The sequence below is a fragment of the Miscanthus floridulus genome, chromosome 16 (assembly GCF_019320115.1).
Source record: "Miscanthus floridulus cultivar M001 chromosome 16, ASM1932011v1, whole genome shotgun sequence".
NCBI classification, from domain to species: domain Eukaryota; kingdom Viridiplantae; phylum Streptophyta; class Magnoliopsida; order Poales; family Poaceae; genus Miscanthus; species Miscanthus floridulus.
Window position 1 is genome coordinate 1,089,368 of NC_089595.1, and position 70,880 is coordinate 1,160,247.

Consider the following 70,880-nt stretch of genomic DNA (forward strand, 5'->3'; position numbering starts at 1 on the left):
ACCACCTTGCCAAGGCGGACACGGTAGTGCAAGCAGTAGGGTCGGAGGAGCTCGAGAGCGAGGTGGCCAGCGGCCATGGTGGCATGGTGGTGCGGCTCACCGATGGCCGGCCATCTCCGGCCGAGAAGGGGCGTGAGATGTGGCGTGGGAGCTTCACCGAGCTCGTGCGGTACTCGTGCGCGTGAAGGGAGAGCGAGAAGGAGGACGGAGGGGCGAGGTCCACAGAGCAGAGCACTTTGGCGAGCTTGGCCACGACTCCGGCGAGGGATTCCCGGGGAAGGGGAGCTTCTCATGGCTTACCGAGGCGAGCACGAGGTGCGCAAGGAGGAGGCAATGCTCAGGGCAAGATGGAGATGGCTTAGGCAAACTAGAGCAGCTGAAATGGCCAACTCCGGCGAGCTGCTGGTGCGGGCGGTAGCGGAGGCGAGCGCTGCGGCTGCTGCTTGTGTTGGCGGATGAGAGAGCGAAGTGGAGGAGTGAGGAGGAGCACAGCGCGGTCGGGTAGGTGAAGGCGCGATAGGAGGGGCGCGGGGCAGGCCGGCAGTGCCGCGCGGCGAACTCGCCGGCGCATGGTGGCCACGCGGTGTGCGTGCCCTGGCGCGGTTGGGCGAGTGCGCTGTGAACGGGCGCGGCACGTGGGAGCAAGAGCGCGGCATGGAGCAGGCCAGGCCAGTCTACGTGGCTGGGCCGGAAGTGAGGCGCGAGGCCCAACTTAGGTAATTGATCTTTTTCAAATTATTTTCAAATCCTTTTTCATTCAAACAAAATTTTGAACTATTTCAAAGCAGTTTCAAAAGTTAGTGTAAAAATGAAAGTTGCTTAAAAATTTATTCTCTACAACTTTGCTTTTAAGACCAAAGTCAAATTCCAAATAGATTTTGAATTACAAAATAAACATCAATATTAATTCAAAACCCTAATTTTGAAGAATTATTTTAAAAGCAAAATTTGGCAAAAATTTAAATATAAACTTTGCTCCAATTTGTATCCTAAATATTTATAAGCTATCCTAGTGATCAAAACAAGAAATCATAGCATCCAAACATGAGCATGGCATTTCACATTGTTTTAAACATAATGAATTTCAATCAACTTAAGCACCACATGAAATGATACTTCATTTCTTTCGAAATGAAATGCATGAATGATGCTTATGCATGAGGTGATGATGATTATGCTCATGGGATGAAATGGTAATGCATGCTTAACACCGAGGTGTTATAGCCCTCCCCCTTATAAAAATCTTGTCCTAAGATTTGGGTTACGAACCATTTGTTATAAAAATCTTCATAAGCTTTTTGTAGATATTCTCCCATTTCCCAAGTTGCATCTCCCTCATCATGATGATTCCACTGTATCTTGTATGTTTTCACCACACTATTCCGATTAGCATGTTCTTTAGTGTCTAACATATGGACCGGTTGCTCATGATACACCAAATCTGATTTGAGTTTGATGCCCTGAGGTTCTATTCTTTCCTCCGGAACACGCAAACACTTCTTGAGTTGTGATACATGGAAAACTAGAAATACGGTACACATTGTCTCAGGTAACTCTATCTTATAAGCTATTGGACCCTTCTTTCCAAGATCTTGTATGGTCCTATGAATCTAGCGGCAAGCTTTCTTCGGACTCCAAACCGTTTCTTCTTCATTGGCGTGACCTTTAGATAAACATAGTCACTAGCTTCAAACACATTCAAGTTGTAATCTTTGATCAATTAATGGCTGCACATTCAAGCAATGTGACTTTCTACTCAAAGCATCTGCCACTACATTGGCCTTTCCAGGATGATACTGCACATTCAAGTTGTAATCTTTGATCAATTCTAACCATCTTCGTTGTCTCATGTTTAGCTCTGGTTGGGTAAAGATGTACTTGAGGCTCTTGTGATCTGTGAAAATATTGCACACATTACCAAGTAGATAAAGTCTCCAAATTTTTAGGGCATGCATAACTGCAGCAAGTTCAAGATCACATGTCGGATAGTTGACCTCGTGCTTTCTCAATTGACGTGAGGCATAAGCAATGACTCTTCCTTCTTGCATAAGAACACAGCCCAATCTAGTTTTCGATGCGTCGCAAAACACATCAAATGGTTTCTCGATGTCCGGTTGTGCTAGAACAGGAGCAGTAGTCAATAGTTTCCGCAAGGTGTGGAAAGCTGCTTCACACTCCTCTATCCACACAAACTTGTGATCTTTCTGTAGCAGACTTGTCATTGGCTTGGCAATCTTTGAGAAGTCTAGTATAAAACGACGATAGTAACCGGCTAATCCTAAGAAACTTCTAACCTCAGGAACTGTGGTCGGTGCCTTCCAATCCATAACCTCTTGCACCTTACTTGGATCGACTGAAACTCCATTTTTTGATAGAATGTGACCAAGGAAAGGAACTTTCTTCAACCAAAATTCGCACTTGCTAAACTTAGCATACAGCTTATGATCTCTAAGTCTAGTCAAGACAATTCTCAGATGCTCTTCATGATTCTTCTCGTTCTCAGAGTACACCAGAATGTCATCAATGAACACAACCACAAACTTATCCAATTCTGGCATAAAAACTGTATTCATCAGAAACATAAAGTATGCAGGAGCATTTGTCAACCCAAAGGACATGACAAGATACTCATACAACCCATATCTGGTGGAAAATGCGGTTTTCGGTATATCTTGTGGCCTAATCTTGATCTGATGATAACTGGATCTCAAATCTATCTTGGAGAACACCTTAGCCTTGGCTAACTGGTCAAACAGAACATCAATATAAGGCAAGGGATACTTATTCTTGATGGTTACAGCGTTAAGTGGCCTGTAATCCATGCACATTCTCAACGTGCCCTCTTTCTTCTTCTTCACAAACAAGGCAGGACATCCCCATTCAGACTTGCTTGGCCGGATAAACCCCATTTTCGATAACTCTTCTAGTTGCTTCTTCAGCTCAACTAATTCATCCGGAGGCATCCGATAGGGTCTCCTTGAAATCGGAGCTGTTCCGGGGATTAACTCAATTCCAAACTCAATATCCCTATCTAGCGGAAGACCAGGTAACTCATCTGGGAATACATCCGGAAACTCACACACTACCAGAATCTGATGAATAGGAATAACTTTAGTAGCACATGTCACACTTATAAGGTCTGTTCTCCGAGGCAATGGTACTTGGAAAGTACCCTCACCCAGGGGATCCTTAAGGGTAAGTACCCGACTTCCTGTATCTATAACTGCTCCCCAATCCTTCATCCAATTCATCCCTATAATGACATCCAGAACTAGTCTAGGCATAACTATCAAGTTCACTCGAAACTTTCTGCTACCTAATTCAAGGGTTGCCCCTCGAACCATTCGATTGGTCAAAACATCAGCCCCCGCTGAACTTATACGGTAACCATAACCCAATTATGTGCATAGTTGTTCATGTTTCCATGCAAATGCTTGACTCATAAAAGAATGTGATGATCCAGAATCAAATAGAACAACTGCAGGGTGTTGGTTGACAGGAAACTTACCAGCGGTTACGGGCTCTCCCTCAGGAATCTCATCCACAGTCATACTATGCACCCGAGCAGTATAGGTCTGCTGCTTCTTCTTGGGCGGATAAGGACAGAACCTTGAGAAGTGACCGGGTTGATCACAATTGTAGCAGGGTCCCCTTACTGTACCAGTAGATCCCACAGCTCCCTTGGAACTACCCTATACCGCAGTTGCAGCTGCCTTGTTGGACTGCACTGCCATCTTGTAAGGCTTCTGTGGTCCCCTGAAATTCTGACCTCTCTACTATGGTGGCCTGAACCTAGCGCCAGGTGCAGATGGATGATAGGGAGGACGACCTCCCACAGGTGCTCTTGCTTGGGATGGACCACCTTCTCATGCTCTCTTGCGAGTCTTGGCTGCGGTACTAGCGTTGTTGTTCTTTTCTTGCTTCAGATAATCACTAATAAATTCATTGAATCTAGCGCGGGTGTTGGTACCCACATGCTTCATCATCTTTGGATTGAGTCCTCTCTTGAAACTGGCAATTCTCTTAGCATCGGTGTCAACCATGTCGGGAGCATAACGGCACAAGTTGTTGAAAGCATGCAAATATTGCGTCACGGTTTTGGTGCCCTGATTCAACGCCAAGAACTCTCCCAACTTCATCTCGGTCAGCCCAGGTGGAATATAAACTCCATAGAAGGCCTCAGCGAACTCTCTCCATGTAATCTGAGCATTTGGAGGGAAGGTGGTGCGATGGTGCTTCCACCACATTCCTGCTGGCCCTTGCAACTGATGTGCTACATACTCAGTTTTCAATACCTCAGTCATCCTCAACACACGGAATTTATCTTCCATAGTGTTGATCCATTCTTCAGCATCGAGTGGTTCTGTTGCTTCCTTGAATATTGGCAGCTTGGTGTCCATAAAATCTTTGAAGTTGCTGTACTAATTCACCCCATTGCCACCACCCTGATTGTTACCGTGTTGAACATTGTTGGCGATGGTACGTAGAAAATCCTCCATGTTCTTCTGGGATTGTTCCGTGTTGCGCTGACTCTCGAGCAACTATGCGAAGAACACCTCTGGGTGAGCGGGGGAGGAGGTGGCAAATGCGGTTCATGGGGGGCTCATTATTGTTGACATGGTTTCCACCACCACCACCGGTCCCAGCACCATTAGCACTGGTCTCGGCAGCCTCATAAGTGGTACGACAAGTATTTGTCATCTGCATATTTCAGCAACAAGTAATGATTGAGTGAAGCTGTAATAATTGTGAGTGAAGGAAAAATTATGCCATACTGAATTTACTGGAGAGAATAAATTCATACAATAAAATAGAGGCACAATAATCGCATCCCAATTAAAACAACATCACTAATTAAATTACTTCAAAAGCAAACATCGCGTCCATACAATCGAATTGCCAGCATACCTACACTGGACTTTTATGCGTTCAGATATCGCATTACTAGCCAAGTTCCAATCACATGCCAAGTCTCATAAGTTCGAAGCAAGATACATTAGGTTACATGCCAACAAAAGAAAGGTCGTCGCGACAGGACCTAAACACTAGCGCAAGGTAACTAGCCTACTCCTTGGGGCCATCATCGGGGTCAGAGACGTCACCATCGCCCCCAGGTGAAACTATAGGCTCGTCCTCGTCGTCGTCGATGTCCATGCCAGCGGCGTCTAGAGGAGCATATGGGCCAACCCCATTGTAGAGCGTGTGAAACTCCTCGTGCAGGTTGGTGTTGTACTCCTCTAGCTCATCGACCCTCTGCAGCAGAAGGTCCCTCTTGTTCCAGGCTTCATTCCTTTCCTGAACCAACTGTCCAATCATACGGTCTGTATTGTTGTTGGCCTGAGTCAACGTATGCACCTGCTACATAGCTCTATCACCTCTCTCTACCGCCTGGTCCTGCTGTAAGCTCATATTAGCCAACTGCTCCTGCAAACTAGCTATAGCACGTGCCTGCTTCTTCTTCTGCTTTCTTACCTTGAGCTTATCATGACCACGTAAGCCAGTCAAAGTCTAGTAGGTACACTCAAGACCCTGATACGCTCTGATAGCGGCAAACATAGCACTCATAGCATGCCTGTCCCTTAGCTGGACCTCTGACCAAAGCACTTCCCTAAGGCTGAACCCAAATAGCATTACGAGGATCATCCCTAGGAAAGGTGCCAGCTAGAGCTGCTGCAAGCTCACTAGGAAATCTGCTCATGATGTCCCTGATGACACGGAAAGCTGCTCCCTCTCCACCCTCAACAGGAGTGCGACCCTCAAACTTCAAGTGCCAACCATCCCATTCTGGAGCATCACCAAGAGTAGGAACTGTGATCTCTACCACTGCAAGGCCATCCTCTGCTAACTGGCTCTCATTCCAAGAGTACACTAGCTCTTGACCCTCTGGGTACCCCACATCATGGAGCACTCTCCAAAGCAAGGTCGACATGCCAAACTCGCTCAAGAAGGTGTCTGTGGCGTGGTGCTCCCTTAGGGCCAACTGATGTCGAGGTGCTCTTCCTCCGGTGGACTTACGGGCGATCTGCTTCGTGCAGGCCATCTGTAGCAAAATTTCTTTTATTACCCCGTGGGAACATATTTTAGGTGATACAACTTTTATCAAAATGAGATAATCAATTTATAAGGGGAGGAATGCATGACATGAATGAAATGCACAAGTAATATGATGTATGTACGTGTTGTACGTTCTCACAAACTTATGAAATAAATAATTTCTAGCGATGAATTCGGTGGCATACAAACGATCTCTCAAATACGTATCTAATACGTTCTACACGATAACGTTGTTATGTACCTGCAGAAGATTCATTTTAGCCCAATTTCCAATGAATGCATAAAAGCAATAAATTTTATCTACACGCTCTACACGAATCCCCAGATACGTGTACAATGGTAGTAACTACCCGAACCATCATCCTATTGACGGCATCACCTCAACGGACGGAATAACCACACATGAGATACCTTTGTAAAACATGCGTAGAACATGTAATAACTCTAGCATCATATAAGCATTCACCCTAGATCGGCGGTGTATCCGATCAAGCTCTCACAACTCACACTTACCGAGGTGTAGAGGCAAATGATCCATACACTACCACTCAAACAAGTGGCACTCATACAATAGCACGCCATATGAGCAACGAAAGAGAAATATGATGCAAGAACCCCAAGTCAGTACTTAATTAAGCCACCTAGAGTTCTTAACTGGGCATAAAGGATATGACCACTGGCACACTTTTTAGTTTGGAACTTACATTTTTCAAATGCCTTTTTGTTTTAAATACACTTGTGAACAGTGACACGCTAAACCATGCTCTGATCCAGCTGTAACAGAACTGACCAATTATACGAAATTAAGTAAGAAAATCACCCGCCAGAGCAGACGATTTAGCAAACTTAAGCCCGTATAACCCGGTAGTCTGTGAAATCATGAAGGATTTCAAACCAACTCACATACTAGCCAAGATCGTAATAAGTTTAGCGGTCACCATCACATATTACATAAAAGTTCGCATCACAGGTACATCAAAGTTTAAACATAGTTATTACAAACGAGTTCAAATAAAAGTAGCGGAAGCCATTTGTTCAAAACCACACACACTCACACGGAGTTCAAATACAGTGCCAGCTAATGATCATCTCCAACAAAAGCATTAGACGAGACGTAAGGAATGACCATGCCCATGGTCCTAAGCATCACCCATTGTAGGATAAAGGCAGTTGATACAGTAGCCGTAATACATCTGCCCATCTGCAACAAGTGGGAACAAAACCCTAAGTACGAGAAGGTACTCAGCTAGACTTACCCGACATAACCAAAAATAAAGTGACACCAAGGATTATGAAGGGCTTTATAGTAGGGTAGCTGACTCATTTGCAAAAAGAGGCATTTTTAGTATTTCAAGAACCTTTCCAAAAGCAGTATTGTCAAGATAATTATTATTAGCCTGTCGACTACATTTGCACCTATACTAGAGCAAGCATGTGATTAAGCAAATAATGATAACCAATGATCATTAACAACTTCCATAATGTCATATTCATTTTAACTGTCCAAGTGTTCCATCAACATTACTACGATGAAGTAACTCAAGTCAAGTGTTCACTATCCAGTGAACGATGGTGATTCGAATCGATTATTAACCAGCTGGTAATTTATTTCTTACACAAACCTCACTCACCCGCTAAAGTGAGGTATCGGTCACCGAGTCAACTATCTAGGAAAAATCTCGAGTTTGCCAGGAACCACATGTACCCGGGGGCTGACCGACTGCCTTTCGGTCTTATCATCGCGCCCCCGTGTCCTACCACACCTGCTCTGGTACAGTGCGTTGCGGGCAATCTACTCGGCCCGAATAATCTCCTAGCTTCGCGGTCGAAAGGTACTTTATTCGGCCAGCTAAATGTAAGGCATGCGTTCAACATGACCTGAGGCCCAACAACGGTCGGTCCTTAATCGACACAGACGGAAAGCACTACAGTCCAAAACTCTGTAAGTCTCTGTCCGGTCTCAACTTCAAATTAACACTTAGTTATACCATGACTACATAGTTATCCAAGCAGATCTAGGTAACCACCTATAGCTCGTAGGTGATAGGAAATCACCCGACTTCTATCGGTCTAAGCCAGCTAAGCATTGACTCGACTACGGATACCAGGGTAACAAGGATATAGTATAACAAAGGTAGACAAGGTATAATGCAGCAACGGTTGCAAACAACTCCTGAACATAATGCATCAATTAAAGTAAAGCATTAATTAATAATCGCAAACCGGGGAGAAAAATGCTCTGGGGCTTGCCTCTCTCGAAGGAGCTCGGGCGGTGATTGGGGCACTCCAGAAGTTCCTCAACGTCCTCCTCGTCTGCTTCAATCACTTCTTGTGGCTACACCTCGAGCTGCTCCTCGAGCTCCTCGGGTATGATGACCGGGCTCTCGGTTTGCGATCCTGTATGATGCAGGTGCGTAAGTGCTTATGCAAAAGGTGCATTGGATGAAATGAACACAATGAATATGCTTGCATGCAAGGTAGTCAACATCATCCAAGAACATGTACTACAAGCACATGTTATCTATTGCATTCTCTTCTATTACTAATATGCTACGTCAACACATCTCATTAAATGCTTCAAAGATACACCAAAGCTTCACTAATTTCTTAATCATGCATAAAGCAACATTTGATTAAACCCTAATTAATAATAGGTTTGAATAGCAACATCTATTTTTATAGCATAGAAAAATCTTAGAAAATTACCATAGCACAGTACTACCCTAAGTAGTCTACCATCAAATTTTTATGGCATTTGAATAATTGGATTAGCCTACACAAAAATGACAAGCTATGGCATAATTATGATCATGAAAATACTTTGTACTGTGAAAAGTGTCAAACAATAGATGTAATATTTTTCCTATGTTCTACATAGTAAATAATCACTGCACAAAAATTATCACATGCATGTTTTATACAAATTTTGCTCTCTAGTAAAAATAACAAAAATCAACCATTAAAGGCACTTGAACTACACCTCATAATTTTTCTACAGGACATACATGGCATATATTTTTCCTAGGAAGTACATTACACAAGAAGAGTAACAAACTTGGAATCATATTTTTCTGATACATATAGGTTTTACTAAACATTTTACAAGATATCAGCAATATCAAGAATTAAATAAAGCTCTACATTAAAGTATCTCAAAAATGACATGCAATATTTTTATCATGTAGATCTGGTGACAAGGAACACAACAAAATTTGTTTCAACAAATTTGGAGCCATTTTGAGCAAGTTATAAATTCCCAAAGCATTTAAATAGAAATCTGAAAATCATTTCTTAAATTCTTTCCGAAAATCCCCGTTCCAAAACTGCTAGATCCACCCAGCTTTCTACCCAGGCGTGCACCCCTACGACTGACAGTGGCCCCGCGGGTCAGCTGGCCCCACCTGCCAGCCCCTGAGGCAGAGGAGGCTACGCTGATCGGCGTGAGCTCGTCGTCGGCGAGGTGGCCGGCGACGAGGTCACCACCAACGTGACCACCTTGCCAAGGCGGACACGGTAGTGCAAGCAGCAGGGACAGAGGAGCTCGAGAGCAAGCTGGCCAGCGGCCATGGTGGTGTGGTGGTGCGGCTCACCGATGGGTAGCCATCTCCGGCCGAGAAGGGGCGTGAGATGTGGCATGGGAGCTTCACCGAGCTCGTGCGGTGCTCATGCACGTGAAGGGAGAGCGAGAAGGAGGATGGAGGGGCAAGGTCCACGGAGCGGAGCACTCTGGCGAGCTCGGCCACGACTCTAGCGAGGGATTCCCGGGGAAGGGGAGCTTCTCATGGCTTACCGAGGCGAGCACGAGGTGCGCGAGGAGGAGGCGATGCTCAGGGCAAGATGGAGATGGCTCAGGCGAACTAGAGCAGCCAGAACGGCCAACTCCAGCGAGCTACTGGTGCGGGCGGTGGCGGAGGCGAGCGCTGTGGCTGCTGCTTGCACTGGCAGATGAGAGAGCAAAGTGAAGGAGTGAGGAGGAGCGTAGCGTGGTCAGGCAGGTGAAGGCGCGATAGGAGGGGCGCGAGGCAGGCCGGTGGTGCCGCGCGGCGAACTCGTCGACGCATGGCGTGCACGCCCTGGCGTGGTTGGGCGAGTGCACGGCGAACGAGCGTGGCACGCGGGAGTAGGAGCGCGGCACGGAGCAGGCCGGGCTGGTCTGCGCGGCTGGGCTGGAAGTGAGGCGCGAGGCCCAACTTAGGTAATTGATCTTTTTCAAATTATTTTCAAATCCTTTTTCATTCAAACAAAATTTTGAACTATTTCAAAGTAGTTTCAAAAGTTGGTGTAAAAATGAAAGTTGCTTAAAAATTTATTCTCTACAACTTTGCTTTTAAGACCAAAGTCAAATTCCAAATAGATTTTGAATTACAAAATAAACATCAATATTAATTCAAAACCCTAATTTTGAAGAATTATTTTAAAAGCAAAATTTGGCAAAAATTTAAATATAAACTTTGCTCCAATTTGTATCCTAAATATTTATAAGCTATCCTAGTGATCAAAACAAGAAATTATGGCATCCAAACATGAGCATGGCATTTCACATTGTTTTAACACATAATGAATTTCAATCAACTTAAGCACCACATGAAATGATACTTCATTTCTTTCGAAATGAAATGCATGAATGATGCTTATGCATGAGGTGATGATGATTATGCTCATGGGATGAAATGGTAATGCATGCTTAACACCGAGGTGTTACAGCCCTCCCCCGTTATAAAAATCTCGTCCCGAGATTTGGGTTACGAACCATTTGTTATAAAAATCTTCATAAGCTTTTTGTAGATATTCTCCCGTTTCCCAAGTTGCATCTCCCTCATCATGATGATTCCACTGTATCTTGTATGTTTTCACCACACTATTCCAAGTAGCACGTTCTTTAGTGCCTAACACACGGATCGGTTGCTCATAATACACCAAATCTGATTTGAGTTTGATGCCCTGAGGTTCTATTCTTTCCTCCAGAACACGCAAACACTTCTTGAGTTGTGATACATGGAAAACTGGAAATACGGTACTCATTGTCTCAGGTAACTCTATCTTATAAGCTACTAGACCTCTTCTTTCTAAGATCTTGTATGGTCCTACGAATCTAGCGGCAAGCTTTCTTCGGACTCCAAACCGTTTCTTCTTCATTGGCGTGACCTTCAGATAAACATAGTCACTAGCTTCAAACACAAGGGGTCTCCTTCTTCTATCTGCATAACTTTTCTGACGTGATTGGGCCGCCTTCATATTTTGTTGAATAATATGAACTTTCTTCTCGGCCTCTTCTACAAAGTCAATACCATAATACCTTCTTTCTCCTGGCTCGACCCAATTCAGTGGTGTTCTACATTTTCTGCCAAACAAAGCTTCAAATGGAGCCATCTTGATGCTTTCTTGATAACTGTTATTGTAAGCAAACTCAGCTAAAGGTAACCATGACTCCCATGAACCCCTAGAAGACAACACACAAGCTCTTAACACATCCTCTAGAACAGCATTCACTCGTTCAGTCTAACCATCTATCTGAAGATGATAAGCGGTACTACGAATCAAACTAGTTCCCAAGCCTTTGTGCAAATGTTCCCAAAAGTGAGCCATGAACTGTGGCCCTCTATCAGATACTATAGTCTTTGGTATGCCATGCAACCTTACAATTTCTACAATATACTTCTTGGCATATTGAGGTGGTCGATAATCTGTCTTGATAGGCAAGAAATGAGTGGTCTTGGTAAGACGATCCACAATCACCCAAATCGAATAATGTCCCTTTTGAGTAGTGGGCAAACCCAAGATAAAATCCATACTTATATCATCCCACTTCCAACTAGGTATGGACAAAGGTTGCAACAAACCGGCAGGTTTCATATGAATAGCTTTCACTCTACAACACGTGTCACATCTGGCAACATAGGCTATAACTTCTTTCTTCATCTTGGTCCACCAATAATGAGGTCTCAGTTCTTGATACATCTTACTACTTCCCAGATGGATAGATAGCTTAGAAAGGTGAGCTTCATCCATGAGTTTATTCCTAAGCTCTCGATCCTTGGGAACCACAAGACGGTCATCAAACCACAACACGCCCTGTTCATCCACTCTAAAGTGCTTAGACGGCTCTTCTTTTATTTTATCTTTGATGTGAAATATTTCCTTGTCTGTTTTCTGGCCTTCTATTATCTTACTCTCCAACAAGCAACTAATCTGAATACTATGTAACATAGCAGGATGCATCAGATCGAACCCATCTTCAAGTAATGGCTGCACATTCAAGCAATGTGACTTTCTACTCAAAGCATCTACCACTACATTGGCCTTTCTAGGATGATACTGCACATTCAAGTTGTAATCTTTGATCAATTCTAACCATCTTCGCTGTCTCATGTTCAGCTCTGGTTGGGTAAAGATGTACTTGAGACTCTTGTGATCTATGAAAATATTGCACACATTACCAAGTAGATAATGTCTCCAAATTTTTAGGGCATGCACAACTGCAGCAAGTTCAAGATCATGTGTCGGATAGTTGACCTCGTGCTTTCTCAATTGACATGAGGCATAAGCAATGACTCTTCCTTCTTGCATAAGAACACAGCCCAATCCAGTTTTTGATGCATCGCAAAACACATCAAATGGTTTCTCGATGTTCGGTTGTGCTAGAACAGGAGTAGTGGTCAATAGTTTCCGCAAGGTGTGGAAAGCTGCTTCACACTCCTCTGTCCACACGAACTTGTGATCTTTCTGTAGCAGACTTGTCATTGGCTTGGCAATCTTCGAGAAGTCTGGTATAAAACGACGATAGTAACCGGCTAATCCTAAGAAACTTCTAACCTCAGGAACTGTGGTCGGTGCCTTCCAATCCATAACCTCTTGCACCTTACTTGGATCGACTGAAACTCCATTTTCTGATAGAATGTGACCAAGGAAAGGAACTTTCTTCAACCAAAATTTACACTTGCTAAACTTAGCATACAGCTTATGATCTCTAAGTCTGGTCAAGACAATTCTCAGATACTCTTCATGATCCTTCTCGTTCTCAGAGTACACCAGAATGTCATCAATGAACACAACCACAAACTTATCCAATTCTAGCATGAAAACTGTATTCATCAGAAACATAAAGTATGTAGGAGCATTTGTCAAGCCAAAGGACATGACAAGATACTCATACAACCCGTATTTGGTGGAAAATGCGGTTTTCGGTATATCTTGTGGCCTAATCTTGATCTGATGATAACCGGATCTCAAATCTATCTTGGAGAACACCTTAGCCTTGGCTAACTGGTCAAACAGAACATCAATATAAGGCAAGGGATACTTATTCTTGATGGTTACATCGTTAAGTGGCCTGTAATCCACGCACATTCTCAACGTGCCCTCTTTCTTCTTCTTCTTCTTCTTCTTCTTCTTCTTCTTCTTCTTCTTGATGGTCAAAGCAGTTTCAAAAGTTGGTGTAAAAATGAAAGTTGCTTAAAAATTTATTCTCTACAACTTTGCTTTTAGGACCAAAGTCAAATTCCAAATAGATTTTGAATTACAAAATAAACATCAATATTAATTCAAAACCCTAATTTTGAAGAATTATTTTAAAAGCAAAATTTGGCAAAAATTTAAATATAAACTTTGCTCCAATTTGTATCCTAAATATTTATAAGCTATCCTAGTGATCAAAACAAGAAATCATGGCATCCAAACATGAGCATGGTATTTCACTTTATTTTAAACATAATGAATTTCAATCAACTTAAGCACCACATGAAATGATACTTCATTTCTTTCAAAATGAAATGCATGAATGATGCTTATGCATGAGGTGATGATGATTATGCTCATGGGATGAAATGGTAATGCATGCTTAACACCGAGGTGTTACACAAACCTTCTTGGTGCTCTTCATGTTTGAAATGATTTCCTTTGGCACCCAAAAGTGTTTGACCCCATTGTTGGCTTGCTTGTTCACCTTGATGGCCACCACCTTGTCATTTTTCTTCTTTGTCAAGAGATAAGGTGTGAAGGCCTTCTTGTCCACCTTGTTGGTGTAGGTGTTGGAGAGCTTGCTTGTTTGCTTTTTCTCCTTCTTCTTTGCTCCTCCCCCATTCTTCACCTTGCACTCATAGGACTTGTGACCTTCCTTGTGGCACACGTAACAAACCACAGTTTGTCCTTCATCAAGCTTCTTCACTCCCTTGACGGTGTTATCTTGATGAAGTTGGGTTTGCTTCGCCTTGCCTTTTACTTGAGTCAAGTCCTTGGTGAGGCAAGCTACTTCTTGCTTGAGTTGCTCATTCTCCTTTGCAACCTCTTGTGTGCATGTATCTACAACAACTTTCTCAACACAAACTTGGTTGCACAAAGGTGAGTCTAAACATAAATCATTACAAGAAGTAGAGGCATCCTTTTTAGACATGTTAAAGATAGAACTTTTCTTTTTAGATGCCTTGGTGGGGGTTGTGCTAACGGCTTCAAGATTAGCAACTTTATTAGTTAGCTCATCACAATGTTTGCACATGGTTTCCATTTTAGCAAGCAAACTATTATATGCTTCTTGTGAGCTAGCTAACTTTTCTTTTAATTTTTCATTTTTCTTTAAGAGTTGCTCATCATTGATTGTGCATGCATTTGTTGTTGCACTAGTCTCGAGTTTCTCAATTTTAGTAGATAGTTCAACATTGAGATTAGCAAAGTTCTCATATTGTTCAAGCAAGGTTTTGTATGCTTTTTGTGAACTATCTAGCTTTTCTTTTAAACTTTTGAGCTTCTTATGTTGACTAGTGCAAGCTTTAGCATAATTAAGATTTTCTTGCACAAGTTCATGATAAGAAGGCATATCATCATCACTATCACTCTCACTAGAGGAAGAGCTTTTGTTACCTCGTGCCATAAGGCACACACGAGAAGAGCTTGATGATGAGTGCTTGCGGCCTCGCCTCTTGTGATGGGGTTCTTCTTCACTTGAAGAATCATCCCATGATCTTATTGATGTGAGGGCTTGGTTCTTGCATGCCTTTTTCTTTGTCTTGGGTGTGGGCTTGTTTGGACAAACTTCCACAAAGTGCCCCAACTCACCGCATCCATAGCATCCTCTCTTTCTTTGCTCCTTTCTTTGATTTGTGAAAATGAAATCTTGAATTTGGATGGGCACACCCTTGACATTGAGCCTTTGGATCATCTTCTCCACCTTGTTGATCACTTTGATTGATTCTTCATCAAGATCAGAGGTGGAGGAGGAAGATTGATCATCACTTGAATCTTCATCATCATCATCATCGTCCTCATCTTCTTCTTCATCTTCACTTGAGGAACTTGAGCTTGAGCTTGTCTCAACTTGCTTGCCCTTCATCTTCTTTTTCTCGCTACAAGCGAGAGCTTTGCCTTTGCTTGATGAAGAAGCTTCTTCTTGACCCATCTTCTGTGACATTTCAAATGCCACTAACTTGCCAATGGCTATGCCCGGGGTCATATTGCTCAAGTCCTCCATGTTGTGAAGGATGGTGATAATGCTTGCATATTTCTTTTGTGGTAGCACGGAGATGATCTTCCTCACGATGTCCGCATCATCTAGCTTTAATAATCCTATAGAATGGAGCTCATTGATAATTAGATTCAAACGAGAATACATATCACGAACAAGCTCATCATCATTCATAGTAAAGGAATCATAGTTTTGCTTTGCTAGACAATGTTTTTGCTCACGGACATTGCTTGTGCCGTCATGGAGCTCTTGGAGTTTTAACCAAATTTCATGTGTCGTATTTAAAGTGAATACTTGGTTAAAAACATACATACTAAGTGATTCAAAGAAGCAATTTTTAGCTCTAGCATTGAAGTGCATTTCTTTTTCATCACTCTTTGTGGGTTTTTTGGGATTCTTGATGGGTTTCATCCCGTCACGAGTGACTCTCCATACACCCAAATCAACCGCCTCAAGGTGGCAAGCCATTCTAGCTTTATAGTATGGGAAGTTAGTGCCGTCAAAGTGCGGAGGCCTAGCGGTATCCATCTCAACCACTCTAAATAGCGTCGGCTCAACGGTGGTTAAGTCAAAGGTCCAAATTGAGCCAACCGGCTCTGATACCAATTGAAGGGACCGTGACGCCTAAGAGGGGGGTGAAATAGGCAACTTAAAAATTCTAACTCTAAACTATGGCCTCTTTTTCTAACTCTAGCAAAACCTATGCAATAGATGAATTATCTAAATGTGCAACTATGGTTTTGCTAGTGAGTTGCTATCTCTACCATAAAACAAGTAATGTAAACAATGTAAGTGCGGAAGCTAAAGAGCAAGGTAGAGATATGCAAACTCCCGTCGACGACTCCGGTATTTTTACCGAGGTATCGAGAAGCGCGCAAGCTTCCCCCTAGTCCTCGTTGGAGCCCCTCGCAAGGAATCCCTCACAAGGGCCAAGCTCCTGGTCGGGTAACTCCGTGGATAGCCTCGGGCCTTCCCCACGCGCAAGTGGGTCTCCGACGTTCCTTCTGGCAAGCCTCTCCTGGATGCTCCCCGCCGTCTTCACTATCAAGTTTCTGGTCGAAACGCCACGGGCCTTGTTCCCTCTGGTACACGGTGGCGGCCACACCACAAACTCGGTTGGTGTGATCTCGCAAGACTTCAAGCCCCTCCGATGTACAACACTTGTGCTCACAAGCATGGGGTAGCAGGAGGTATGCAAACCTCACTAAACACTAAGCCTAAACCTAGAGCAAGCGCATAAGCGGTGGTCTAATTAACCTAAGCACTTCACAAAGTCTCTACACTAATCACCTGATGAATCACTAAGCACTATGCAAGTGGAGATCACTAGAATGGTGTATCAACACTCTTGGTATGTTTCCTCAGCTCCACACCTATCAAATGGCCAGTTGGGGGTTGTATTTATAAGCCCCACTGAGAAAGTAGCCGTTGGGGTCGAACTCCCGCAATTCTACTACTGACCGGACGATGAATCGTCCTGACTGGGCGCGTCCGGTCGTCCCGATCATTGAGCCGACAATATACCGATCATTGAGCCGACAATATACTGAATCGTCCTGAGTGGACGCTGAATCGTCCTGACTGGATGCATACGGTCACTGATTTGCCGCTCTGGAACCTCTCTGTACTCGATCGGATGCTGCTTCCCTGCGTCCGGTCGGTTTCACCGCCCGTGTCCAATCGTCTCGACTGCAGAGTCGGTCCAGTGTTCGGTCGCCCCGACTGTAGAGTCGGTCCAGCGTCCGGTCGCCTCGGCTGTAGAGCCACCAGCGTCCGGTCGCCTCTACGAGCTCGTTTCTTCGCGATCTTGCGTATGGCTTGGTTTCAATCTTCATGCTTGGACTTTGCTTGATCTCTTGGGTCTTCTCTTGTGCTCTTAAGGTCTTGCTTGAGGTGTTGATCATCGGATCATCACGTCGCCTTCGTCCAAGTTATGTCTTGCACCCTATTGAACTACAAAATGAACACTTGCAAATTCATTAGTCCAATTTGGTTGTGTTAGTCATCAAACACCAAAATCCAAAGTAAATGGGCCAAGGGTCCATTTTCCTTATAGTAGGCATTCCCGAATTGAAACTGGTAACAAGGTTGATATGAAAAAGCAAGGTTGGTAATACACCAATTAGGTTTCCACTCAACTCCTAATCACTTAATGCAGTATTTAAAAGCAAAAGCGATATAAATTTGTAAAACACAAGGTAGGTTTAAATGCATCCGGGGCTTGCCTTGATTGATGGAAAAGTCCGGTTCTGGAGATGTTCCACAGATATCAAACCCAACCTCAACAGGTGGATTAACTCCCTCAACAACTTGGTTGACTACCACGTTCTCACTTTCGTTCACTACACGTAGTAATAATGCCATATTTAAAATGATGCGAGATATAAAACATGATGCTTGACGATGGATGCAAAAGTTAATAACTTGAATACAACTTTCCTTCGCGGTATAGTTACAAGCCAAAAACTAACTAAACCTTTTTATAAACTCAAACACTTACTTTAAGTGCCAAGGATCATTTTATGCTTATGACCCAAGGTCATCACTCAATCCCCAATTCAAACAAAACCTAAGTCATTAAGAGTTAATATATGTGTTTATTAATTAAACAATTAATTCAAAATTATGAAATAAATCAACTTTCTCCAAATGAGCTCAAAATTTTTTGTGAAGGCTCACCACATGATAACTAAGTGGCAAAACAGTTTTCATAATTTTTGGATAAATATTTAAGCCTAGAAAAATCATGAAATCCCATTTCTTAATTAATTTGAGAAATTTTTATCACATTCAAAATGTACTGAAAAGTAACATTTAAAATTTTTCCTAAATAGTTCCCATCTCAGAGAGGTTACACAAAAAAAATTTATAATTTTTGGAGCTCTATTTATTTCTACACAAAATAAACAAATCACAGCACTATTTAACCATTCCTGAAAAATAGAAAATTCATTTTCAAACAAACAGTCACTAACAGAGTGACCCCACTTGTCAGTGAGAGCAGCGCGACGACGAGCCTCTGACCGGCGCGTTCTCGCCGGCAGCGAGGTCTCCGGTCACGACCGAGGTATCAGCTTGATCTCCATGGCAAGGCACACCCATGGGTGGCATTAATTGAATCAGTAAAGGCTCAAACCAAGCTCGACGCCGGCCATGGCGGCCACGACGGCGCGGCTGCGTTATGCCGGCGAAGTAAGACCGTCAGCGATTAAACTAAAGGCTCGGGAGGACTCAGTAGCTCACCCCAAACTCGCTCGAGCTGAAGGATGAACCGGAGGAGCAACAGAGAAGCTTGACGACAATCAAGTGAGACACGGCGGCGTTCCAGCGTCGACGGGGGCGTCCCGGCGTCTGCAATGGAGGAACGGATCAACTAAAAGGCCGCAGAGCACCATGGCAACATGGAGAAGGAGCTATGCTTAGCCAGAGCAGAGACGCACCATAGAGTGCTAGCCTCAGAGAGACAAGGTCGGCGGTGTTGCGGCCGGCCATGAAGAAGAAAGACGGTGCGTAGCATATCTCGGCAAAATCAGGCGCCTAGGACTGGTCGGCTGGGTTCACAATGTTCAGGCGGAGCGGTGACCTGCTCAATTGAGGCAAGGAGAGGGCTACGGCTCCAGTGCGAGCTCAATGGAGCAGGGCTGCGATGGCGGGAAAAAACAGAGGAAGAGGAAAAAGCGACGGGAGAGCACTTCTAGTCTTATCGGTGAGCGAAGAGCGGTGGTGAAAGGTGCGCTAGACACGCCACGATGGCGCGGACACGTTGAAGCCAGAGGTGGCGTTCGCGGGCGTGAGTAGAAGCCGGTGGAAGCTTGCCGTCGGTGAGAGCTCGCCTGCTGGCACTGTTCAAGCTATTTACTGAATTGCCACTCACTCAATTTCTTAAATTACTCTCAAATTTGTATGGAAACTCAAAAATCTCCAAAAATAAAAGTTGTTCCAAATTCAAAGTTCTACAACTTTGCATTAATAACCATACCCAAATTCTGTCTAGATTTGAAAATGCATGTTTGAAACCAAAAGGGGACACTTTAAGAATTTATCCCCTTTCAAATTACTTCAAATTTTATATAACAACTTTGAAAACTCTAAAAACCAACTTTGTACACCTTGACAAGCTCTACACTTTTCCTTTTAGGCTCAACCCCAAAATGTGCTTATATTTTGAATTAGGTTTTCTAGGGCAGAATTTAAAGGCTGGAAATTAGGGTTTTGGAATTCAAATTTAATACTAGAGTTATGAACTTGATTCATCCATACAAGTCAACACATATAATCATAAAAACAAACTTGTTTTAGTGAATGCATATCAAAGTTTTCACTAACTCAAAATGATGTGCAATGCATATGATGACATGGCATCTTTTAGGGTTTAAAACACCAGAGGTGTTACAGTGAGTCCAAGCCCATTGACTTCCTCTACAAGAACATTCAAACGTGAGTACATCTCATTAGCACATCCTTTAGAAAGCATCTCAAAAGAGTTAAGCTTTTTTTATGACAAGATCATAGTGTTCCTCACACTCACTCTTTGTTCCCTCATAGAGCGCACAAACGTCCAACCATAGTGCATGGGCATCCTTGTGGTTCCTCACCCGGTTAAACACATCTTTGCAAAGGCCTCTAAAGATGGTGTTTCGAGCCTTTGCATTCCATTTCTCGTAATTCACCTCATCGCCTTATAGGTGTATAGCATCCCGAGGTTTTGGGAAGCCTTGTGAGGCGGCTCTAAGTATTCCAACATCTAGAGCTTCTAAATACACCTCCATGCGGATTTTCCAATATGGAAAATCATCCCCCTCAAAGATAGGAGGAGGTCCATCCCCATGAGACATCTTTCTCTAGACGGTTAAGTCTAATTCATGAGCACGAGGCTCTGATACCAATTGAAAGGATCAAGATCCCCAAGAGGGGGGTGAATTGGGCTAATTCTAAATTTCTTTACAATAATTAAGTCCTACGGTTAGCTCAATTAACCCATTGTGCCTAGAAAGTGTTTCTATTGATCTACCGCACAAAAGTTTAGCAACCTATGTTCCAATCCTTCTCTAGCATGGCAATTCTATGAAAATAAATGACAAGAATTGAATTGCTCAAAGTAAAGAGAGAAGGAGAAACGTGGCAATGTTTTGCTAAGGTATCGGAGAGTCGCCACTCCCCACTAGTCCTCGTTGGAGCACCCATGCAAGGGTGTAGCTCCCCCTTGATCCACGCAAGGATCAAGTGCTCTCTACGGGTTGATTCTTTGACACTCCGTCGCGGTGAATCACCCACAACCGCTCACAACTTGAGTTGGGTCATCACAAGCTCCGCCGGATGATCACCAAGCTCCCAATCACCACCAAGCCGTCTAGGTGATGGCGATCACCAAGAGTAACAAGCACAAACTCTCACTTGACCACGACAAGCTTAATGAGAAGGGTGGATGCACACTTTGCTACTCTTGCTTTCACTAATGAGGGTTCTTTTTGGGATTCTCAAATCTCAATCACCTCACTAGGACCTTGCTCTTCTTGGCACTCTCAAAGGTGTTTCTCAGCTGTTGGAATGAGCAAAAATACCACCTCACACGAATGGAGGAAGTATTTATAACCTTGGTTGAAAAATGAACCGTTATGTGCCTCTGTGGGGTGACCGGACGCTCCGGTCATGTTGATCGGACGCTCCGGTCAGTTCTCCCCGATCTCCAGTGTTTAAGTTGTGACTGGACACTGGACAGCGTCCGGTCAGCACTGACCAGACACGTCCGGTCATGTCTAGTCATGATTTTCCCTCTCTAGAACCTTACTGGAGTCGACCGAACGCTAGCACCCAGCGTCCGGTTACTCACCTCTCAGCGTCCGGTCGTGTCCAGACGATATCACCTTGATCAAATGAACTGACCGGACTCTGCACCAGTGTCTGGTCACTCCAAAACCAGTGTTCGGTCAGCATTTGACCCTCCATTCACTTCCAACTCTCAATCATATGTGAATGAAGTTTACTCCAATGGATCTAAGGGCTTTTTAGGAGCTACCTAGTGCTAGATTTAGCAAGTGTGCACCACACCTAACTTACTAGACTCACCTAGGTCAAGCTACCCATCCATACCCCCCTTAATAGTATGGCCAAAGGAAAAACAAAGTCCTAAATTACTCTAAGTGTCTCCTTAATACCAAACGACACTTAGAACTAGTCCATCCTTAACCTTGCCGTCCATTCTTTAAAAACGGAAACGATTTCCATCGGAGGGGCATGACCACCATGATAGCCCAATCAATCTCTATTACCGTGACCTAGCTTAATTGCCTCTATAAAACACACGTTAGTCACAGTAATCACGTATTGTCATTTATCACCAAAACCCAACTAGGGGCCTAGATGCTTTCAGAGAGGATGGCTAGGCTGGGCAGCGCGGCGGCGACAACGAGAGGAGGAGAAAAATCTAATTTACTATATGAGGGATTTCCCAAACTAGGGGCTCACCTTACGATAGTTTTGGTGTGTTTTGCCCAAGGGGGTGGTACATATTTATTAGGAGAAAAACTCCCCACATCTACATCAACTAGCAATATGGTACTAATTGATGTTGCACCCTCCATATTTACTAATGGGCCTAAATAATCATTAAAGCCTATTAGTAAATAAATGCATGGGTCTTTAGGATTTATTAGGATTATTGCACATGGGCTTTGAGAGTTGGGAAAAATGAGTGATTTATTATTTTTAGAATTAATGAATTTTGTGGATAAAATAATTCCAGAAAAGTCTAGAATTATTATTTAAGCCACGACAAATACTCTGAAAGCTCTGAAAATTTGGGGAAATTTTCCACAGACATTATGGAACATGAGGAACCCAAATAAAGTATTTGGAGCCCATGATAAGATAATTTGGAGCATCTAAAAATTAAATTATGCTCATAGACAAGTAGGAACAAGTTCTAGAAAAAGCTGGAAAATTCCCGAGATGTTTGTAGAGATTGATTGACGGACGAGGAACTGAAACGAGTGATTTGCGTTACAAAGAAAAGATTTTAGGAAGCTCCAAATGAAAACTTGAGCCGAGAAACAAAGAATTTAATGGTAGAAAAAGATAAAGGCGTGCCGAAGAAGGAAAATTGACCTACTAACGCATTTTAAAGACTTTGCTCACTCTCAACACACAAAGAAGCAACAAGCAAACATCACATCATCAAAATGCCCGTCAAAATTAGAAAACTTTGAAAATTCATATTTTTCCTATAACTAAATTTGCGCTAGCTCAAACTAAACTTGGTAAATTTTATCCAAATATTAAAATAATTCATTTTATTTAGTGTTTTCTTTGCACAACCCAAAATCGGAAATTTTGGGGTGTGACACAAACCAAACCAAACCAAACGAAATTATAGTTCTCATCCTATTTTCCACCAAACTAGATTGATCCAAGATGAGAGCCGAACCATATAAATTGGGTTTGGTCCAAACCGTTACTAGCTTTACCTAGGGCCTCGCCCTGCACCATTGCCGATCCACCAAATCCCCTTCCCACACTCACCCTCGCCATCTGGTGACAAGAAAACATGGAGAAGATTATGGTGTGCTCATTGTAGATACATGTCGCTGGTATGAGATAAAAGCAAAGATTATGGCATAAGTGTGGAAAAAGGGTAAGTTTCACCAAAATGAGAAAGATGATTAGATTATGATAAGAAGCAAGGCAGTTAGGTAAGACCATTTCCTATAGGCTTGCACATCCTATGGTCAACATGGGTCTGATACCACTTCTGTCACACCCATTTTTGTATAGCTGAAACCGGGTGCATATCACATGTGTGTCAGCATCAATTTCCACACGTATGACTTGACTTCATCAATGGTAATCAAATACAGTGTACGAAAAGAGTATAATATTATTACAAATTTATCAAAGTTGCCAGTACAACCACAGTGGTTATGAATAAAAAGCAGAAGCAACAACGCACTCCACAGGAAGGTCGCCGATAGAATACGCATGCCTAACACCCTTGTATGTCCTCCAGGTACCATCCCAATCTTCATCTTCTGAGCAGCCTTTAATTTTATTTGGAGATCGCAAAAGTGAGTACTTGTCGTACTCAGCAAGTATAGGTATTAAATAAATGGCAAGCAAGGCTTGTAACAAGGAAAAAGCTGACTCAGGCTTACTGCATGTTAGCATTTTAGTTGGCCAAATTTTATTAAGAACAACTTGATTTACTAAGTGAGTAAAAGAGATCCCATCCCATTAAACACAAAACCAAATCAAGCCTCATTTTTTCCATTCTGGTAAATCACTTTTACTCACTTAGTAAATCAAGTCATTCTTAATAAAATTTGGCCAACTAAAATGCTAACCTGCAATAAACCAGGTCAGATTTTGCTTGTTACAAGCCTTGCATGTCATTTATTTACTGTCTATACTTGCTGAGCACGACAAGTACTCACTCTTGCTATCTCCAAATAAAATTAAAGGCTGCTCAGAAGATGAAGATTGGGATGGGTACCCGGAGGACATACAAGGGTGTTTGGCACGCGTATTTTGTCATCGACCTTCCTACGGAGGGTGTTGTTGCTTCTTCTTTTTATTCATAAACACTACACTTGTAATCACAACTTTGGTAATTTTGTAATAATATTATACTCTTTTCATACACTATATTTGACTACCATTGATGAAGTCAAGTCATATGTGTGGAAACTGATCATGTGCACACATGTGATATGCACCCGTTTTTTGCTATAACGGGTGTGACATTGACTTGATTCAAGTCGAGGACTTGTGCTCGGACACAGTTTGTGTGTTTGTTGAAATGTAGGTGCTGCTTGAGGTGGAACATGGTTGATGACGGACTGGAACTAGGTTTAGGGAGGAACTGAGGTTTTGGGACTAAGTTCAGGGAGGAACTGAGGTCCTATATATAGGTCAAGGATGTCATACAGGACGTTCGGGCTAGAGAACAATGTACATGAAGATGATCACTTCATAAGACATACATGGGAGATGTGCAGGCTACGGTGTAGTGTTTGTCTTCGTCGGCGCAGCTAGGACGAGTTTGGTCAGATTACGACTGTCGGTATTCTGATGGAAGGGCGAGTGGTGTGGTGGGAAATACCCATCTGGCTTAGGGCGTGGCTATGTGGCATTGACCAGGCAAGCCATACTAGGTTGCTGGTGCACGCAAGCGTTTCCACGATGGAGTCTAGTTTGCATGGCGCTCGTCGACCAGATAACGTCATACGCCGCCAACTAGACGTTTTGTCTAAAGATAAGTACCCTTTCATATATGATTATTTAATAAAGCTTTCTCCTCGGCTTTTCTCCAATCATTTTTCTCCATTTATTCTCCATGTTTAATATTTTAAGATATTCCATTCGTTCTCCATGCATAATATCTTTAAGACACTCCATTTTTTCTCCGCCAACTCACCGACCAACCACGTTCTCATTCGTGTTATCCAAAAACGGCCCTGTTCTGGATCTCGCACCCACACGTGCACGGGCTCCAGCACTCTGCGTTATGGGCGGTCGGCAGTGGCTCTTCGGCGACGCCTGTATTCTTACACGTAAATGGGTGTCTGTCACTCTACGCCATGGAGTACGGGCTAGTCAGGGCTAGTGATGCGATAAAGGACCAACTATAAGGAAATTACTCATATTCAAAATATGAACAAAACTTCAAAATAAACATAATATTTATCTACAACTGCTCGGCAAGATACATCATCTACTATCCATTCTACATATTTGTTTTCTAGGGGACTGGTTCAGTCAACACGCTTATTTTTTATGCTCGGGGACTGGATCGGTTGGGACGGACAAGAGGATCATCGTCCGGGTGGTCGCACCACCTGGTAGTCGGACTTCACTGCTGACCAGTTAGATGGCCTATTCGGCGCTCACATCACTATCGACTAGTTGGTTGGACTCCTCGGTATTTGGATTCTTTGTGCAAGCGTCGCCAACTAAGCTAGGGACTCCTCGGCGTTCGGATTCTTCGTGCAAGCGTCGTCAGCTAAGCTGGGGACTCCTCGGCATTCAGATTCTTCATCTAAGAGTCTCTAGCTAAGCTGGGGCTCCCTGAGCAGTCGAATTTTGCTATGTCTCATCGGTCGATTCACATCTGCTAGCTTTCCTCCGATCCTTGTTGCGGTGATTTCGGAGTTCTAAAGTGGGGATGATACGGGGGTTTTGGTGAGGAGACTGCCTACCCAAAGTCTTATGATGGACTATCTAGATTGCCTTACTCAGATCGGATCGAGGCCACACAATGGACACTAGCAGCTTCGTCGAGCCGTGCTAGGCACACCTCATTTCTTTGATCTTGAAAATATTTTCATTTGATTTCTTTGATCCTGCTACAAGATGTTTTCCCCATCTTCTAGCAGGCTCGGGGACTAAAGTGTGTACACAGCACCTTGCGGTGCATGTACTAATTTTTCTTGTTAATGGTTCTCAGCTAAGCTAGGGACTGGCTGTGTGATCGACGCGTCTGGAGTCTTCTATTTTTTTACCCTGGCACTACGTGAATTATTCATCTACCACCAGGCTCGGGGACTAAGTGGTTACACTTAACCTCACGGTGAATTTAGTGATTTTTCTTGATTTACCCTCCTTATTGACTAAGTCATGGATGATAATCATCTGACCTCGCAAATGGAGTCTAAGTAGCTACACTTCATCTAAGGTGAAGAATTTTCAAAATTAATCTTAAGCCCCTAACATCGTTCTGCAAGCCTTACTTGAGTAAGTCCAAGGCCTACTGACTAGTTAAACTGGTCGGTCACCTATTTTCACTGGACGAATTACCAGTTAAACTGGTCAGTCACCCATTTTTACTAGACGAATTACCAGTTAAACTGGTCAACATCAAGTTAGGCTACTCGGACATGATCAAAATGGCGTTGCTCAGTGGATAAAACACGCTCGGGGACTAGCTGTGGGGGGTATAACCTCAGGTACCCATGGTAAGGGACATGGGTCACACCATTAGGGACGGTCTAGCCCATGACATCAAGACTTGCGACGCACGGCACTAGTCGGTGTACACCGCAAGGCATCTAGAAGATTTGATTTATTAGGACTCTTTTATAGATATTGTAGTCCAAATAGAATACCTAACATATAGCCAATTAGGATATTTTCCTTGTAACCCTACCCCTCCATAGTATATAAGGAGGGGTAGGGGTCCCCTAGTCTCCAGGCACATCCAGATCTAGATACAAATCCTAGTCTTAGTCTAGGGTTACATCTGATCAATACAAACCAACAGAGCACAGGACATAGGGTTTTATGTCATCTTGATGGCCTGAACCTGTATAAATCTTGTGTCTTGTGTCTCTGTTACCATCTAGTTCCTGATCACGTGCACCTCTACCAATCAATCTACCATCATGGGCATACCCCTTGGTGGACTGTTGATGATATTTAGTTGACACCTCTTCATACCGTACCACCAATATCTTTCCTTCAGATCCTGGTACATCTTGGTACTCCCTGGGTGAATGGAATAAGTGGATTCATGAACCTCACTTAGGATCATGTTCTTGATATGCTAGATGTCTGGTACGTAGATCCGGTGCTTAAACCATACAGTCCCATCCTGATCTAGATGGAAACCAAGTGCCTTGTCCTCTTTGATGAGTCCAACAAACTCCTAGATTTTTTCATCCATTTTCTAACCCTTTTGGATATCCTGTTCAAGGGTAGGCTTGACTTCCAAAGAAGTACCATGTGTGTTAGCTACAAACCCCAAGTTCAAGTGCTCAAATTCTATAAGCAGTTCGGGTGGTAATTCGATCGCTAGCAGCATGTTTATGTGGCTCTTTCGGCTAAGGGCATTTTCCACTACATTGGCCTTGCCAGGATGGTAGTGCATCTCCAACTCAGTCTTTGATCAATTCTAACCATCGCCTCTATCTCAAGTTTAAATTGACAAGACCCTCCATGATTTGTAGGTAATCAACATGAAAATATGTCAAATAAAGCCCAAAGTGCAACACTCACATGATTTAGCCCAAGCAAAAGAAGGAGAAAAGAACATGTACCTGACACGATTGAATCGAAGGCCCTATGGGAACGCGCTCCAAGTCTAGCTAGGAGCCCACCATGAGAAGGCGGTGGTGACCGGAGCCAGTCAAGGCGTGGCCGACCCCTAGGGGCGCTCGACCCGTACCCGGCGCTGCTCATCCCCTCCTTCGACTAGCGGTGGCATGGGAGCATGCAGAGGCGGTGAAGGCCAGGATTTCATGCCAAAGATAGCTATAGCACCGTCTTACTTCCCTGTATAAATAGAGGGGTAGAGCTCCTCTCTAAGACACACAACAAGAGAGCAAGAAGAGAAGAAGAGCTTCATTACTACCTTAGCTTTAGCTAAAATAATAGGAGTGAGAGAGGGAAGAGTTGGAGAAGTGTTTGGGTTGTCGACAACCTCCCCTAGTGTGCTCGCTACACTTAGCGAAAGGAGTGTAGGAGCTAGCAACTCCTCCACTTGTACCTCTACGATCATCTTACTACTTAGAGTAAGAAATTCGTGTTTAACTTCGGCATTGATTTCTTAAGAAATTTACCTTTGTTCATTATAAACTTGTGGGTTCGTCGTCCGTCCTTGTGGTGGGTACTCTAGTAGAAGGGCCCTAATAAAGACGGATAACCCTTGCATGCGCGCTAGAGTAATAGTCGATAGTGTAGACGTGGTGTCTAGGCTAGAAGCTATCTTCATTTGCACCATTCCCCATGGTTGAGGGGTAGGCGGCAGGTGGTGACAGTCGTATCCATCCCTTGTAATCCCCCATGTCCGGGTTTGATGTAGAGCTACAGGTCGGGCTCACTTGGTAGACTAGCTGCTACCCGGTGCCCTAAGCAAGTCTATAGTGACAAGGTTGTCTTTGCTTAAGATATTTATCCTTAGAAAAAACCTCACTACCCAAGTTACCCTTTTCTTGTTTTCGTTAGGTGAACTAGTTAAGAGACTTACACATTCGTTCCTTTGGAAAAATACGATACCCTGAATACTTTCGGGTGAAGTGCTACAACGATGTATACGTGCGCTTGTAGATCCCTCTACTTACCCTAAGAAACACCAACACCTATAGAGTCTCTTAGATATGGGTGCAGTGCTAGGTAACAACTCAATAATGAACTCTATTTCTCGTTCAGGTGGCATACCTGGTAGATCATCAGGAAAGATGTCTGGGAATTCACATACAACCCGAATGTTCTCGATCGTACTGCCTTCCAAGTGATTAACTGCTCCCTTGAAGGAAGACGGTATGGTGGCTACAACTTCCACCTTTTCTCCGGAAGGTGCAGTCAATGACACCGTCCTTTTAGTACATTGGATGACTCCATTCCTCCAGGCTAACCATCTCATCTCGAGTATCAGATCAATCCCTTCTGACTCCAGAACGATAGGACCAGAAGGAAAATCTACCCCCTTATTTTTATGTAAATTTCTAGGCACATGACATTGGTGTCCATCTTCCCACCGGGTGATTTTACTAGCATGGTGTTTTTCATAGTGCAGGTAGTGATGCCATGCTTAGCCACAAATCAGGCACTAATAAAAGAATGTGATGCGTCAGTATCGAACAAAACTGTAGCTAGTTGGGAGTTAACAAGGAACATACCGAGTACCACATCCTAGGCCACCTCTATTGTCTCCACCTTTACGTGGTTCACCCTTCTGGTATTTTGTGGTGCCCTCGGCCCTTGGTTCATGTTACGGCCTTGCTGTGGTTGGTCGTTCTGCACCTGCTTTTGGGGGCATGCATTGGCATAGTGCCCAACGGCACCACATTTGTAGTAAGCATTGCCGGTGGGAGGGTTGTTGGCATTTTCTCTCACTTGGGTGTTGTTAGGTGCTTGTTGGCGAGGTGCTGGGTTGTGGGACGTGGAGCCTGGGGATTATAGCGTTGTTGTTGCTGCTGCTGGGGCTATTGTTGCTGGCTGGTTGGGTAGGTAGGGTGGGATTATTGAGATCCCTGCTGGTAGGTGTAGCGGGGCGATTGCTGCTAGTTTGAGGCTGGGAGGGGTTGAACTTCCTCTTTTTGTCCTCTATTTTGCGGCGTTTACTCTCCACCACAATAGCTTTGTCTACCATCTTTTGGAAATTCTCAAAAGTGTGGGCGAACAGCATGTATTGGATGCTGTCGTTCAAGCATTCTAGGAAGTGTTCCTATTTCTGCTCATGATCCTCTACTTCATTTGGAGCATACCGCGACAGTTGTGTGAACTTGTCGTGATACTCACAAACAGACATCGACCCTTGCTTCAGGGCTAGAAACTCCTTTTTCAGCTTGATGAGGCCCATGGGCACGTAGTGTGCCTGGAAAGCCTCCTTGAACTGCTCCCATGTGATGGCATCTAGGTTTGCCTGTGCAAAGCGATAGGCATCCTACCAATCTAAAGCTGTGCCTTGCAGTTGTCCTGCTCCGTATAGGACTTTCTCTCGATCATTGCACTGGGCTATGTTAAGTTGGTTTTCAACAGCCTTCAGCCAATCATCAGCATGAAGAGGCTTGGTGGAAAATGCAAAGAAGGGAGGGCGCCCCATCATGAATTCTCCCCTCTTGTCCCATGGTGGGGTTGGTGGGGGTTGGCGTTATGATTGGGATTCTGTTTGGGTTTCAGTTTTGGTTCTGGTTTTGTTGCACAACCGTTAACACCTAGGCCATGCTTTGCAAGAGTTGGGTCTGCATAATCATCATCTGCTCCATAGTCATTTGAGGAGGTGGAGGTGGTGGGTTTGGGAGGTTGTGGTTGCTGTTGTGGGTGGTGTTGCTGTTGCTAGTGTTGGTCAAACTAAGAGTGGAAGAAAAAGGAGGGCTAGACATCAATATAAAGGAACCCCAACTAAACTTTTCATTAAACTTATAAAGAGAGAAAATGTGGACAAAACGCCACATTTCCAGCAATCATTACAAAAGAAGCAAATCAAACATGATCATCATAATAAACAAACAAACATTCAAAAAGCACTGCCTATCCAAAATCTAATGATCCAGGCATGCTACTAAATTCCTTATTACATTGATTAATATTTTTCAACGTCTATTCAATCTTTGTTCGACCTAGGATGGTGTCATATGGGGGGTCCTCATGATGAAGCGGAGAGGAGGTAGGCCATATGGTCCTTGGGACTTGATCCTGTTCATTCAAGATAGCTTAGAGATTATCGAGTGCATCCCAATCCTGCTCTTGCTACAGATGCACCTGCCTCAGCTCCAGCAGGGATGCATTGAGCTCCGTGTTCAAGATGGCTAGGAGTCACACCATAGTTGCCATCCTTGTGTTGTTTGCACCCATTGAAAGCTCTAGTTTGGTTTTGGCTAATTGATGAAACCTAAGTACTAACCTTTGTCATGAGTGTCATGTGAGCAAGGTTAGTACATACCAAGTGGTGGAACAAGAGGATGATCATGGTGGATGATGATGACCAAAAGGTGATCAAGTGCTCAACTTGCAAAAGAAGAAAGAGAAAAACAAAAACCCTATGGAGATCAAGGCAAAGGTATTGCTTAGGGTTTTGGTTTTGGTGATCAAGACACTATAGAGAGTGTGATCACATTTAGGATTGATAGCCGTACTATAAAGAGGGGAATTCATTGGCTAAACGGTTTATCGAGTGCCACTAGGTGACATGATTCTTGCATATGCATTAGGGACCTAGTGTGCTAACATTTAACCCTTGAAAAATGCTTGAGAAAATGCTAACACACGTGCACACAAGTTCTACACTTTGTGGTTAGCAACTTGGAAGCAAGGGTGAAGAGGTTGAGGACTTAGAAAAAAGAAAGGAGGAGAAAGTCTTTCACCGGAATCTGGCCTCGGGGTGACCGAACTCACCCGGGCATGTCCAGTTCGTTGGCGCAGAGGAGAAGTTATGCTCGGTGGTGACCCGACTCTGCATAGTATTTGTGATCGGACGCACAGGGGCCGCATCAGGTCGAGTGTGACATACGCTGGCGTCAACACCTGGGGACCACGCTGCTGAGCAGTGGAAGGATCGAACGCTGGGGCACATCCGGTCGGCATTGACCGGACGCGTTCGGTCGGTAATTTTCGGCTTTGGAACCTTTCTGTAAATGATTGGACATTGCGGTGTTGAGAGTCCGATCACTAGAGCGCTGGGTCCGATCATGACTTAACTGTTCGCACCTTTAAGAAAATAGCCGTTGAGATCCAGTGGCTAAGATTTGAAAGGGCGACACGTGGAGGCCATCCGGTGACCGGGCGCTGAGGCCGACGCGTCCGGTCAGTGCGTAGAGCGCCCTCTCTTGACTCCCCGGCGATGAGCCACAAGGTAGCTCTAGTAAATTGCTTGTGTCATTGAGTTACCTCACTTGTGGGTAGGTTCTTGCGGCACCTCTTATGGTGGGCTAGGTGTGTGATACCTATTAGCCACTGAACCACCAAGTGTTAGTCGACACAACGGGGACTAACGTGCCAGCAAGCACGTGAACCTCGGGAGAAAAAATGATTCTCTTACCCCTTGGTATTCTCTTGGTGATTGAATTGGTATTCATCTTGTGATTGGTTCACTCCTCCATGCGGCGGTATAATCACCCTACTCACTCATTTACACTCCCGCAAACTAGTTGTAGCAAGCTCTTTAGTGTAGCTAGAATTGAGAACTTGCTTTGTAGCTTAAGTTTATCTAGTGGAGCTCTTTAGTGTAGCAAGTGTGAGAGCTCTTAGTGAGTAGTGACTTATCAAATTGTGTACCTAGTGATTATAGTAACTAGAATTGTTGGATAGGTGGCTTGCAACCCTTGTAGAGCTAGAGCAAGTTTGCATTTCGCTATTTGTCATACTAATCAAATTGCTCTAGTGATCTTATAGATTTTTAAATATGCTATTCACCCCCCCCCCTCTAGCCATATTAGGACCTTTCACCCATGAATGGTGTAATCTGGGCCACAATGTCTCCCTGGCACCTGCGGGGGTAGTGACGGTCCTCGTCCTTGCTGATGGAGTCGAAGAAGTAGTCTCGATAGGCGAGGAGCTCCTAGAGGGCAGCATCACTAAGGGCTGCCATCTAGGTGGAGCGAGGAGAAGGAGCTTCATGTGTGGACATGACCCGAAGAGCCCGGAGGTATGGGTTCGGCCTGCCGATGTGGATGCAGGCCTTCTAGTACGCCTCGTGCTGAGGGTGGTAGTAGTGGGTGCTCTCGTATTGGATGCTAAACATCCCAAACACATACTGGCGGTGCAGGAGGTCGCAAAGCCTCTAGTGGAAAAAGTCATCTTCATTGTCCCTGAAGCAGTGGGTGGCGATCCAACCCCTAGGGGCGTTGGGATGGTTTCCCCCTCCCTCGATGTCATCGCCACCGTCGTCGTTGTCGTCGTCGGGATCGTCACCCCCGTCATCATCGGGATCCCCGCCTACAGCAGGCTGGGGTGACCCCTATGCGGCTAGTTCTCCTTCTTAGGGTTATTCCAAGGGCTGTTCCTGGGGAGGCACCTCCTCCAGTGGTTCCACGATAGGAAGGCTAGCCCCATCATCCACGCACTGGCTGTGGCAGAATTGAAAGTGAGAGGTCTCGCCCGTGAGGGGGAACTCTATCGGGCGGTTGCAGTGGTAGCGGACGGAGCTCCGGCGCCAAGTCAACAGCTGGCGGGCCATCTATTGACAAGAAAACATGGCAAAGGTCAAGAGATGCTCAAGATAGATGAATATATTTAAGACTGGTGTAAGGTAAAGATAAAGGTTATGTGGTAAAAAGGGTAAGCTCCACCTAAGAGAGAGAGATGATTAGAACCTGGTAAGAAGCAAAAGGGGTTAGGTAAGACAATTTCTAATAAGGCTACACGTTCAATGGCCAACATGGACAATTAGAAAAAAGAGGAGGACCAGCTTGGGTGGCTGGTGTCCATCGGATTTGACCAGGACGTGGCAACGCGCAAGGAGAGGCGATCCTTGTTCACGTAAGGCTTTGTTGGCATGGCGTGGAGTTTGGTCAAGGGACTTGAGGCTTAGACCAGCATGCCGTGTCCATGTTGGACATCCTAGGGGCTGTTGTGCCTGGATATAAAAGGAGACCGAGGTGTGCACGTTGATCTGACTGTGGAGAACAGAAGAGGCCAGGTGGTGCGGCGACAGGAGAAGGGGCAGCGCATGAGAGTTTCTGGCGGCTGTTTTAGAGCTTAGGGATTTTGTGTTCAATCCTTTTGTAGATGCTTGTAAGTGGCATCTTGTGAACACATTATCAGAGTAATGAAGTTCAATTATCTCATATCGATGTGTTGGTAATCTCATTCTTTCGCTCAGCTTCTTGATTTACATGTCTAGCATTAATTTGGTTTTAGTTTGATTTCTTGTTCTCAAGAATAAATTTGTTTCGATCCATCTAAAACTGTGTTGGGGCTTGCTTTGCGTTACTGATCTGAGAAGTTTGATTGGTCAACCTGTATACATTTTGCATAATCACGAAATTAGGACTTGATCAATACTCGTCACTTTCTGGATCAGCGTGCTTGTTTATTTTATATCTCAGAGTTCTAGACCTCCGATTGACATGATTCTAGTTTGGTTAGTTCATAAATTTCATCTACTTTAATGTATAAAAGTTTGAGGTCAAGTAGAGCTACAGGTTTGGGTCGAGATTATTTTTATTAGAGGTGTGGTGTTCTGTCCAGAATGGAAAAAACGAGGCTTGATTTGGTTTTGTGTTTACGGGAAAGTTTTAAAATTAATTTTTGGCTTCCACAATCATTCACCCCCTCTGATTGCCTATCTGAGTGTGAATCGATCCTACACTTTGGTATTCTTGATGGCTCCAGTGTTCGCTTTGGTATTCCACATTAAACATCCCATAGCCATACCGTCGGCGGAGAAAGTCCCTTAGCTTGTGGTGAAATAAGCCTTCCCCTCCATCTTAAGTGCATGCAATCACCGTCCATCCCCAAGGGCTTTGGAAGAGTTCCCAGCACCACCGGGGCCATTGCCTCCATTGTCAGAGTCGTCATCGGAGTCGTCCGAGCCATCATCTCCTAGGTCTCCTCTAACTGCTTGGTGAGGTTCTTCGTGTTCAGCCTAGTCTTCTCCAAGGTCTCCTCATGTCTCTTGGTGGGGTACCTTTGTGTCCCTCCTGGTCATATGTCATGGATGCCAAAGAGACCTACCATGGGCCAAATCGCTCCCAAGAAGGTTCCCAACGTCCATGTTTTCAATGACGTTGAGATCCTGGACTACCCCTCAACAAGAAGGGATGCAAAGGCCGCCTTGATCACCAAATCCGGCGACGTGTCAAGTACCGAATACACCAACTCCTACACACCATCTATACCGATCATCATAAGAATCACAAGATTGTTGGTGGTGCGCTGGGGCGTGGAAAGGTGTTCCAACCCTCGCTCACTTCTGATGATAAGAAGGCGTTGCAAGAGTCACTGGAGTTCACTAGTTCACCCAAAATGGTCTGGCGAACAAGTAATCCGACGTCAATCAATGGTCCGTCGGGTCATTTTGAAGATGTAGATCACGATAACAAAAGTGACCATGAGAGGCTTCTAGGTGTAGTTGCAAAGCTTAGAGTTGAAAATAGAGAACCAGAAGAAAGGGTGGCGGAGTTAAGGATGTCTCATTTGGATTTAGAAGATAACTTTCGCGCCCTCCGCTTGAGCAACAATCCAAAGCTCAAACGCCTCGCCAAGGCCATGGGAAAAGGGGACCTCCTTTTTCCACCACCACCTTAAACATCTCATGGTCCTGACAATAACACTAGGTGATAGGTTGTTTTTGCTTTCACCTATTTCTTCTTCCTTGATTTTATTCATGATATAATGTGCCTATGATCTAGTCAAGATTTGAATAAAATAATGGTTTTGCTGGTGTTTTCCACCAGCAGAACCCCTGCATTTGATGTCTACATTGTTTTCATGTCCAGAACACGTTGCTAATCACCATGTTCATAACCCTGCTGGATTCCTAATCACCATGTTGCTAAAAAGATTACCAACCCAAGGTTGCATATATGATTTGTCAAAATTAATATTTAACTCATCCCAACCCAAGACTGTAAGCTAAGCATGATTCTACCTATCTAGCCCGGGTTTTAAGGATGATATAACAAAGTCTAGTAAACCCTAACATAGGATTCAAGATTATGACTCAACATGTAACTAATGGTCTAACTACACTAACTCAGAGTAAAACAAATGTAAGCGCAAGATGGTCAGGCACACTTGCCTCAAAAGCTGTTCAGACATATGATCTTTACATCTCGTTCAACCTTGATCAGCCTTCCCTTCGATAGGGCTCGTTTCTACGAACTTGTGAGCACCAGAAGCACCTAAAATGGAGCAACAGTTAAAAAGATAATGAACTTTTGAAGTTTTAGGGACAATTGTAAATAATATGATTTATTTTATTGTAATTATTTTCCAAACCAGGCAAAATGTAAATTATTTAGACCAAAAAATAAATAAATAAAAGTTTAGGGACTGCTTTGCAAAACTGCCATTTTCCTGAATTATTTTATACTCATAAAAATAGCATTTATGATGTCATAAACATGAATTATTATATCAGTATATAGAAACAAAACATTTTTTATTAAATAAAAACGCTGCAAAGGATTTTTGGTAAGGGTTAGATCGGAAGTTTCACAAGGCACCGGCAACAGTACAAGGAAAATTAAAAAAAGACAGGGGCTAGATCGGGAAATTGAAGGGGCTGGCGCGGTGGGCTTGGCCCATTGGCTGTGGACCGGTGGGGGTTTGTGTAGGCGGTGCACCACAGAACGAAGGGGTATGGGGATTGATTCCTGGCCGCAGATCCACGGATGGACGGCCCAGGGAGCTTCTCTGCTTTGGTCACCGGAAAGGCACACACCACGGCGGCGAGCTAGAGGGCACGGAGGACCTCGGGATACGGCGAAAACAGAGGTGGAGCTTACCGCACAGTCGGGCAGGGGGTTATCGGCGGCAGCAGCTGGCACGAAGGGCAAGCATGTCGCGGCGGGGCTGACGGCAACGGCGAGGTGCGACGGCGATCACGGAGGACGACGTTGCGGGCACCAATTCACAGAAAGAAGCGGCGAGGTGGGTGCAGTGTGTTCTTGCGAGGCCAACGGAGCAAGAGTTGGGGTGCGAGGTGATCGGGATGCGGAGATCGGTAGCTCGGGCCGAGCTTCGGTGATGACGGCTGCGGCGCTGATAGTAGGTGCTGCGGCGAGGGAGAAGGCTCGAGGAGGACCGGGGTGGATGCGGCGTGCGTGCGCAGGTCGCTGGAGCCTTTGAAGAGGGAGAGAAGGCCGTAGGGGCCGGTCCACGGAGCTCGCCCGCATGCCAACAATGGCGGCCGCACTCTGGCGTACGCGGGAGTGAAGGGTCAAGACGCGACCGCGTCGATTGGGGGAGCGCGGAGAGAGGGGAGATCCGGGGATCTCTCTGACGGGGTCGGGGACGCGGGAGCGGCTCAGTCCGCGCGGAACGAAGCACCCCTGTCCGGCAGTGGCGGAAGAGATAGGGGAGAACGGAGGAAGGGGATGGCGCCGACAGGCGGGGCCCGCTCATCAGCAGTGGAGAGGGGAGGCCCACTCGGCAGAGACTGCGAGCGACAGGCGCTCGCGCGGTGGGCTGAGCAGCCTCCACGCGCAGATGGGCCTCGGCCCAGGCAGGAAGGGAGGAGGGGCGCGGGTGGGGAGACATGGGCCGGCTAGATTGGGGCCGAGGGATAAAGGAAGAGAGGGTTTTATTCTTTTTTTCATTTTGTAAAAAAAACTAAGGTTCAAATTGAAACCCTTTTCAATTCAAACCAGTTTTGAAACTCCTTTAAATATTTTGAGTTTTGAAAAATTAATTCTTACTTTTGGAGATAAAACTTTTTAACTATTTTTGTGAATAAAAACTAACACTTTATTTTAGAAAAAGGAGAAAAACTTATTCGCATCTATTTTGATTTTTCATAAATCATGTTTCACTCATTAAATTGATGCATACAACATGAATGCAATACAAATACGTTTAACTTTATAAAATAGTATTCTCCTCTAGCTATTTTTTGCTCATAAATTTAAAATTAATTCTAACAAATTTTAGAAAATTGTGAAATTCAAAATTTAGGGTGTTACAACGCACCGAGGGTGCTCCGGCTAAGCCCTAGTGGTGCGGTCGCGGTGCCTCCGCTGTCGCCTTCGGTAGGCCGTAGTAGAGGCGAAGATCCGGAGCATGGCAGCGCGGGGCGGAGCGGGTGGGAAGGGGGGAGCTAGTGGTGGAGCAACAGCACGCGTCCCCCATGGGGCCGACATGGCCCCCATCGCCATGCCTCGCGGGGACCCTGCCTCATCCCTCCAAGACAACTGCATCTGGATCTTGAAGGCTACGGGCGAACAGGGCGGAGGGTGGCATGTATAGGGGTTAAGGCCAGCGGTGGAGAAGAGGCATGTGCGGGATCGAGGCTGGCAGAGGGCGGCACATGCAGGGGCAAAGCCAACGGTGGACGAGAAGATGTGGTGATGCATGCGGGTCAAGGCTGGACGGTGGAGACCGACACTGGCGAAGGGTGGGGGCGACGGGCGCCGGCAATAGAATGGTGGGGGCGGCGGCCGAGTGGGGGTGGGGGTGGGGGTAGCCTAGGAGGGATGATGAGCTAGGAGGGTCGGGATGGTTTGGCGGATGGCCAAGAAAAGGGATAAAGTTGGTTTCGCATGAGACTCCCTAACTTTAGCGACTCTTTTGTGGGATAAAGTTTCAATGCTATGACGATAATTTTTTGGGACCGAGGGAGTAGTCTATGGAGGGAGGAAAATCGGTCTATAGAGCACGTGACAAGGATATTTGTCATGTGACACGGACATTTTCACAAAAGGTTCGTTGTTAGTGTTAGGACCAATTGGCACCGTGGGTGAAACCAAAAGATCAAGATAAGTTGGCGCAGGTCAAATGCCAAGTGCTGGAATGGCTAGAGATCTTCAGACGAAGTGAGGCCCGGTTGACAGACACCGGATAAATCAGAATGTAATAGCTGCTATGTCGTTTGGATGTCAGTTTTTAGCTCTCAAGTCTTGTCCAGTAAACAGCTGTACTCTCGTTTGCTTTCTTATTGCAGAGAACATTATCGATAAAAATAAATACTAGGTGTTCGGACCAGGCTTCCTCGAATCCGACCTTCAAGAAGGCCCATAACTACGAAATGGAATGTAGCAGCCCACGGTGCCACTCTTCCCAGTTTTGCTTCCCTCCAGGCTCCAGCTTCCCATCTCCAATCAAGAACACTGAACACACCACACACGAACGGACGTGGCGGAAGCAGTAAGTAATCAAAGAAAAACCCACACGGAACGAAGGAGAGATACGATCATCCATACACATACATTTGAGATTTTGACTCTTGAGCACGCAAGACGCAAGACAGCATGTGACGTTCACTGCTGCCACCGGCGAGCAGCTAGCTACCTCTTCCCGGCCCTGGCAGCCTCCGTGGACTTGTCATGGAGCAGCACGCTGGCGGTCTCGGACCCGGAGCTGTGCTTCTGCTCCGCCGACCAAGACACAGGCGACCCGACCTTCCAGTACTTGCCGTCGCCCCACTTCCCACCGCCGCCGTGCGCTGACTCCTCGCCGTCGGAGTTGGACACCGACACCGCCCGCCAGTTGCTCCACACCCTCAGCATGGTGTAAAGCAGCGCCACGCACACCACCGCCGAGACCAGCGCGATGCCCGCAACGATCACGACCACCTCTGTGCCCGACAGCCGCCTAGCAGGCGACCGCGGCCCACACGGCAGCAGCGGCGCACCGCAGAGCTCGTTGCCGACGAACGACGCCGCCGGGAAGCTCGACAGCCCCGCGGGCACCGCGCCGGAGAGGAGGTTGTCGGAGAGGTTCAGGCGGTGCAGGCTCGTCAGCTGCAGCAGCGAGGACGGTATCTGCCCGTCCAGCCGGTTGGACGACAGGTTCAGCCGCTCCAGCTTCACCAGGCTGCCGAGGGACGCCGGGATCTCGCCAGAGAGCCTGTTCCGGCTCAGGTCTAGTATCACCTGTAGCTCCGAGAGCTGCCCGAGCTCCGGCGGGATTGGCCCCTCCAGCGAGTTCTCCGACAACCTCAGCTCGTACAGCTTGTTGCATTGCTGCAGCGCTGGCGGTATGGCGCCGGTGAGGCTGTTCTTGTTCAGGTTCAGAACGTTCAGAGACGTCAGCCTGCCGATCTCCGGCGGGATGCTTCCGGTGAGGTGGTTGTCGCCGAGGGACAGCTTCAGCAGGCCGGAGCAGTTGCCTAGCTCCGGCGGGATGCCTCCGGTCAACGCGTTCCACGACAGGTCGAGCTCGCCGAGTGACCTGAGGCTGCCGAGCCATGCAGGGACGGTGCCCGTCAGGTTGTTCCCGTCGAGCTTCAGATGGGTGAGCTCAACACAGTTGGAGAGCTCTGCCGGGATGTCGCCGGAGAGGTTGTTGAGCGAAAGGTCAAGCATGCTGAGCCTTGTCAGATTGCCTAGTTCGGCCGGTATCGCACCGGTGAGCCGGTTGCCACCAAGCTGGAGCCGCACCATGTTCCTTGATCGGGCGACTACCGCTGGAATGACGCCGGAGAAGCTGTTGTCGGTGAGCGCCAGCACGGCGAGGGAGGTCGAGCCGAGGAGAGGTACGAGGCTGCCGGCGAACCGGTTGTGGGAGAAGTTGATCACGGTCAGGTTCTTGAGCTGGAACAGCGACTCCGGCAGGGGGGCCTCGAGGGAGTTGTTGTACAGAGTTACCACGCTGAGCTCGGCGAGCTGCCCGAATGTCTCGGGCAACGCGCCGGTGAGCCGGTTGTCTGCCAATGCCAGCGCCTGAAGGCTCCTGCACTCACCGAGGCTCGCCGGAATGGGGCCCGACAGGTCGTTCTGCCGGAGCTGAAGCACGGCCAGGTTCTTGAGGTTCCCGATCCTCTCGGGAATAGGACCATGGAAGTGGTTGCCGAAGAAGTCCACCTCTTCCAAGCTCGTGCAGTTGGTGAGCTCGTCAGGGATGGTTCCGGACATCTGGTTCTCGTAGAGGAACAAGAGCTTCAGCTTCTGAAGCCTGCCGATCTCCTGCGGTATTCCACCGGTGAGGCCATTGTGGAACAGAGACAGGATCTCCAGGTTGCTCAGGTTCCCTATCTGCGGCTGCAGGCCGCCGGTGAAGCTGTTATTGTGCAGAACAAGGTTGACGAGGCCAGGCAGCCGGTCAATGTCCGGCGGTATCACTCCGGTGAAGCTGTTGTTTGACACATCGATGGACTGAAGAGCACCGCAGCTGAGCAGCGCCTCGATGCCGCCTTCAAGATTATTGCCAGCGAGGAACAGGTTCTCCAGCAGGCTTGATGAGTCGTCAGCGCAGAGGTCTTCAGGGATCGCGCCGTCAAGGAGATTGCCAGTCAGCACAAGGTACTTCAGGTTCTTCAGTTGTGCAGCAGAGATGCTGACCTTTCCAGAAATGTTGTTCATGGATAAGTCCAGAACCTGCAGCTGGCCCAGCCGGTTCAGTTCTGCCGGAATGGCGCCGGTCAGGCTGTTGCCGAGCAGGTTGAGGTATGTCAAGCTGGAAAGGCTGCCGATCTCCGCCGGAATCTCACCGGAGAACTGATTGTTTGCTAAATTAAGAGACTGGAGATCACTGAAGCTCCCAATAAACGAAGGAATGTTGCCTTGCAGCATGTTATCAGCCACTGACAGAAAGCGCAAGCTTACGCAGCCAGCAAGCTGCTCCGGGATGCCGCCGGTGAGGGTGTTGTTGTCCAGGGCCAGCTTCTGCAACTGCTTCAGTCTGCCAAGCTCAGCAGGAATGGTGCCATTCAGCTGGCAGTAGGCCAGGCCGAGCGTCACCAGCTCCGAGCAGTTGCCCAGGTGTGGCGGGATCTCGCCGTGCAGCCTGTTGTCGCCGATCCTGAGCACCTTGAGGTTCTTGAGAAGACCGAGCTCCGACGGGATGGTGCCGGTGAGGGAGTTGGAGAAGAGGAGCAGTGTCCTCAGGTTCTCCAGCACGCCAAGCTCCGGCGGGATCGGCCCAGTGAGGGAATTGGAGGACAAGTCAATGGACTCGATGGAGATGAGGCCACTGATCGCCGGCGGAATCATGCCTGACAGGCCATAACCGGACAGGTTGAGGCCTGTCACAATGCCCACCTCCCCGGGCAGGCATGTAATGCCATGCCATGAGCACACGTCGGCCTCCAGCGACCAGCCGGAGAGGACACCTTCAGGGTCGGTGAGGCCGGACTTCACTTGCAAGAGAGCAGCAGGAGATGTGGCTGGTGTGGCTAAACATACAGGTGCAAGCAGGATGCAGAAGAGCAGGGATAGATCAGCAAGAACACACGGAGTGAAGCTGCAGCTCTGCTTGATACCCATTGCTACTGGTAAGATGGTATCATGTAGTTGTGTGAGCTAGAAGGAAGTGAGCTTCAGGGATGTTGCTATGGTGACGAGGGGATGTCTATATGCTCCACTGCACAGAGTAGTTGCCCGAGCTGCAAAAGAGGGGGTGGGGTGGGGGGTGGGGGGAAGAGTTGTCAAACACTACCTGCTCTATGTATCACAGTCAGAGAATGTGCTGGATTCGTATACTGAAAGTGCAACACAAGCCAAATGAGAAGGTGAAAGCAGTTCAGAAAATAAAAATTGCAGATACTGTATCAGAATAATGACCGGCATAGGTTTCGATAATTCTGGCCTAAGCAACAGGTAGTTTAAAGGCTAATCTTGTTGTTTTGACTTGTTACTCTATCCTCTTCTATTTGATTTGTTATGACGAGAGCGAAAAAGGCGCTCGAAATTAGTTAACTATGCGCTTTACAGAGCGTACGTGCTCGAACAGTTAAACTGCCCCCTTGATTTGGTGGCAACAGGACAAGTAGATGATGCTTCCATGCTTTATTTAATAGTCTTTTTGCTTAGTTTTAGTGACAAAAAAAAGTATTGCATACTCTGGTCATCATCCCAAACCCATAGCTTCTGACTATGCAAACAGGTAGATGGATGACATGATAATTTCTCCTTGGCAGCTAACTGAAGAAAAAAATACATAGCAGTATAGTTATATGAATCAAGGCGAACATGCTACAGATAACTGAAGGTAAATACATATTGATACTTTTAGCTAAATTCTAAATCTAACTTAGCTAAAGTTTCGCTAAATTTATAGAAAAGAGTATCAATATTTATATATCAGATAGGTGTACTAAAAAATATATTTAGTGACGAATCCAATAACCATTTTTAGTATCACAAATATTGATACTTTTTGTCTCAATTTGGTCAAATTTAAAATGGTTTGACTTGGTATTATATTAGAATTACATACTCCCTCTATCCTGTAATATAGTGTATTCTAGCATTCAAAATTTATCCTCAAATATAATACATTTCAAGGACAACAACCAATTTTGTATAAAATACTTTCCATTTATCTACCAATCACCATCAATCACGTTGATGATAGCATCTGATTAGAAAATAAAATGATGGTACATGTGTCTTTTTATGTTCTCTCTTAATTTATCCTAAAATTCTTAGAATGCACTATATTACAGAGGGAGTACTCTTCATGATAAGGAGTATTTAATAAGGAAAGAAATAAACCATCACCTTATATGATCTATGTATCCGAATAAATTGCTGGAAAAGGCCAATCATCGAGCAAGCAAGACCCGCAAAGGGGCTTTTCAATTATATCAGGTCGAGGGAAAGCCAGTTACTTTTGCAGGGGATCGACAGTCACACAATCAAATCGACAGGGGCACAGGAAACAAAGGTGACTCTTGGTTACAGAAAAAAAAAAAGAGAGAGAGAAAGAGAGACAAACAAAGGTGACTGGAAAAAACAAAAACGACCCACAGTAACCACTGGGCAGAAGCATGCACGGGGCTCACGCACTTGGCTTTGCTTCCTGCAGTTCAAATGCAGCAACACCCAAGTGATTCCATAGACGGGACGAGTCCATTCAGATAGAGACAGACTGCTATCTAGTTATCTACTAGTGGCCTTCTCAGCTCTCATCATGCACAACGACGCCCTCCTTTCTGGTTCAGCTTTCAGAGCTAAGACCACATAGTGGAGTGCCAGCTTTGTGCAGCCATTTTTCTGTCAGTTGCTCACTCACTGATTTGGTTAACCCACAATGCTAAGGATTAAGGAATAACTACTTCCAACTTCCATCCAAGTTATGGCTGACTGGATGTAAGGTTGGGGTCTCTCTACATTGTTACCTTGTCTCTTTACTGGAATGGTTAATTGGAAAGGTACAAGTAATAACACAGAAATAGGTTTTGGAGAAGCAAATATAGAGGTAAAAGTAAAATGAGAAAGTGAATCAGCGGTAACTGAACTTATTGCATGATAAGAAGTCGGTAAAAGAACTGAGAGGGCTATATGATCGGATGACTCCAAACCACAACCTACCCGTCCGTTCGGCGACATGAGGACAATGACTTGCGGCTGGTGCAATGGTTGGATCTATCATTGGTCCACGATTGACTTTCTTTGACGTCTGAACAATTTAGTACTGGTTCCTGATGCCTGATTGATCTGGGTTTGACTTGTGCCTCCTTCACACTGTGATTCTTGCTTGCTTTTACGTTTCTTGCCTGCTCACCCACATGATTCATAGTTGGATAGGACACGAGTCAAAGGACAAGTGTGGGTTGTAAAGCGTGTCATCTGTTCTAGCTTATCTCCAACATGATACTTAATTCAGTGCTAGAAGGAGAAATGTAATTTAATAAGAGATATCGAAAGACGAGATAGTCTAAACTAAAATCGCGGCGCAAACATTCTTGGACAAATGAATAGTCCATTTAGCATGTGTTAAAATAATAGTGTGGAACTTATATTCCATCTCATAGCTATAACCGCAAGAATGCTACCTTCATAGCCTCAACTAAGAAACACTTACGTGAGTACTTGTAGAACAGTATCTGAATCATAAAAATGGCTCGTGCTGTTGCAATTAAATCAGACCTTCACCTTCCGGCTTGCTGCTCAAGAGAAATTTGGAGAATGTACTTAAATAAGATCCTTTCGTTATCATAGAAAACTGTTCTGTATCATAGGAGAACTACAGAAAAAAAAAAGCAAAGAATTTAAGATACTACACAAAAAGCTATCTGAATCATAAAAAATGGCTCGTGTTGTTGCAATTAAATCAGACCTTCACCTTCCGGCTTGCTGCTCAAGAGAAATTTGGAGAATGTACTTAAATAAGATCTTTTCGTTATCATAGAAAAATTGTTCTGTATCATAGGAGAACTACAGAAAAAAAAGAATTTAAGATACTGCACAAAAAGCTAATGTACTCCCTCCGTTTCAAATTATAAGTTGCTTTGACTTTTTTGATACATGCATTTTGCTATGCATCTAAATATAATAATATATCTAGGTATATAGCAAAATGGATGAACCAAAAAAAGTCAAAATGACTTATAATTTAGAACGGAGGGAGTAGTTAACATCACAACATGCTAGGCAAGTCATCCAAGTTATAGCTAAGGCCTAAGAGGTGCAAAAGGTGCCCTGCTATGTTGTACAGCCAATTAGGAGTAAGTGGCTTGTTGTTCAGTACTTCAGTTGTTACTGTTGGCCCACAGGATCACTGGCTCAGACGAATAAACCACTCAGCCGATCTTGCCAAGCACCCGCTAGTGTTGCCGAGCACCCACTAGCCGTGCCGACCACGAGTAAGCGTTGTCCGTGCCACGCACTACGACCAGAGCTAGAAGAAGGGAGAACAGAGTAAGCACGCACAATACAAGACACCAGCGTTGGCCGAAGCCCTGTTTGTGTGATGGCAAATCTGAACTCTCTTTACTGAGTTGTCACAGCAGGGGACCAGTGCGGCGCCGCCTTCCCTTGCTGTGTTCACACAAGAAAAACAGTGGATTAGCTAACAATCTTCCCCTAATCCTACTGCTAAACCTTGTACCCCCTCCATGCCGATCATCTCCTTCAGCTCCGTGAGTCGAAGTCGTCCGAGCGGCTTGGTGAGGACGTCCGCGAGCTGCCGACCAGTTTCGACGAACTCGATGACGATCTGCCCTCCATCGACACAGTCCCTGAGGAAGTGGAACTTCACGTCGATGTGTTTACTCCGGTCGTGCAGAACCGGATTCTTCGCAAGGGCGATGGCGGGCTGGTTGTCCACCATCAGTGCTGGTGGGTGAGCTTTCACACCGGTCAGCTCGCTCAGCAACCGACGTAGCCACACAACTTGGCACGCCGCTGTGGCTGCCGCTACGTACTCTGCCTCGCACGTAGATAGCGCCACCACCTTCTGTTTCAGCGACATCCATGAAATTAGGGCCGACCCGAGGAAGACGAGTACGCCAGAGGTGCTCCGTCGTCCGTCGATGTCCCCCGCCATGTCTGCATCGCTGAACACCGTGAGCTGTAGCCTACTCTCGCCGGTCTTTGGGAAGATGATCCCATGGTTCACCGTCCCCTTGACATAGCGTAGTAGCCGCTTCACCGCAGCCCAGTGATCCTCTCTGGGATCCTCCATGAAGCGACTGACGTAGCCCACGACGAACGCAATGTCCGGCCTCGTGTGGACTAGGTAGCGCAGACCGCCGATGATGCTCCGGTAGAGTGTTGCATCTACCTTCGTCGCAGTACTGGCCTTCGTCAGCTTCAGCCGCTCCTCCATCGGAGTCACGCATGGCTTGCACTCCACCATGCCGCTCCTCTCCAACAGCTTGGAGGCATACGCGCTCTGACCGAGCGTGAGTTCCTCCTTGCCCTGTCTTACCTCGATGCCGAGGTAGTAGGAGAGTGCGCCGAGATCGCTCATTCGAAAACGAGCCGCCATCTCGCGCTTGAAGCTGTTGATGTCCTCCGTGCGCGCGTCAGTGACGATTAAGTCATCCACATACACGCCGACCACGAGCTCTTCCTTCCCCCGTCGTCGCGTGTAGAGCGCGTGCTCGGTTGCGCACCTTTGAAACCCAAGCTCGCCCAGCGTGGCGTCAAGCTTAGCGTTCCATGCTCGAGGGGCTTACCGTAGCCCGTAGAGCGCCTTGCGCAGTCGGAGCACCCTATGCTCCTCTCCCTTGACGGCGAACCCTGGAGGTTGCCTGACGAAGACCGTTTCCACTAGCTCGCCGTTGAGGAAGGCCGATTTAACGAAAAAATGATGGACGCGCAGTCCTTTGCTGCTGCCAAGGCTAGTAGCAAACGAACCGACTCCATGCGCGCTACTGGCGCAAAGACTTCCTCGAAGTCGATGCCCTCGCGCTGAACAAAGCCTCGGGCGACGAGGCGCGCCTTGTGTTTGACAATGGCGCCGAGCTCGTCCCTTTTGACCTTGTATACCCACTTCAGGCTGATCGGACGGCATCCTAGAGGTGGATCGATGAGCTACCAAGTCTCGTTTTCTTCGATCGCCTTCATCTCCTCCAGCATCGCCCGTCGCCAGTTTCCATCGCGCTCGGCTAGCGTGAACGTGGGTGGTTCCTCTGCGCTGATGAGTAGCAGCTCTACGTCGTTGAGCAGCCTGCCCGCCAGACCTGAGGGACCTATGCCACCGACGATGTCATCCAGCCTGCGGAACCGCACCTCCTCACCTTCGTGGTAGGCGTCCACGAACTCAGTGATGTCACTTGGAGGTGAGGCGAACTCGATCGGCGTCGATGGAGCTCCCTATTCCGCTGGAGTGCCCGGCATAGCACCTGAAGTGCTCAGCACTGCTTCTGGACAGCTCGTCATAACTCCTACAGTGTTCGGCCACACTATAGGAGTGTCCAGCCTCAGTCTTGGAGTGGTCGGCACCACTGCAAGACGTCTTGGCTCTGCCACGGGAGTGCTCGGCACCCGTCCTAGAGTGGTCGCCACCATAGCAGAACCTCCTGGCTCCACTTCTGGCGTGCTCGGCATCCCTCTAGAAGTGCACGACACTCCTCTCGGAGTGCTCGGCATCCCTCCCGAAGTGCTCGGCACTGCCCCAGGAGTGCTCGACTCTACTGTCGGAGTGCTTGGCGCTCCTCCCGGAGTGCTCGGCACCTGTTCCGCAGCGTCTCCACCACCGTAGATGACCAAGTGCTCGACGACGAAGGTGTTGGTGAAGCCGCTAGCTTCCCCCGTGCTCAGACTGCTCCAGTCCCAAGCCGCCTCCTCGTCGAACACGACGTCGCACGAGACAAGCACTTTGTCTCCGCGTGGGTCGTAGAGCCGGTACGCCTTAGTACCCTCCGCATAGCCCAAGAACACCATCGATGTGCTCCTGTCCTCCAACTTGGTGAGGTTCGGCTTCGTCTTCCTGACGTGGCCGATGCAACCGAATGTTCGGAGGAATGACACGTTCGGCTTGCACCCGTACCAAACTTCGAACGGCGTCTTGCCCGTCAGGGCCTTGGTCGGAGCGCGGTTGAGGATGAACACCACCGTGGTCACCGCCTCTTCCCAGAACTTTGCCGGCATGCCTTTGGCCTTCATCATGGATCGGGCCATGCCGACCACCGTCTGATTCCGTCTCTCCACCACGCCATTCTGTTGTGGTGAGTACGGCGCGGTGTGGTGTTGCCCCACACCCTGATCCACGCAGTACGCAGTGAACTCCACTGAAGTGAATTCACCACCGCGATCAGTCCTCAGCACGCGGAGCTTCTTGCCGCTCTCGGCCTCTGCGCACGTCTTGAACTTCTTGATCGCCGCCGCCGCTTCATCCTTGCTCGTCAGGAGTTGCAGCCACATGTAGCGACTGCAATCATCCACGAGCAGGAGGAAGTACCGCCGACCACCACCTATAGCGGGCGTGATCGGCCCGCAGAGGTCGCCATGAACGAGCTCAAGAGCCTCCCCCGCGCAATACTTGGCCGCCTTTGGGACAGGTAGCCTCCTCTGCTTCCCGGCCAAGCAGCTGTCACACAGCTGGCCTCCGTGCTTGATGTGGGGTAGTCCTCGGACCATCTTCTCCAGCCGACCAAGTGCGTCGAAGCTGAGATGTCTGAACCGGGCATGCCACATCTACGGTTCCTCGGAGTGCCTTGCCGCCAGGCACACCGGCTGCTCTACCTTCAGGTCGAGCAGGTACAACCAGTTCAGGGACCTCTTCACCTTGGCAAGAAGTCGCTGCTCCCGGTCCCTGATCCTAAGGACACCGTCCTTGATCAGAACCTCGCTACCGCGCTCATCCAGCTGACCAATGCTGATGATGCTGGAATGCAGCTGCGGGATGTAATATACATCCGTTAGCGCACGGTGCTCCCCGTTCTGGCATCTGAAGATGATGGTGTCGCGCCCTTGGATAGCCACCCTTGAGCCATCACCAAACTTCACCGTACCGGTAACATCGCCGTCGAGCTCGGAGAAGGATTCCTTGGAGCCCGTCATGTGGTTGCTGGCACCAGAGTCCAGATACCACCGCTGCTCCTGGTCGGCGCCCACACGCCCGAGGTGAACTTGGGCGCGCGGTTCGTCGAGGTTGACGGTCTTCAGGGCCCTCCTAGGTCCTTCCACCGTCGTCGCCTCCTCCTTCTCCTCGGCCTCGACGTCGTGCAGTGCATAGAACGTCGCCATCAGGATAGTGGTCTCATCCTCATCATCGGCTCGCGCCAGGCGAGCTTCAACCTTCTTCTCCCGCTTGCGATTTGGGCACTCTCGTGCCCAATGGCCCATCTTCCCGCAACGCCGGCAGGCGTTGGGGTCGACCTGCTTCTTCTCCGAAGAAGCCCTGTCGCGGTGCTTGCCCTTGCCACCATGACTGGAGGAGACTGCCTTCCCGGAGTTCCTCCGAGCAGCCCACTCCTCTTCCGTCAGCAGGAGTTTCCCGCTGTCCTTCATTGCTGTCACCTGCTCCAGACGCTCGTCCACCGCCCGTAGACGGCCTGTCACATCCTCAATGGTGAGGATGGACAAGTCCAGCATCGTCTCTATGGAGAGAGCGATCTGGATGTACTTTACCGGCACGGAGTGGAGGTACTTGGAGACCGCCTCCTCTTCGTCGATGGTGATGCCATGGCCCTTCAGCTTGCTGATGAGCGTCTGCAAGCGGAGGGAGAAGTCCTCCACCGTTTCACCATCCTTGAACTTGAGGAGGGCATACTCCTGCTTCAGAAGCCGGGCCGTCGCCTTCTTTGCGTGGTCAGAACCGACGCGCATCGCCGCAATAGCCTCCCACACCTCCTTAGCCGAGCTCTTCGCCCCCAACGACTCCCTGTACTCCGCCGGTACAGCAGCGAGGATAGCCTCCAACGCTGACATATTATCCTCCTTATTGTCGGTGCCCTTGTCAACAGCATTCCAGAGCCGTCGGGCTCTGAGCTTGACCTTCATGGTCACCGACCACTCTCCATAGTTGGTGTGAGTCAGCGTCGGCCAACTGGTGCCGCTGACCTCCCGCACCGTGCGAACAACGACCTCCTCTCATGGCTGGGCAGCCACAGCAGTGCCACTGCTGTCGCCTAACTCCGAACCGCCCATCATCGCCATCGGTTAGAATGGCGACGGCAGTCGTACGGCTCTGATACCACTTGTTGGCCCACAGGATCACCGGCTCAGGCGAGTGAACCACTCAGCCAATCTTATCAAGCACCCGCTAGTGTTGCCGAGCACCCACTAGCCATGCCGACCACGAGTAGGCGTTGTCCGTGCCACGCACTACGACCAGAGCTAGAAGAAGAAGGGAGAACAGAGCAAGCACGCACAAAACAAGACACCAGCGTTGGCCGAAGCCCTGTCTGTGTGATGGCAAATCTGAACTCTCTTTACTGAGTTGTCATGGTAGGCTATTTATACAACTTTATCTATCTAGTCCTAGTACAGCGCACATGCTGCAACAGTAACTAGATAATCTGACAGGGCTTACTCTGCGCCGGCCACTGCCTGTTACTACAGTGCTGCAGGTGAGCGGTGCGGTGCCTGCACCTGCAACGCTACAGTGTCACAGCAGGGGGCCAGTGCAGCGCCGCCTTCCCTTGCTGTGTTCACACAAGGAAAACAGTGGGTTAGCTAACAGTTACTGCTTGTTATCATGATTCAAATCTCTTCAGAATTGCTCTAGGCACCAAGCTCTATCCTTCTTTTGAATGTCCTATGTTTTTCGTTCATGGACTCAAAGAAATGCATTTTTTTAGCGAACATGTCTCGGCACATGTTTCATTAAGACGAAGGACTCAAAGAAATGCAAACACAAGCCAGAAATAATGATCAGTAGATTTCGCTACGCTAACCTGCTGGCTGTGATAGCAAAGGAGGTTCTAGTCTGCAAATCAAAGTGTGAGCATGCATGAGCCAGTCCTTTTCCCATACAGACATGCAGTAGCACACAGCCACACAAGCATCTGCAAATCTGCAATCAGCTGCCGAGACAAACTTTCCAGTTGGGAGATGTTGGAAAAGCCAATCTGCTTTCAGAGGAATGAACTGAACCTGCTGGTGAAGCGTTGCGGTCATTGACCCAAGCATAGTACTAGGCAGGAGTAGTACTAGTAGGCTAGCAGATTACTAGCTACTATAGCATCTTGGAGGAACGACAGCACTTGCATGATGACGAATTGACAGTACTTGTGCGGGAGGGAAAAGGGGAAGGAGATCCACCAACCTGTGGCCGCGGCAGGCGTACGTCGCGAGTGTCAAAGAAGCAATGGATTGAGTTGGGCAGAGATGCGGACGAACGGGACGTCTCGGCGTGGCATGTTGAGTTGGAACAGGAGCCGTGCTCGTCAGCTGGGTCGGCGAGTCCAAGGTCCCCGTGCGGCCGTGTACGTTGCATGTCGTCGCTCCCGTCTCGCTCCTCTGACTCTCTTGCGGAGTCAGTGCATGAGTCGCGGAGGATCCCAACTTCCCAAGCCAGTGTCAGCTTGCGCGTAGGCGTCAACAGGGTTGGCAGGCAGCACTGCACAGATGTGCAACCGTGGACTTCTGCTCCGTTTGCGTTTTCATGCCAAGGCAGGGTTGAAGGGACGGCCGTCTTTTGGTGCGCTCGCAGTCGCAGGGCAGTTTGGCAGCTGGCGCTCGATGGCCCCCGCTGTTTGGCTCGCTCCGGCTGCAGCGCCATAACGTCGCCATAACGTCGAGCACCTCGCGTGTGGCAGGTGACCGAGACGGCGTCCAATAAAACACGAGCCGGGCGACACCGTGACAGGCAGGGTACTGCAAGATAGCTAGCACTTCTTGAGATCATCAGCGAGCGGGAATGGATAGGGGAGAAACCCGCTCCGGAGCTCGGCCCATCCATGGCTGCGTGCGGCGGCGGATCGGGCGGCAGGCAACCACCTTGGTCGTCGCCGCGTGGCACAATGGAAACACGAGGAAAGAGAGCTCCCCTACGGCCCTACCCCGCCAGAGGCTATCTATTTGTGTTGGGCTGGAAAAGTTAGTGAAGGTTGGCCCATCCCCGTGTTCCTTCCTTTGGATGCCTACTAGGCCCTTTCGGGCCGTCCATAAACTACTGGTCTGCCTTCGGGCCTCCTGCGTTTCCGGCCCGGTTCCTTCTCGCTGGCCTGGCCGGCGTTCTGTACTTGTGTTAGGGCGCCATCTCCAACAAACTTTCTTAGACCTACGGTTTAAAAATCGGTAACGATACGATGCGGGCGTCCGTTGGTAACATAGGATGTGTGCGTCCATTCCATCCGACACCCGGCACCTGCACTCCCTCACTGTTTCAAAGCGTGCCTGCACTTTGCCTCTGTATCTCCAAAAAAAAATTGCTAGTCTTATGCAACGCAGCTGCGCAGGGCCGCTTGCTGCAGGCAGCGATCCGCCCGCTGCGGCCTTCTCCAGCATGGCGGTGCTGCATCCGCGCCCCCATCTCTGGCTGCTCATGCGCCCCATCCCTGGCTGCTCCGCGATCCGCTCCCTCGTCCCGTGCCGTGCCTCCATCCACCTCGTCCATCGTGGAAGGAGAGGCAGGGAAGGCATGCGCCTGTGCCCCTATCAACCTCGCACGTCGGCAGGAAGGGGAGCTCTGTGCCTGCGTCTGGGTGTACGATGGGCCGTTGACATCCCCCTGACTAGTGTATCAAGTGTTTCAGAGGTATATTACAAATGTTGTATATCGATGTTGCAAAAGTAGATCGGGATGTTACATATGTTGTAATGGCTATACATGTATGTTTCAAGTGTATGCTTCAAATGTTTCATCTGTTCTAGACGTATGTTGCAAGTGGTTTATCTGAACGTGGCAAAAGTAGATTTGGATGTTGCATATACATGCATGTTGCAAGCATATGTTTTCAAGTGTTCCAGATGTTTCATACATATGTTTGTAAGTGTTTCATCTGGATGTTGCATATGTTTGCAATGGTTTCAAATATTTTTCAAACGTTTTCGCAAGTGTTTTATACGCTTGTTTCAAATATTTCGTCTATCTTTTTTTATGTTGCAACCGTTGCATCTGGATGTTTAAAAAGTAGATTGGGGTGTTGCACATGGGGTGCACGTGAAAAGCGACTGGCGGCACGGGCGACGTTCGGGGTGGCTCGGGCGACGTCCGAGGCGGCGCGAGCCATACACGCTAGGCGATCCCTCCCTCACTTGTGCGGGCACCGTCCGAATGCTAGCGCTCGGATCGGACGTCCGGGCGCTAGCAGGTCCGTTTAAAAATCCATGCTCTGTGCTCTAACAATTGTTTTATATAGGGGCAGAGCCAGGTATCTGGCAGGGTCGTCTGGCAGCAGCCATACCTAAAATAAAATAATATCTATAGAAAAGACCAAATATATGTTGTGTATATATCAATACGAGTAATTACTTCTTGGATTTCTATTATATTTGTTGATCACAAAGTAATATATATTCATATAATGTTGTAGTGAGCCAAGATGCATATTAGATGTTTCATCTTTATAAATTTTGCCACACCTTAAATTTATTTCTGCCTTCGCCACTGGTGAAACTATTTCTGCCTCCGCCGCTGGTTTTATATCTTGTCCGACACTCTAGAAAATTAGCTCCGCTGGAGAATGAGAAACCAGAAATTGATAATGTGAATATTCAGAAACCTAGTTGAAGAGAAGTTGTTGGAAGGGGGAGGTGCGTCACTAGAATCTCAATTTGTGTCCGTATGGAAAATATGAAGAGATTCTTGAAGTTGTCGTGAGGTTCGAGTGTCTATCTTCCGTGCTCGGCTCATGGCAAATTGTAGCAGTCTTGATTTGGATCTTTGGAGTAACATTACATACACAAAAGAAAAAAAATCCTAGCACCAATCTTTTCTTATGAGTGGGTTAGTCGTCTGGGCTATTGTGTTCTATTTTTTGTGGTTTTCTATTTATTGATCTGTGTGTCTGTAAGATTTTTAGGTCTGATTTCCTTATAAACTAGGTCGATCAATTTTATTCTTCTTAATTCAAAGGCAGAGCTTTTGCCATTATGTTTTTAAATAAAAAAAGTCTTTTCTTATAAACAAGACAACTACCTCGGAGCATGTATTTTATTACCTTCTCATATATGTATTTTTACAAAGGAAGACCATGAAGAGGGACACATTTCATTTCCTGCGGCTATATATTTGCAAAGACTGACACGTCACACACACATCATATATATGTTCTCAGATACTAGGAGTCTATGACAAAGCAGAAGACACATCTTAGTAGGTGGTGGTTAGTGCTGAAGGCGGCATGTTCTCCCTGACGACGGTGACGGGGCAGGCCGCGTGGTTGACCACATAGGTGCTGACGCTTCCCATGAGAACCATCTTAACCGTGCTGAGGCCTCTGTTGCCGACGACCAGACACTGCAGGGGCACCTTGTGGACGGCCTCCGTGAGCTTCCTGGCGGGGTCGCCCCACAGCACCTTGGCGAAGACGTGGACGCCTCTCTGGGCGGCGGCCCGCGCGAGGACCTCCATCGTCTCCCGGTCCGGCGCCACGCCGTAGATGTTGCCCACCCGGGGGTCCGACAGCTCCACCAGAGGGATCAACGCTGACAAAGGCAGGCAAGCAGATGAACTGATCGGTCGATGATGATCATAACAGGCAGATGATGAAGAGAGAATGGTGGCGTGTGTACGTACGTGATCCGTCGTGCTCCCAGAGGTGCGCCACCCCATGCTCGTACTGGTACGAGGTCTTGACGTGGATCAGGATCAGCCGGTCGCCGGCGGCCGCCAGGTTCGCTGCCGCCCACCGCAGGGAGTTCTTGCTACACGACGAGAAGTCCACCGCCACGCCAATGTTCCTCCCGTCCCCGGCCATGGCCATGCCGATGATCGATCCACGCGGCCACCTAGCTAGCTGCTTGTTCCGCTTCAGCATCGAGAAGAGAACTACTGTGTGTGTGTGTAACACGCTTAATTAGCAAGTAGCAGGAGTAGCTAGCAAGGCGATCACCAGATCCCCTTATATATATATAGACGGGCAGACGGCTCAGAAGCCCCAACAGATTAAACTCCAAGACAAAGAGGCAGTGTCTTGTTTGTGTGCTTCGTCGATCCGTTCTTTCAGGATTCCTTCCCCATTCCGTCTGTTGCCACGCCACTTGCCGGCCGGATTCCGATTCCTTACCGGCGTTTCTAGTCCGATCCCGCGGCGACGTGGTTCATTCGCCGATCCCAGCGCCAGCGGGATTGCGGAGTTGAGGCTCGGATGAGCTGACACTACGTAAAAAACAATCTGCAGTAACAGGATAAATTTTTCTTAGGGGCAGCTGATGACGAAGCCGCCCCTACAATAGCATGCTCGGGAGCCTAGAGATCAATCGTCCCTACAAATGGGTCGGATTTGTAGGGGCGACTCACTCACCAGCCGTCCTCGGTATTGCTATTGGTAGGGGTGGCTGGTGATGGAGCCGTCTCTACAAATACCCGCGTATAAATACCTCCGATTTGTAGGGGTGGCTCCATCACCAGCCGCCCCTACAAATGACCCACATATAAAGCAAACTGCAACGTCTTCTTCCTCCTCGGGTCACTCACTCCAACCCGTAAAAGAAAGGTGGGGAGGTCTTGAGCACCTCTCAAAAATTGCTTTACTAAGGGGGGAAGGTTTTGGTCTCAAATCATTTGATGAAGAGGTTGTAAACGGTAAGAAAATATTATTCCACACTTTTTTTGAAGTTTTAATGGTTGGTTAGTGAGTAATTAGAGTTTTGCTTTTCTCTCTCTTTTATAGTGCTTAAGCCACTTATGAAGCAAATTAGACCCAAGTTTTGAATGTATTAGGGTAAATTAGGGAGGGGAACAAGATCATACCCTTATTTGGTCCATGTTTCTTGATTTTAGTGAACAATTAGTTAGTTTTATGGATGTTTCATGTGCATGTAGATCTAGATCTAGGGTTTCGTTTTTTTATTAATTTCGGTTTTGTAAATTTGTGTTTGATTAAATTAGACTAGGGTTTGCATGAAAGATATTAGGTAAAATATAATTGTTGTTAATTGTTGTCTTTAAAATTATTTATTGTAATCAACAAATATGTATTTTAATTATTTATGAATAAATGGGCTATTAATTAATTTTCTTCTACCATGGTGTGTTTGTATGCTTCATGTAATTATATTTTATTTATATTCATATATATCTGAAGTATATACAATTATTCTCAAGTAATTATTAATTTGATTTATTTTTATATATATCTGAATAAGTAGTCCTTTATGTTTGTTTTGTTGTTGTTGTAAAAGATGGAGTACATGAACTCTTATGTATGGTTCGTTAAGGTTCAAGGCAGGTTTCCGTGAAGAGATGGATAAATTTATTGAGGCCACAAAGAAGCATGCAACGACATTGACAGAGAATCAGGATACAATTATTTGCCCATGTAAAGATTGCAGGAACCGTATGGCATGGACAGATGTGACTATCATCAGATCACATTTAATTATGTGAGGATTTATTGAGGACTACACAGTGTGGATTCATCATGTTGAAACGGTTATTGTTAACGACGAGGATGAGGAGAAATACGACGACGAAACCATAGAATTCCTGTCCCAATATTCAGCAGAGCTTGATGCACGAATGGCTTTGGAGTTTGGCAATGAACAAGGTGGTGATGCTGGTGGTTGGGATGGTAACGACAAAAGTGGTGCCAATAATGATGGTGGAGCACGTGTCGGGGATGAAGATGGTTTGGAGAACATGATTCGAGCCATTGGACCAGAGATTTTACTAAATAGTCCGAAAGGTCTAGAAAATTTGAAAAGGGTGACAAAAGCATCGAAGGAGACTGTGTATGATGTTGAAAAGAGTTGTCCGACACATTGGACATCGCTACGTTTTGTGCTTGAGCTACTCATCCTGAAGGCTAAGTACGGCTGGTCAGACTGTAGTTTCAATGATCTATTGCATCTCTTGTCATGGGTGCTGCCACAACCAAACTCTGTTCCCGCCAACACATACCAAGCAAAGAAGGTCATAAGTCCATTGACAATGGGGGTTGAAAAAAATCCATGCATGCCCCAACCACTGCATACTTTTTCGTGGCGAACCATTCAAGTCACTCGATAAATGTCCCCGGTGTGGGGCCAGCCGGTACAAGAACAATGACCTTTACGGTGGGGATGAAGCCTTTACAGGAAAAAAAGGAATAAAAAGGGTACAAAAAAGGTGGTACAAGAATCTCAGCCCTCAGAGGACACTCCATTAGGCAACGATGCAAAGCAGAGAAAAATTCCTGCCTTGGTAATGTGGTACCTACTAGTGACCGACTGCTTGAGACGTATCTTCCTAAACTCTAAAGAAGCCGCACTCATGACATGGTGGGATGATAAGCGCAAGGTGGATGATGATAAGATTGCACACCCGGCTGATTGTAGTCAGTGGCAAAGGTTCGATGAGAAGCACAAAGAATTCAATGATGACCCAAGGAATGTATGGTTTGGCTTGAGCACCGATGGAATGAATCCCTTCAATAAGAGGATGAGCGACCACAGCGCTTGGCTAGTGATCTTGACCATGTACAACATCCCAACGTGGTTGTGTTAGAAGAGAAAGTACCTTCTCCTCACTATTCTTATTTCTGGCCCTAAACAACCAGGCATTGATATAGACGTGTTCCTCGAGCCTTTGATGCAAGAAACGGAGAGGCTATGGAGGCATGGGGAGCCGATGTACGATGCGTTTCAAAAGATGACTTTATATGTAGAGAAATAATATTTGTTACTACCAATAATTACCCCCGCGCTGTTTGCTTTGTCTAGACAGATCAAAGGGAAGACATGATGCTTGGCTTGCTTGGATGGTACTACATGGGTGTACATGGATGCATCCAAGAAGATAGTTTACCTAAGGAACCGACGCTTCTTAAAGACAAGTCACAAGTACCATAGCAAATTGTTCTTTAGATTTTATGACAACATCCCAGAGATTAAACCCCCTTCGGAGAGACATCATAACGGAGAATACGTGTACAGAATGGTGAAAAACATACGCGTCGTCTATGGAAAGAAGAATCCCGATGGGACGAACAGAGATAGAAGCACACCTCCTGTCGAAGGCGTACCTTTCAAGAAACAATCGATCCTCTTTCAATATCTGCCTTATTGGCCAGACTTGGAGGTCCCCCATGCCATTGATGCTATGCACGTGCAGAAGAATGTCTGAGAGAGTCTCATTGCTACCTTGATGGACACAGGCAAGTCAAAGGATGGTCTAAAAGCATGGAAAGACATGGTGCAGCTAAACGTGATGCCACAGCTTCACCCGGTACCTGAGGCTAATGAAAAATACACTCTGCCCACGGCATGCTTCAACCTAACACCAGACGAGAAGAGAGCTATATGCACTTTCCTAAGGGGGGTCAAAGTCCCCACTGGGTTTTCAGCAAATGTGAAGAAGCTAGTGTCGATGAAGGACTTGTCAATAACACACTACAAGGCTCACGATTGTCATGTGATGCTGATAGTGTTTCTTCCTATTGCAATCAGGGCTATAAAGCTAGAGTTCTTGAAAATAGCCATTACCCGCATGTGCTACTTCTTTTCGAAGATCTCATAAAAGACGATCGGTCAAGAGCTGAGTGACCTACATGAATTTGTGGTGGAGACACAAAACCAACTAGAGATGTGTTTACCTCCTGCTTTTTTTGATATAATGCAACATCTCATGATTCACATGGTTTATCAGATACAGGCGCTGGGACCTTGCTACTTGCATGAAATGTGGTCCTACGAGCGGTTCATGTCGGTTCTAAGTCGATACGTGCATAATCGAGCATACCCAGAGGGCTCTATGATAGAGGGTTATAGTACTAAAGAAGTCGTCGAGTGCTGTCAAGAGTACCTAAAAGTACAGAAAGGGATTGGTAAACCCGATTCTCGTCACAAGGGTAGGCTGGCTGAGAAGGGCACCAGTGGTAGAAAAGTATTCATCGACCATGATTGGCGGAGAGAAATGGTCGCTCGGATGATTGGGTCATGAAACAACACAAGCAATGACTAACTACATGGTTGAAGGACCAAAACATACCACCTGGAGAAACCATAGACTCTATTACCATCAGTAGGTTGGCGGAGAGGCCATCGAGACAAGTGACATCTTGGAATGCTTATGACATCAATGGGTATACATACTATACACACGTAAAGGATAGTAAATATGTAAACCAAAACAACGGCGTTCGAATAGAGGCTCTCGATGGATTTGGGCGAAAGATCTAATACTTTGGCATTATTGAAGAGATATGGGAACTTGACTATGGAAGGGATATAACGGTGGTCCTGTTTCGATGCCACTGGATCAAACAACACCAACTGAACGAGATTGGATTGAGAGTCTTGGACCTCAAAAATCTAGGCTACCAAGATGATCCTTGGGTGCTCACTTCACGTGTCGCATAAGTTTTCTATATGTCTGACCCACAAAGTAACCTCCCCCCGAAGAAGAAGACAAAGCATATAGTTGCCTCCGAAAAACAACACATTATCGGAGTTGATGGCGTGGACGATGTTGAAGCTTACAATAACTACGATGAGATGCCGCTATTCACAGACTTTCCTAAGAAGATCAGTGTTGTGGAAAAGAACCTATCCAAAGACATATTACCATGGGAACGAAAAGGTGTCAAGGGAAAAGTCATTATAGCGGGCTAGCTAGTTGTTGAATGTGGAGTGTTTGTGTAAGTGTGTGTTCGTAAGACTTCATTTATGCATGCGTGTGAGACTATATTTATGTATGTGTGTAAGACTATATATTTTTATATGTATGTGAGACTATATTTATGCATATGTGTGAGATTACCCTTTGCAATATCCAGATGAATCTATTTCAACATCCACTCTATTACTACTAAAACTTTATGAAATCACTTAACACTTTATGAAATAAAGAAATGGCCAAAATAAAAGTAGGAGATCTTGATGAGTTATACAACTTTTATATTCATCACCTTTACAGCTGAAATCATTTAGTGGTTGAAAATCAGGTTTGAAGCTGTCATTTTCTGAAATTCAAAATTTGAACTGTTCAAATTTTATCAAATAAAAAGATGACCAAAATAAAAGTTGTAGATAGTGATGTGTTCAACAACTTTTATATTCACCACCTTTACAGCTGAAATCATTTATTGGTTGAAAATCAGGTTTGAAACTGTCATTTTCTGAAACTCAAAATTTGAATTGTTTAAAATTAGTGACAAAGATAGATGACTAGACTCAAATGATAGAGCATGATTTTAGAAAAGTTTAGAAAAAAAACCCATCACATTTGGAGTTACTACGAGAGAAAAAAACTAGTTACAAGTTTCAGCCACAGATTAAAAAGAGAAATCACACCTGTTCATCATTGATCATCATGAACAGTTGTGATTTTTCTTTTTAATCTCTGGGTAAATTTTGTAACTAGTCCTTCTCCCTCATACTAACATCAAATGTGATGATTTTTTTTCTAAAATTTTTTAAAATCATAACCTATCAAGTTACTGTGTTGATTTGGTCATTCTTTTCATTTGACAAAGTTTGAGCAATTCAAATTTTCAAATTTAAAAAAATGACAAGTTCTAACGAGATTTTCAACCATTAAATGATTTCAGCTGAAAAAGTGATGAATACTAAAGTTGTATAACTCATCAAGATCTATTTTATTTTGATCATTTCTTCATCTGATAAAGTTATAGTAAACATTATTCACAAATCAACATGTTTCTCGTATAGTTCATAAAACTATAAGTCATATGTGAATTTGTGAACAATGTTTACTAATACTTTGTCACATAAAGAAGTGACCAAAATAAAAGTTGTAGATAGTGATGAGTTAAACAACTTTTATGTTCACGACTTTTATTGTTGAAATCATTTAAGGTTTTAAAATCTTGATTGAAGTTGTTATTTATTGAAATTCAAAATTTCAACAGTTCAAATTTGGTCAAATGAAAAGATGATCAAAATAAAAGTTGTACATATTGATGAGTTCTACAACTTTGGTAATCATGAGTTTTTTAGGTGAAATCATTTACTCTTTCAAAATATTGTTTCAAGTTGAAATTGTTTGAATTTTAAATTTTGAATCGTTCAAAAAAGGTCACATGACAAGATGACCAAAATAAAAGGTGTACATGTTGATGAGTTATACAACTTTTATGTTTACAATATTTTCATTTTATTTCATTTAATGTCATAAAATTATAGTCGAAGTTTTAAAATTCAAATTTTTAATTTTTATTTTTTTGTTTTCTATATTGTTTTGACTACAATTGTTTATATATATGTATTTCTGCATATATAGAATAATACAAAATATTATATTTGTGCATATATATAATTGTTTTTATATTACTTTGTCTTTTTGTGATATAAAAATATAGAATTAATAATTAAATTAAATAGAAAATATTTGTAGGGGTGGCTAGATCAGGAACCGCCCCTATAAATGCATTTGTAGGGGCGGCTAGATCAGGAACCGCCTCTATAAATGCATTTGTAAGGGTGGCTGGATCATGAACCGCCCCTACAAATCACCCTTGGTATATAAACAGGGCCGCTCGGGTGATAAATTGTTGGGCGCTCTCTTCTTCCTCCCGATGCCGTCAAGCTGCCTCTCCGCACCCCCGGCCGGCCTCTCCCGACGCCACCGCCTCCCTCTCCGCACCGCCTCTCCACCACCTCCCGGACCTCTCCCGACGCCGGCGCCCCCTCTCCGCACCCCCGGGCCATAGCTAGGGTTTGAGCTGTGGCAGACCGGCATCGGCGTCCACGCGGCAGTGCGGCACCGATCCACTGTCCCACCCCACGCGGCAGTGCTTCGCCGCCGATTAGCCATGCCGCCGCCTCCCTCGGTGGGCAGTGGGCACCACCATCTAGAACCCACCCCCGCTGACGGGTATCCCAGCCTGAGCCGCCGCGGCCCGCGGACACTCCCTCCCTCCATCTACCAAATCAACCGCCGCGGTGCGCCTGTAGTCCCCGTCTCCATGGATCTCCGGTGAGTCCTCTAGCACCCGCCATCCGTGTAGCGCAGCCATGACCTAAGTCCTCTGTTAGCGATTTCTCTGTGTTGCTATGGGCCATGACCTAAGAAATGTTTACTCTTGTCTTGTTTGTCTTATCATTTGCTGCTGGTCCATGCGAGTATTTGCATTTATTCAACCTTTTACATTGTTTGCATGACTGTGTCCTGCAATCATGGACTGAGTTTTAATGCGTGCGCTCATCTCTGGTTTAAGAAAAGGCAATCAAATTAGTTACATTATGTCTAGATGGCCTGAGCTTTAGGTATGCTGTCACTTAGAGTTTTTTACTATTTTAGCACAATTTTTGGAACAGTTTTAGGTTCACAATAGGGAAGCAATCAACCTCTTACATTATTTATCTTGCCGTTTACTGCTAATTCTGTGGTCAGGCGGCTGGCTTGAGATGCCGGTTGAAAGAAATCACTTGAATTCTACTAGAGTCTTTACCGCAGAATCGTTAGTTATTCCTAGAGTAGAAGCACATGGTTGCTTGGTAAGAAGCACCAATAGAAATGAGGATGCACCAATACCTTTTTCCTCTCTTCCTCCAGTTTTCTTCTTTCCATGTCAGTTTGAGCAACTTGTTCATTTATCCTTTCGATGCTTCTCTCTTTCTCAGCCAACTGTTTTCTCAGTTTTTCAGTCTCCTGAAAAACTCTCTGTGTATGCTCACGGGCAACTGACTGCATATTCCTCATTTCTGTGAAAAGGATAAATAAAAATACAATAGGCACAATCATTTTAGGCAATATAAATGAGCATAACATCCATAAAGTTCTGACAGGAGAATATTTCACAACTGGAATTCAATGAGTGTACCTTCATTATAACGTTTGTGTAGCAAATCACTTTCTTCCATAACTTTCTGAAGGGAGAGATTCATTTGATTACACTTGCACTCTAGTTCCTGCAGATACTTGCTTTTAGCGGTGATCTGTTGAGTCAAATTAGCTATGAGATTGTCAGTCTTGCTGGACATCTCTTGTTCCAATTCAGACACTGTCTTGAGGTAACCATTTGCTGACAAGAACCTACCAACTGGGTCACCTGATTTGTAATCCTCTTCTTTTGCCAGCCATCCAAACACATATTTTACATGTTGCTTTGTTTCCTTCCATTCCAGTTTACCCAAGCGCTGTGACTTGAAATAGTTATGGAATGCTAAGGCATTCTTGAACCCAATCCAGGGCCAAACAAACACTTCCAGATCTTGCACTGGCTTTGGAGGGTTACTAAGCGCAATAGCCTGCCGTGGTGGCAATGTGGCTGCCGCATCAGCATGGTCCTCTTTGAGAAGTTTCGCCAGGGCCTGGTGGTTTGCCTTCACCTTTGCAGCACGGTTGGATGCGCCCACCCCAATAGCGTGCTGAAGCAGCTCGTTGTAACGGTAGTCCTGCTTCTTCTTCCCTGGACAGAATGGGCACCTGAACCTGTCACTACCCAGCCTTGCCACAAACTTGCCAGACTTGAGGTCCACGTATGACTTCTCAGCATAGTCATCAATATCAGTCTCACTTAGCTCTGATGACTCATCAGAGCTGCAGTCCATTGCAGACCTAAGAAAAAACAGAAATATCCATCCAGGTCAGAACATTATTCACTTGAGTCAAGAACAACAAAATAAGCTGGGCAGACATAAGAAAAACAGAAATATCCAATGCAGACCTAAGAAAAACAGAAATATCCATTGCAACATCATATTGTTCTGACAAGATTCAAGAACTCATTATTGTATATAACTGCAGCACACTGTATACAACTGCAGCACCTCCACTAAAAAATTCACTGTCAACTCCTCTTATGCCCATACCCTACTCATCAATGCAACTGTATACTAATTTGTACATCACTTCTTTCTAACTGCAGCACACTGTCTCTCGTAAATTTTAGACCATGCTTGCTTCTTCTAATACTTTCTACTGCATAACTCTTACTTGCCATAGAAATTAAGGCCCTCTTTACTTAACAGCACCTCCCACCTTGTCAACATGGTACTACTGATGCTTGTGTTCTATCACATTTCCCAAACTATCACTCCATTGCCTTGTTGCATCTACTGCAGTCTATCACTTCTCCTCTCTAATTGCATCACAACACCTCTATCTCTCATAAATTCCAGACTCTGCTCTCTTCTCCCCAAACACGAGCCTGTCCACAAATCGAACCCTTAGTACACTCCATCACTTTTTTAAATATCTGCAGCATTCTTCAGTCTCTCTCCCATACTAAACTTTATATCTCTCTCATCTCTAACTGTAACTCGATACTTCTACTTGCAGCAGATTGATTTTTTTCTTAAATATGTAACTATATCTCTCTCATATCTTATTAATAGCTTTATTTCCTGGAACACATTGGCATAACAGATCTTTCGCCTTTTTTTTACGTGCGCCACTAGACACATTGTTTTGCACATTGTTCTTATTAATGGCTTTATTTCCTGGAACACGTTGGTTGCTGCTCTTTACTACACTATTGGCTGCTACTTCTATACTACTGTCCCACTACTACTACCACCACCACCACCACCACCACTACTACTACTGCTGCTGTTCTACTACTACTCTATACTACTCTAGTGTTGGCTGCTGCTCTACGCTCTTCCCTATACTACTAAGTGGCTCCTACTCTCTTCCCTGGCTGCTGGCTGCTACTCTACTCTCTTCCCTAGCTGTTGGCTGCTACTCTACTCACTTCCCTATACTACTAAGTGGCTCACTTCTATCACGGTGTGTTCTATCTACTATTACTCCTCCTCTACTCTAATCCATTATTTACCACATCTAAGTTACCAGATTTTGATCTGCAGGGGTCTTCCAACCATGTGGCAGCAGTCAACTATTTTTTGGCTATTTTTCCTATCCTCTATATTTGAGAACCATCAGCTGCTTTTTTTATACCTTTTCCTCTCTATGTTTGTTAAGCAACTGTTGCTCTTTTTTTGCCAAATCTCCCCTCTCCTCTCCTCTCCTTTGTTTTGCCGATGATGAATTTGTCTAAGTCCATACATTATATGGAATATGAGCTAATGATTAATAACTTGTGAGGAACTTGGCATCATTAGCAGCCGCCCCTACATTACCTTCTCCTCTCTTCTCTGTTATGATGTCTTGATGCTCTAAGTTTAAGATCAGATGATGATTGACATGTTTCTGAGGCCTCTACTACTGCTACTACTCGTTTTTTGATATATTATTGTTTTATAGGACTACTTTGGTTTATAGACCTTTTTTATTTCTTATACCTTCTCGCGTACTTAAAGCACACTTTCTTGTATCTATTAGAACAAAGCGTGAAATAATGTCGTGGACACCAGATAGTGCAGTCCAATACCCCAAGCATGATGAGCAGCCAACCTATGAGGAGCAAGCACTAGAGGACCAGCTTACTCAGGAGCAATTCGATAATGAGTTAGAAAAGAATCTAGAAGTGATGCTTACTCAAGAGCAGTGTGACGAGGAGGAAGGGGGAGCAGAAGGAAGAGCAGAAGAGGCTGTTGAATGTGAAGAAGAGGATGATGATGATGATGACTCAGAAGAGGGATATGTAAGTCCCGATGATCCTTTCCCACGTGAAGCCAGAAGGAGGCAAACGGAGGAAGATTTGGACAAGGATTTTGACCCAAACGAGGAGGTAGGGAAAAAGCCTTAGCTTGTAAATTTTGCTAAAGCTTTGGCTATGTTACCTCTGCTAACACTTTGACATGTCGTATATACAGGTCCCTCCTGAAACTTGGAAAAGACGACGTCGACGTCCGCGATATCTCGTTGGACAAGACAGAGTAGAGGAAAGGAGAGTAGAGGCAACAGCCACAGAGACGGATCACGATGCCTCTGCTCCACAACCTCAAGACACAACCACGACTACCAAGCCTAAGAGGAAACGAGGGGATAGAAAAGCAAATCTATATCTAGATAAGGCATGCTATGTGATAACGGAGGTCGGGCCAGCAGGGGAGATCCTTGAGCCGAAGGAATTAAGAGGACGATTCCGTAATGCGATCGGGGCCTAGTAAGAGATAAATTAAACCCAGCAATCCCTAACTAGAAAGGGGTACCAGAGAACAAAAAGAATGAACTATGGGATAGGCAACTGAAGCTCAATTTTAGATTTCCGGAGGGTAAGCACGAACTGGTAAAAAATGCTTTTAGGATGATGGGAGAGTCATTCTGACGTTGGAGGTCGGAGCTCAACAAGAAGTATATCCAAAAGGGGTGAACTCTCTTCAACGAGTTCGGCAAAATAACTCCTAGTCAATGGGAGGAGCTCTTGACGCAAAAGACTTCACCGGAGGCATTAGAGCTCAGTGCCCATAACACCGAGCTGGTGAAGAGGAACAAACACCACCATCATCTAGGCCCCGGTGGCTACTATGCCAAGGAAGAGCAGTTTAGGAAGATGGTCGAAGAGGCCGCAGCTGCTGGGAATATCGATGTGACGAATTTGAAGGTACGCTCAATGAATTGGATATATGCGAGGAGTACAGAATCATCCAGTGGTAATCTTAAGTTTGATAAGCTGAAAACCCAAGAGGCAGTATCAAGGATACTGAAATATGCTAAAGACAAGGAGAATGGCTCATTCAATCCTTCCAGAGAGAGGGACGAGCTTAGCCTTGGCTTGGGAAACAAAGAGCACACAGACCGCACCAGGGGATTAGGGAAAAGGACGACCTGGAAGCACGGATTCGAAGATGATAGACACATGTACAAGAAACATGGCAGAGATCGGAATACTAATCTTGAGCTCCAAGTGAAGGCTCTAGTTGCGAAGGCATTGGAGGAGCAAGGACTGTCTACGGAGCCTTGAACATTAGTGACGCCACCGGGAGAACTGGCATTAGTTGGCAGCCCTCAGAAAGTACCTAGCAGCCAAGGTTCCACTACAGCCATAACCCCCGTCGATCGCATACGGAAACCAACTAGTTGCACCTTGGTGTTTCTCAGCGGTCGACAGAACATTGTGATGGAGGTGGCAACGGGTGTGGCACATCCTCCCAGTGGCTTACACCATAATAATAAGATACCGCCAGACTATACTAGGGTCGAGGTGCATACCGTAAAGCTCAAGTTCATGCAATGGAGGATAGACTACGCAACTCCCGAGGGGCTGGTGTTACTCAGAGATGTAATGGGGTAGTTCATCCTCTGGCACAAACGGAACATTATATTGACTGCTTCTTCATTGCCTCCCCCTCTCCCAAATTTGGAGCAAGTTGTTGAGGTTGGGGAGATATTTTCACAGTCTCGCGACCACCACATTCCTAAGATGCCACATTCTTCCCCGCCTCCTATCGAGCATGTGCCTTCTCCAGCTCGTACCGAGCAAGTGCATAATGAGATGCCACAGTCTTCTCAGCAAGCACAGCCGATACATGAACAACGAGTGCCTCCTGAAGAAGGTGATGCACAAGAAGATGAGGACGTGCCTGAATGGGAACTTCGAAAGAAGCATCCAATCACCATAATGCCAGTTTATGTTCCGATGAAAGACGTCTCGTCGGTGTCCAAGTGGTATTCCTATGACCAGTTCAAGCCTGAGAACCAAGTTCAAAAAAGTCCCATCATGGGGTTCTGAAGAGGCCGTCACTAGCAAACTCCACCAAACTGCAAAGCAGTATTCAAATGTTGATGCCATCAAATGGTCAAAGGATTGCTCGAAAATATATGAAAGAGGCACACCCTTCCTATCAAACCGGGTCATCCAGTGCCTACCACTTGGAATGAGAAGGTTCCATGATTGGTACTTGCGTGTTCTCCCAACGAGCATAGACCACATACAAGCATGCTTCCCCACCGGCACTTTTAGAAGCCCAGCCGGGAAAATTGTCTTTGACTTCAATGACATGTAGACATGCTTTCACCTGGGAGCAATGGAGATGAATCTAATTCGCACGTGATGCCTGTAAGTCCTTATCCTCCCGATATGATATGAATGTAATCTTTGAATTTTGTTATAACTAACCCACGCCATGATTTATAGAATGCAAGTGCACATTGTCAAACAAATACCAAGTGTGAAAGCCGGGTATATAGACCCTCAAGCTATAGCCCAAACAAATTTTAATTACCCTAAACAGTGGAAACTGGATGGCAAAGAGCTAGCTGCTGTAAAGACTCTTTGGGAGAAAGAGCACATCCGTACGGCGAAACTAAGGGAAGAGTCCCTTATCGTTGCGGCATACATTGCCCTGGCTTTCAAAATTGTTCAACAACACTCTACTATATGGCTACCATACAACTTCGAGTAAGTTCAACTCTATACTTAAAGCTTTCTTCAATATATTTTATTCAATGCAAAAGAGTTTATCTAGTTCTATGATTAAATCCATGCAGCAACCACTAGATTTGTATAGTCGTCGATGTCGGGAGGAGTATGGCATGGGTCTTTGATTCAATAGATAGGGATCCGGTGACATGCAAAGACTTCATATCGATTCTAAAGACGTATACATATCGACAATCCTCATTAGCTTATATGTTTGTATACATACTTGTAACGTTCACTTTTGGATACTAACAAGTTGTATTTGCTAAAATAATTCGAACAGGGCATTTAGGTTCTATGTCACTACACACCACGGAAGGCATGATCCAGCAAGGAAGGAAAAGTTGGCTATAAAAATACTATGTGCGGTAAGTGTAACTTACTTCTTCAGTACTCCATTACATGGCTATTAAAAGCATTACTTAACATTTTCATATGCAAAACACACAGTGCCCCAAGCAAAAGTCTGGGAGTGTACATTGCGGATACTATATATGTTTTATGATGAGTAACACCGATGCTTACAGGAGACACCCCTTAAGGATAAGTTTGAACCTCTTCACCTGTAGTATAAAAACTTCATACATGGTATGAAATACTAAACCGAAACTTATTCTCTTGTAGTGGAAAGAAGAGAAAGAAATGAAAAGAGACCCATACAAGAATGACCAACTCTTAGAGCTCGTCGGCGACCTTTGAAACTTCATATTGGACTAGATTGTACACGTCAAAGGCGCCTACCATGATCGAGAGTCTGACTTAGGTAGAAATTCTCAGCACCAACACCTTCGTGAGACTGAAAGGCTAGTTCTAGGACGTTGATAACAATGTGTATGTAATTTGACATTGGTTTTACCTTGTGGATTATGTCTATTTAACGATGGATTGTATATATTCTTGTGAATTGGACTTGTAATTGTAGTTTATATAATACTCTTGTGCTTGTAGTTTATATAATTTGACATTGGTTCGGAACGCTGGTCGCGGGGAGTTCGGCAACGCGAACGCGGTTCGGAACGCTGGTCGTGGGGCGTTCGGCAACGCGAACACGGTTCGGAACGTTGGTCGCGGGGCGTTCGGCAACGCGAACGCTAGATGGAATACGCGGAAAAAAACAGTGTTCTGGTCGAATTTGAATTGTAAATTTAAACTTTTTTTTTGCGAAAAAACATAATGTAGGGGCGGTTCTAGACTGAACCGCCCCTACAAACCGGTATTATAGGGGCGGCTGTAGTCGCCCCTACAAATCGATTTGTAAGGGCGGTCTAAGAACCGCCCCTACAAATATATGATTTGTAGAGACGGTTTAGTAGGGGCGGCTGACCAAACCGTCCCTACAAAGGATTACGAGCCACCCCTAAAAAAAAACCTTCTGTGTAGTAGTGTGAGCGTTGCGCAAAAGTGGCCGCAATCTAAAGACGGGAGGAATCGGATTCTGCACTATGCGTGTGTACTACGTACTCGCAGTGTGCTATTACTGAATAAACTAGGTTGCATCTTTGTTAGCTAGCTTTCAGCGATGAGAGATCGCCGTCTCCACTACTAGAGAACAGACTTTAGAACGATGTCCCAATTTAGCATTAGCCTCGGCATTTTTTGCCCCCAGGACTAAAGGACCCTTTAGTCCCGGTTGGTAATACCAACCGGGACTAAAGGTCCTTGCCCAACGGTCGTCCGCGGGGCAGGGATCTTTAGTCCCGGCTGGTATTACCAACCGGGACTAAAGGTTTACCTTTAGTCCCGGTTGGTAATACCAGCCGGGACTAAAGCTTTTAGTCCCGGTTTGGGTTATGCCCCGGGAATAAAGATTAATATTTAGTCCCGGTTTGGACCCCTAACCGGGACTAATTATCCCGGCCTATAATTCTGCTCAATTCTTCCTCCCCGAGCCCGAGCCATTCCATTATTCAAACTCACTGCCTCTGTTCTTCAGCTTGCTGTTGTTCTTGCACTCTCCCCCTCCATTGGTGTTGCTCTTCGATTTTGGAGGTAACAAACTTAATCCTCTTATGTTTTATCAGTAGCTTATCTCATTTTGCGATGTAGATGCATGTGTAACTTTATATGTTGGACTTTATTATGATTTTATATGTCATTTTTAGCTCAAAATCACATGATGATTTGCATATATGTTTGGATAAACAAAAGTTAAATTAGTTCATCAAAATCACGCCTCGCTCGTCCTCGCTGGAGCACGCGCCATTCTCGTCCCCGGTGGCTTACGTGATCTTAGAATTAATTTTTCCATGAAATGAAAAACTTAGAAAATTGTTAGAAAATTGTAGAAAATCCGCACTAGTTGAACTTGCGGACCGTGTTCATGTCGGCGAGCATGTTCTCTGCCGAGCGGTAATGGACGTCAAGGAGGAGCTTTGATTCTACGAGGGAGAGCGGCAACGGTCGTGGAAGACCGTGTTCCCTTTCTCGTAGAATCGGAGCTCTTCCTTGGCCAAGTACGGTGCCGTCCGGTGGAGAAATGCTCGTCGAGATGATCACGTAAGCAAGGTCAACTAGTACGGATGGTTATTTATTGAAACATGTTTTTGAGCTATAATTTGATGAATATTTGAAAATATGAAATTTACACTAGTTTGCAAAAATAAGTATAGAAAGTAGATGACAACTGTTACTGGATCCTCGGCCTCTCATTCGGTTGCGAAACGACTGAGGCCAGAACTCCCTCTCATTATCTGCGGCAAGTGTAAGCAGAAGATTGTGATGGAGTACCGAGTCAAGAGACAGGGACCCAACAAGGGTCGTGTTTTCTACAAGTGCCCGGATCGCGATGTGAGTTTCTTACGCATTTTATAATTATGGCTAATTGACCTGCTTTTCTTGAATATTTTT

At 45.9% G+C, this 70,880-nt stretch overlaps 5 protein-coding genes and 2 long non-coding RNA genes across 8 annotated transcripts in view; 1 reads left to right on the forward strand and 6 right to left on the reverse strand.

The window, feature by feature from the left end:
• Positions 1 to 4,987: 4,987 nt before the first annotated feature.
• Positions 4,988 to 16,948, reverse strand: LOC136513983 (uncharacterized). Of its 2 annotated transcripts, none has more exons than XM_066507964.1 (3): positions 13,916 to 16,948; positions 8,305 to 8,451; positions 4,988 to 6,040 (listed from the first exon to the last, which is right to left on the reverse strand). In XM_066507964.1, the coding sequence occupies exons 1-2, from the start codon at positions 16,034 to 16,036 to the stop codon at positions 8,377 to 8,379; spliced, it is 2,196 nt and encodes a 731-aa protein (XP_066364061.1). In that variant the 5' UTR covers positions 16,037 to 16,948; the 3' UTR covers positions 4,988 to 6,040; positions 8,305 to 8,376. The 2 variants fall into 2 exon arrangements, with proteins under 2 accessions (XP_066364061.1, XP_066364060.1); XM_066507963.1 differs by lacking the exon at positions 4,988 to 6,040 and adding an exon at positions 7,026 to 7,255.
• An 862-nt stretch (positions 16,949 to 17,810) lies between these two features.
• On the reverse strand, positions 17,811 to 36,767 carry LOC136513984 (uncharacterized). The gene is made up of 3 exons (XR_010773482.1): positions 36,388 to 36,767; positions 35,679 to 35,781; positions 17,811 to 17,850 (listed from the first exon to the last, which is right to left on the reverse strand). It is a non-coding gene; the product is annotated as an uncharacterized lncRNA (long non-coding RNA).
• A 1,747-nt stretch (positions 36,768 to 38,514) lies between these two features.
• LOC136513774 (LRR receptor-like serine/threonine-protein kinase GSO1) lies at positions 38,515 to 41,912 on the reverse strand. Its single transcript, XM_066507742.1, has one exon. It carries the CDS (start codon positions 41,800 to 41,802, stop codon positions 38,884 to 38,886), a length of 2,919 nt encoding a protein of 972 aa, XP_066363839.1. The 5' UTR covers positions 41,803 to 41,912; the 3' UTR covers positions 38,515 to 38,883.
• A 2,024-nt stretch (positions 41,913 to 43,936) lies between these two features.
• On the reverse strand, positions 43,937 to 44,699 carry LOC136511728 (uncharacterized). The gene is made up of 3 exons (XR_010772813.1): positions 44,600 to 44,699; positions 44,345 to 44,506; positions 43,937 to 44,036 (listed from the first exon to the last, which is right to left on the reverse strand). It is a non-coding gene; the product is annotated as an uncharacterized lncRNA (long non-coding RNA).
• Positions 44,700 to 53,971: 9,272 nt separating this feature from the next.
• Positions 53,972 to 54,584, reverse strand: LOC136510063 (universal stress protein PHOS32-like). The gene is made up of 2 exons (XM_066504636.1): positions 54,398 to 54,584; positions 53,972 to 54,306 (listed from the first exon to the last, which is right to left on the reverse strand). The coding sequence occupies exons 1-2, from the start codon at positions 54,582 to 54,584 to the stop codon at positions 53,972 to 53,974; spliced, it is 522 nt and encodes a 173-aa protein (XP_066360733.1).
• Positions 54,585 to 61,963: 7,379 nt separating this feature from the next.
• LOC136513592 (factor of DNA methylation 5-like) lies at positions 61,964 to 63,315 on the reverse strand. The gene is made up of 3 exons (XM_066507563.1): positions 62,586 to 63,315; positions 62,297 to 62,466; positions 61,964 to 61,969 (listed from the first exon to the last, which is right to left on the reverse strand). Exons 1-3 carry the CDS (start codon positions 63,313 to 63,315, stop codon positions 61,964 to 61,966), a joined length of 906 nt encoding a protein of 301 aa, XP_066363660.1.
• Positions 63,316 to 70,649: 7,334 nt separating this feature from the next.
• LOC136513564 (uncharacterized) overlaps positions 70,650 to 70,880 on the forward strand; it is a 3,969-nt gene continuing 3,738 nt past the window's right edge. The window contains exon 1 of the mRNA XM_066507540.1: positions 70,650 to 70,820. Within this exon, the coding sequence (XP_066363637.1) occupies positions 70,650 to 70,820 (171 nt within the window). The remainder of the gene's footprint in view (positions 70,821 to 70,880) is intronic.

Excerpts from the sequence above, each read along its gene's own strand:
- LOC136513983 (XM_066507964.1), bottom strand. The coding sequence starts at position 16,036 with ATGGATACCGCTAGGCCTCCGCACTTTGACGGCACTAACTTCCCATAC. Across the intron at positions 8,452-13,915 it reads ACATGAAGAGCACCAAGAAG|GATCGCAAACCGAGAGCCCG; the intron begins GTTTGTGTAACA and ends TGCATCATACAG.
- LOC136513774 (XM_066507742.1), bottom strand. The coding sequence starts at position 41,802 with ATGGGTATCAAGCAGAGCTGCAGCTTCACTCCGTGTGTTCTTGCTGAT.
- LOC136510063 (XM_066504636.1), bottom strand. The coding sequence starts at position 54,584 with ATGGCCATGGCCGGGGACGGGAGGAACATTGGCGTGGCGGTGGACTTC. Across the intron at positions 54,307-54,397 it reads CTGGGAGCACGACGGATCAC|CGTTGATCCCTCTGGTGGAG; the intron begins GTACGTACACAC and ends TGCCTTTGTCAG.
- LOC136513592 (XM_066507563.1), bottom strand. The coding sequence starts at position 63,315 with ATGGACTGCAGCTCTGATGAGTCATCAGAGCTAAGTGAGACTGATATT. Across the intron at positions 62,467-62,585 it reads ACACAAACGTTATAATGAAG|AAATGAGGAATATGCAGTCA; the intron begins GTACACTCATTG and ends TCCTTTTCACAG.